General features: G+C 45.5%; 1 protein-coding gene and 2 non-coding genes across 3 annotated transcripts; all 3 read right to left on the reverse strand.

Moving 5' to 3' along the window:
- Window positions 1-24,462: 24,462 nt before the first annotated feature.
- On the reverse strand, window positions 24,463-24,543 carry TRNAL-AAG (transfer RNA leucine (anticodon AAG)). Its single transcript has one exon. It is a non-coding gene; the product is annotated as a tRNA-Leu (tRNA).
- Window positions 24,544-26,464: 1,921 nt separating this feature from the next.
- On the reverse strand, window positions 26,465-26,547 carry TRNAL-AAG (transfer RNA leucine (anticodon AAG)). The gene has a single exon. It is a non-coding gene; the product is annotated as a tRNA-Leu (tRNA).
- A 392-nt stretch (window positions 26,548-26,939) lies between these two features.
- On the reverse strand, window positions 26,940-30,413 carry LOC123093104 (UPF0496 protein 1). Its single transcript, XM_044515013.1, has 2 exons — window positions 28,606-30,413; window positions 26,940-27,362 (listed from the first exon to the last, which is right to left on the reverse strand). The coding sequence occupies exon 1, from the start codon at window positions 29,793-29,795 to the stop codon at window positions 28,632-28,634; it is 1,164 nt and encodes a 387-aa protein (XP_044370948.1). The 5' UTR covers window positions 29,796-30,413; the 3' UTR covers window positions 26,940-27,362; window positions 28,606-28,631.
- Between the last annotated feature and the right edge of the window lie 41,676 nt (window positions 30,414-72,089).

The following is a 72,089-nucleotide window of genomic DNA, read 5'->3' on the forward strand; positions in this document are numbered from 1 at the left end:
TCTGCAATGTCTTAACTATGAACAATGTCATATCATTCTACTACTCCCTCCATCCCAAAATACTTGTCATTGAAATGGATGTATCTAGATGTATTTTAGTTCTAGACACATCCATTTTGATGACAAGTAATTCCGGACGGAGGGAGTATTATCTAAACCGTCTCTTTATTTGCCAATCTGAAATGGGATAAATTGACACCACACTAACCATTGATACTTATGAGTTCTTGATCTGTAATCCAGTAGTGTCGTGAAGCTGCCAACTCCTTCACAATGTCATTTGTTGCCATGTCTTGACCTGAACAATACTATATTGTGTTAATGCAATTTTAAACTGTGTCACTTTATTCATCAGTAAGAAATGTGATGAATTGTCAGCACTGATACTTTTATGTGCAAAACCCGTCATCTGTCTGCTTGTTTATCTTTCAGAGTGAGGAAGATTTTAAGTGTTGAACAAGCGCAGTCTCATCATCTTGCTCAGCTGCTTGCGCTGCAGCTCCCCAGCAGGGCTAACCTTTCTTGAACTCTATTGAAGTGTTGTCGGTTTTGTATATTATTTTGTCGGCGTGTTTATTTGCACTGGTGGCAATCTTTGATGCCCGGTGTATGTAATCTGTTGTCTGCTTGTGCTTTATTATCATAGTGGCGGACTTTGATGCCCAGTGGATGTAATATGCTGTAATTTCTTTATTGTATAGTCTAGGTTTTTTTCTTATTCATGATGCTGCAGTTATTTTACTGTATATATATATATCCTGTCTTCGTAGTAAACCGGCCAAACCGTAAAATTATGGTACATAATCGGGACGTCATGCAATCATGATGTAGGTTGGGCCTGAAACGTGTCGAACAGCTAATGGGCCGGCAGCAGCCGGAAATGAACCCCGCCCATGATTGTGCGAATCAAATCACGGGCTTTTAACAGGCCAAAATTTTCTCGGTCCTTGTTTGGCCCAATCAGATATCGGCTGCGAGCAGGCCGGATGCAAACCGGGCCGTAGTTAGGCCCAACTATATGACGGGCATTTAACAGGCCGAAATTAATATAGGGCCAAAATATTAAACGGGTCCTTAAGAGGCCAAAACTAATGTCAGGCCGAATTACTAAGTGGGCCCCTAGCAAGTGGGCCCAAAAGCACAATGTCCAGTTGACGGGCCGAATCTGATATGGGCCATAATTGAGCCCATAGCCTCTTAAAGGGTCGTACCTGATCTGGGTTGTAATTTGGCCCAGAACGTGGTAGGCTTTTAACAGGCCAGATCTCATATGGGTCACTATTAGGCCCGAAACGTGGCAGGCCATTAATGGACCGGATCAAATATGGGCCGACATTTGGCCCAAAACATGGCAGCCAGTTAATGGGCCGGCCTACTAGGGTCCTCAAATTCTTGTGGGCCTACAGCTGGGCCGTCCCATTAATGTCGGTGAAATCTCGTGGGCCTTCAGCCGGGCTGGCCCATTATGATCTACAAGAATCTTGTGGGCCTTTACCTGGCCGGCCCATTATGGCACACAAAAATCTTGTGGGTCTTTACCTGGGTCGGTCCATTATGGCCCGCAAAATCTTGTGGGCCGTTAGCTGGGCCAGCCCATTATGGTCCGCAAAATCTCATGGGCCTTTAGCTGGGCCGGCCATTATGGTCCACAAAATCTTGTGGGCCTTTAGTTGGGCCGTCCCATTTAAACTTGATGGGTTGGTCCACGTGTCAACATATCATAGGCGTGTCTCGCCCATTGGATGAGTGACACCTGTGCCAGCGTGGACCTGACACGTGTCTCGTCCAGCCCATGATGATTTTGTTGGAAATATGCCCTAGAGGCAATAATAAAAGGATTATTATTATATTTCCTTGTTCATGATAATTGTCTTTTATTCATGCTATAATTGTATTATCCGGAAATCGTAATACACGTGTGAATACATAGACCACAATACGTCCCTAGTAAGCCTCTAGTTGACTAGCTCGTTGGTCAACAGATAGTCATGGTTTCCTGACTATGGACATTAGATGTCGTTGACAACGGGATCACATCATTAGGAGAATGATGTGATGGACAAGACCCAATCATAAGCATAGCACAAGATCGTGTAGTTCGTTTTGCTAGAGCTTTTCCAATGTCAAGTATCTCTTCCTTAGACCATGAGATCGTGTAACTCCCGGATACCATAGGAGTGCTTTGGGTGTACCAAATGTCACAACATAACTGGGTGACTATAAAGGTGCACTACAGGTATCTCCGAAAGTGTCTGTTGGGTTGACATGGATCGAGACAGGGATTTGTCACTCCGTATTATAGAGAGGTATCACTGGGCCCACTCGGTAGTGCATCATCATAATGAGCTCAAAGTGACCAAGTGTCTGGTCACGGGATCATGCATTACGGTACGAGTAAAGTGACTTGCCGGTAACGAGATTGAACGAGGTATTGGGATACCGACGATCGAATCTCGGGCAAGTAACATACCGTCTGACAAAGGGAATAGTATATGGGGTTGTTTGAATCCTCAACATCGTGGTTCATCCGATGAGATCATCGAGGAGTATGTGGGAGCCAACATTGGTATCCAGATCCCGCTGTTGGTTATTGACCGGAGAGCCATCTCGGTCATGTCTGCATGTCTCCCGAACCCGTAGGGTCTACACACTTAAGGTTCGGTGACGCTAGGGTTGTATGAATATGAGTATGCAGCAAACCGAATGTTGTTCGGAGTCCCAGATGAGATCCCGGACATCACGAGGAGTTTCAGAATGGTCCAGAAGTAAAGAATTATATATATGAAGTGCTGTTTCGGCCATCGGGAAAGTTTCGGGGTCACCCGGTATTGTACCGGGACCACAGGAATGGTCCCGGGGGTCCACCGGGTGGGGCCACCTATCCCGGAGGGCCCCATGGGCTGAAGTGGGAGGGGAACCAGCCCCTAGTGGGCTGGTGCGCCCCCCCTTGCTCCCCTTGCGCCTAGGGTTGGAAACCCTAGGTGGGGGGCGCACCACTTGCCTTGGGGGGCACTCCACCCCCTGGCCGCCGCCCCCTTGGGAGATTGGATCTCCGAGGGCCGGCGCCCCCCCTGGGGGCCTATATAAAGGAGGGCAGGGGGAGGGCAGCCGCACCCTTGTGTCTTGGCACCTCCCTCCCCCTGCTACACCTCGTCCTCCTCCTGCAGCAGCTTGGCGAAGTCCTGCCAGAGTTCTGCTGCATCCACCACCATGCCGTTGTGCTGCTGGATCATCATCAACCTCTCCTTCTCCCTTGCTGGATCAAGAAGGAGGAGACGTCATCCGCTCCGTACGTGTGTTGAACGTGGGAGGTGTTGTCCGTTCGGCACTTGGTCATCGGTGATTTGGATCACGACGAGTACGACTCCATCATCACCGTTCTCTTGAACGCTTCCGCACGCGATCTACAAAGTGGTATGTAGATGCAATCTCTCTCCCATGACTCGTTGCTTAGATGAACTCATAGATGGATCTTGGTGAAACCGTAGGAAAAATTTTAATTTTCTGCAACGTTCCCCAACAGTGGCATCATGAGCTAGGTCTATGCGTAGTTCTCTATTGCACGAGTAGAAAACAAATCTGTTGTGGGCGTAGATCTTGTCAACTTGCTTGCCACTACTAGTCTTTTCTTGCTTCAGCGGTATTGTGGGATGAAGCGGCCCGGACCGACCTTACACATACGCTTACGTGAGACAGGTTCCACCGACTGACATGCACTAGTTGCATAAGGTGGCTAGCGGGTGTCTGTCTCTCCTACTTTAGTTGGAGCGGATTAGATGAAAAGGGTCCTTATGAAGGGTAAATAGAAGTTGACAAAATCACGTTGTGGTTATTCGTAGGTAAGAAAACGTTCTTGCTAGAACCCAATTGCAGCCACGTAAAAGATGCAACAACAATTAGAGGATGTCTAACTTGTTTTTGCAGCAATTGTCATGTGATATGGCCAGAAGTTGTGATGAATGATGAATGATATATTGTGATGTATGAGATCATGTTCTTGTAATAGGAATCACGACTTGCATGTCGATGAGTATGACAACCGGCAGGAGCCATAGGAGTTATCTTAATTATTGTATGACCTGCGTGTCAATGATTTAACGCCATGTAATTACTTTACGTTATTGCTAAATCGTTAGCTATAGTAGTAGAAGTAATAGTTGGCGAGCAACTTCATGGAGGCACGATGATGGAGATCATGGTGTCATGCCGGTGACGAAGATGATCATGGAGCCCCGAAGATGGAGACCGAAGGAGCTATATGATATTGGCCATATCATGTCACTACTTTATATAATTGCATGTGATGTTTATTATGTTTTATGCATCTTGTTTACTTAGAACGGCGGTAGTAAATAAGATGATCCCTTATAATAATTTCAAGAAAGTGTTCCCCCTAACTGTGCACCGTTGCTAAAGTTCGTCGTTTCGAAGCACCACGTGATGATCGGATGTGATAGATCCTTACGTTCACATACAACGGGTGTAAAACAGTTTTACACATGCATAAACACTTAGGGTTAACTTGACGAGCCTAGAATGTACAGACATGGCCTCGGAACACAAGAGACCGAAAGGTCGAACATGTGTCGTATGGAAGATACGATCAACATGGAGATGTTCACCGATGATGACTAGTCCGTCTCAAGTGATGATCGGACACAGCCTAGTCGACGGATCATGTAACACTTAGATGACTAGAGGGATGTCAAATCTGAGTGGGAGTTCATTAAATAATTTGATTAGATGAACTTAATTATCATGAGCTTAGTCTAAAATCTTTGCAAAATATGTCTTGTAGATCAAATGGCCAACGCTCATGTCAACATGAACTTCAATGCGTTCCTAGAGAAAACCAAGCTGAAAGATGATGGCAGCAACTATTCGGACTGGGTCCGGAACCTGAGGATCATCCTCATAGCAGCCAAGAAAGCATATGTCCTAGAAGGACCGCTAGGTGAAGCACCCATCCCAGAGAACCAAGACGTTATGAACGCTTGGCAGTCACATGCTGATGATTACTCCCTCGTTCAGTGCGGCATGCTTTACAGCTTAGAACCGGGGCTCCAAAAGCGTTTTGAGCAACACGAAGCATATGAGATGTTCGAGGAGCTGAAAATGGTTTTTCAAGCTCATGCCCGGGTCGAGAGATATGAAGTCTCCGACAAGTTCTATAGTTGTAAGATGGAGGAAAACAGTTCTGTCAGTGAGCACATACTCAAAATGTCTGGGTTGCACAACCGCCTGTCCCAGCTGGACATTAACCTCCCGGACGAGGCGGTCATTGACAGAATCCTTCAGTCGCTCCCACCGAGCTACAAGAGCTTTGTGATGAACTACAATATGCAGGGGATGGTGAAGACCATTCCTAAAGTATTCTCAATGCTGAAGTCAGCAGAGGTTGAAATCAAGAAAGAACATCAAGTGTTGATGGTCAATAAAACCACCAAGTTCAAGAAGGGCAAGGGTAAGAAGAACTTCAAGAAGGACGGCAAAGATGTTGCCGCGCCCGGTAAGCCAGTTGCCGGGAAGAAGTCAAAGAATGGACCCAAGCCTGAGACTGAGTGTTTTTATTGCAAAGGAAAGGGTCACTGGAAGCGGAACTGCCCCAAATACTTAGCGAACAAGAAGGCCGGCAACACCAAAGGTATATGTGATATACATGTAATTGATGTGTACCTTACCAGTACTCGTAGTAACTCCTGGGTATTTGATACCGGTGTCGTTGCTCATATTTGTAACTCACAGTAGGAGCTGCGAAATAAGCGGAGACTGGCGAAGGACGAGGTGACGATGCGCGTCGGGAATGGTTCCAAGGTCGATGTGATCGCCGTCGGCACGCTACCTCTACATTTACCTATGGGATTAGTTTTAAACCTCAATAATTGTTATTTAGCGCCAAGTTTGAGCATGAACATTGTATCTGGATCTCGTTTAATATGAGATGGCTACTCATTTAAATCTGAGAATAATGGTTATTCTATTTATATGAGAGATATGTTTTATGGTCATGCCCCGATGGTCAATGGTTTATTCTTAATGAATCTCGAACGTAATGTTACACATATTCATAGTGTGAATACCAAAAGATGTAAAGTTGATAACGATAGTCCCACATACTTGTGGCACTGCCGCCTTGGTCACATTGGTGTCAAGCGCATGAAGAAGCTCCATGCTGATGGACTTTTAGAGTCTCTCGATTATGAATCATTTGACACATGCGAACCATGCCTCATGGGCAAAATGACCAAGACTCCGTTCTCCGGAACTATGGAGCGAGCAACCAACTTATTGGAAATCATACATACTGATGTGTGTGGTCCAATGAGCGTTGAGGCTCACGGAGGATATCGTTATGTTCTCACTCTCACTGATGACTTAAGTAGATATGGGTATGTCTACTTGATGAAACACAAGTCTGAGACCTTTGACAAGTTCAAGGAATTTCATAATGAAGTAGAGAATCAACGTGACCGAAAGATAAAATTCTTACGATCGAATCATGGAGGAGAATATTTAAGTCATGAATTTGGTACGCACTTAAGAAAATGTGGAATCGTTTCACAACTCACGCCGCCTGGAACACCTCAGCGTAACGGTGTGTCCGAACATCGTAATCGCACTCTATTGGATATGGTGCGATCTATGATGTCTCTTACCGATTTACCGCTATCATTTTGGGGATACGCTCTAGAGACAGCTACATTCACTTTAAATAGGGCACCGTCTAAATCCGTTGAGACGACACCGTATGAATTATGGTTTGGGAAGAAACCTAAGCTGTCGTTTCTAAAAGTTTGGGGATGCGATGCTTATGTCAAGAAACTTCAACCTGAAAAGCTCGAACCCAAGTCGGAAAAATGCGTCTTCATAGGATACCCTAAGGAAACCATTGGGTATACCTTCTACCTTAGATCCGAAGGCAAGATCTTTGTTGCCAAGAACGGATCCTTTCTGGAAAAGAGTTTCTCTCGAAAGGAGTAAGTGGGAGGAAAGTAGAACTCGATGAAGTACTACCTCTTGAACCGGAAAGTAGTGCAGCTCAGGAAAATGTTCCTGTGGTGCCTACACCGACTGGAGAGGAAATTAATGATGATGATCAAGGTACTTCGGATCAAGTTGCTACTGAACTTCGTAGGTCCATGAGGACACGTTCCACACCAGAGTGGTATGGCAACCCTGTCCTGGAAATCATGTTGTTAGACAACGGTGAACCTTCGAACTATGAAGAAGCGATGGCGGGCCCAGATTCCAACAAATGGCTTGAAGCCATGCAATCCGAGATAGAATCCATGTATGAAAACAAAGTATGGACTTTGACAGACTTGCCCGATGATCGGCGAGCGATAGAAAACAAATGGATCTTTAAGAAGAAGACGGACGCGGATGGTAATGTCACCATCTATAAAGCTCGACTTGTCGCTAAGGGTTATCGGCAAGTTCAAGGGGTTGACTACGATGAGACTTTCTCTCCCGTAGCGAAGCTTAAGTCCGTCCGAATCATGTTAGCAATTGCCGCATACTATGATTATGAGATATGGCAGATGGACGTCAAAACGGCATTCCTTAATGGTTATCTTAAGGAAGAGCTGTATATGATGCAGCCGGAAGGTTTTGTCGATCCTAAGAATGCTAACAAAGTATGCAAGCTCCAGCGATCCATTTATGGGCTGGTGCAAGCATCTCGGAGTTGGAACATTCACTTTGATGAGATGATCAAAGCGTTTGGGTTTATGCAGACTTATGGAGAAGCCTGCGTTTACAAGAAAGTGAGTGGGAGCTCTGTAGCATTTCTCATATTATATGTAGATGACATACTTTTGATGGGAAATGATATAGAATTCTTGGACAGCATTAAGGCCTACTTGAATAAGTGTTTTTCAATGAAGGACCTTGGAGAAGCTGCTTACATATTAGGCATCAAGATCTATAGGGATAGATCGAGACGCCTCATAGGTCTTTCACAAAGCACATACCTTGATAAGATTTTGAAGAAGTTCAAAATGAATCAGTCCAAGAAAGGGTTCTTGCCTGTATTACAAGGTGTGAGATTGAGCTCGGCTCAATGCCCGACCACGGCAAAAGATAAAGAAGAGATGAGCGTCATCCCCTATGCCTCAGCCATAGGATCTATTATGTATGCCATGCTGTGTACCAGACCTGATGTAAAGGTAGGAAGGTACCAAAGTAATCCCGGCAAGGAACACTGAACAGCGGTCAAGAATATCCTGAAGTACCTGAAAAGGACAAAGGACATGTTTCTCGTTTATGGAGGTGACGAAGAGCTTGTCGTAAAGGGTTACGTCGACGCTAGCTTCGATACAGATCTGGATGACTCTAAGTCACAAACCGGATACGTGTATATGTTGAATGGTGGGGCAGTAAGCTGGTGCAGCTGCAAGCAGAGCGTCGTGGCGGGATCTACATGTGAAGCGAAGTACATGGCAGCCTCGGAGGCAGTGCAGGAAGCAATATGGGTGAAGGAGTTCATCACCGACCTAGGAGTCATACCCAATGCGTCGGGGCCGATCAAACTCTTCTGTGACAACACTGGAGCTATTGCCCTTGCCAAGGAGCCCAGGTTTCACAAGAAGACCAGGCACATCAAGCGTCGTTTCAACTCCATCCGTGAAAATGTTCAAGATGGAGACACAGATATTTGCAAAGTACATACGGATCTGATGTCGCAGATCCGTTGACTAAACCTCTTCCGCGAGCAAAACATGATCAACACCAGAACTCTATGGGTGTTCGATTCATCACAATGTAACTAGATTATTGACTCTAGTGCAAGTGGGACACTGTTGGAAATATGCCCTAGAGGCAATAATAAAAGGATTATTATTATATTTCCTTGTTCATGATAATTGTCTTTTATTCATGCTATAATTGTATTATCCGGAAATCGTAATACACGTGTGAATACATAGACCACAATACGTCCCTAGTAAGCCTCTAGTTGACTAGCTCGTTGGTCAACAGATAGTCATGGTTTCCTGACTATGGACATTAGATGTCGTTGACAACGGGATCACATCATTAGGAGAATGATGTGATGGACAAGACCCAATCATAAGCATAGCACAAGATCGTGTAGTTCGTTTTGCTAGAGCTTTTCCAATGTCAAGTATCTCTTCCTTAGACCATGAGATCGTGTAACTCCCGGATACCGCAGGAGTGCTTTGGGTGTACCAAACGTCACAACATAAATGGGTGACTATAAAGGTGCACTACAGGTATCTCCGAAAGTGTCTGTTGGGTTAACACGGATCGAGACAGGGATTTGTCACTCCGTATTACGGAGAGGTATCAATGGGCCCACTCGGTAGTGCATCATCATAATGAGCTCAAAGTGACCAAGTGTCTGGTCACGGGATCATGCATTACGGTACGAGTAAAGTGACTTGCCGGTAACGAGATTGAACGAGGTATTGGGATACCGACGATCGAATCTCTGGCAAGTAACATACCGTCTGACAAAGGGAATAGTATATGGGGTTGTTTGAATCCTCAACATCGTGGTTCATCCTATGAGATCATCGAGGATTATGTGGGAGCCAACATGGGTATCCAGATCCCGTTGTTGGTTATTGACCGGAGAGCCGTCTCGGTCATGTCTGCATGTCTCCCGAACCCGTAGGGTCTACACACTTAAGGTTCGGTGACGCTAGGGTTGTATGAATATGAGTATGCAGCAAACTGAATGTTGTTCGGAGTCCCGGATGAGATCCCGGACGTCATGAGGAGTTCCGGAATGGTCCGGAGGTAAAGAATTATATATAGGAAGTGTTGTTTCGGCCATCGGGAAAGTTTCGGGGTCACCCGGTATTGTACCGGGACCACCGGAAGGGTCCCGGAGGTCCACCGGGTGGGGCCACCTATCCCGGAGGGCCCCGTGGGCTGAAGTGGGAGGGGAACCAGCCCCTAGTGGGCTGGTGCGCCCCCCCTTGGGCCCCTCCTACGCCTAGGGTTGGAAACTCTAGGTGGGGGGGCGCACCACTTGCCTTGGGGGGCACTCCACCCCCCCTGGCCGCCGCCCCCTTGGGAGATTGGATCTCCCAGGGCCGCCCCCCCCCCTTTTGGCCTATATAAAGGAGGGCAGGAGGAGGGCAGCCGCACCCTTGTGTCTTGGCGCCTCCCTCCCCCTGCTACACCTCGTCCTCCTCCTGCAGCAGCTTGGCGAAGCCCTGCCGGAGTTCTGCTGCATCCACCACCACGCCGTTGTGCTGCTGGATCATCATCAACCTCTCCTTCCCCCTTGCTGGATCAAGAAGGAGGAGACGTCATCCGCTCCGTACGTGTGTTGAACGCGGAGGTGCTGTCCGTTTGGCACTTGGTCATCGGTGATTTGGATCACGGCGAGTACGACTCCATCATCACCGTTCTCTTGAACGCTTCTTCACGCGGTCTACAAAGTGGTATGTAGATGGAATCTCTCTCCCATGACTCGTTGCTTAGATGAACTCATAGATGGATCTTGGTGAAACCGTAGGAAAATTTTTAATTTTCTGCAACGTTCCCCAACAGATTTTATACGTGGAAAATCCCCATTGGTCGGGGCTGTTAACGGGTTATCGGATCCAAAACCCGACCCGATAGCTTAACGGCGTTCCGTTACGGTGGATGCCACGTGTCGGTCACCCTTGACGAAATCACTTCTGTGACGCGCGATTTATCGTCATGGAAGTGGACACGTCCGTGATGATAATTTTGGTAATGTCATGGAACACTTCTACGACAACACAGGTATGACTATCTAGATTCTGTCATAAATTTGTCATGGATGTACATGCATGACAAAAAACGCGACCTACTGTGACAAACACATATCATCACGGAAGTGTATTTTTTATAGCGATTAATGTTTATTTGCTAATTAATAATATTGCATGCAATGAACTAACCACTGTATGTCGTGTTTGATAGTCTCAAGTCATTAAAAACATGCACACCCCTCATTTCTTATTGGTTGATATGTCAAGAAACAAGAAACGAGGTAGAAGTTAATGCACCGCACCTAAGTGTTTTGGGATTATTTGATTTTCGTAAGATGACTTGCACACCTAGACGGAGAGAGTACTTCCAATCCATTTGCTTAATGGATGGTTGTTGATAGGACATCCACACTTTTTAATATCTTTCTATATCAATTATTGTAGATGTTGTCCGTGACCAATCATATTGTGTTATAATTTCACATTGGCATGGATGCCTTTCTCTCAAATCTGGAGCAAATAACTATACATTAGCCACTAATATGGTTACCTTCAAAAAAGTTATACTGATGTGTCATGTTTTTCAGAAAAGCCAAAGACTTATTTGCCTGGGTGCACTCTCTCAAGTTTGTTTGCCTGTTTTCTCTTCTAATTTTTCCTTTTGTATAAGTGTTACCAATCTTTTTTTGTTTACCCGTCGTTGGTAAGTAGCACTTGACACGAGTGGCAAGTCGAGCGAATTTTCTTCGTCAAAACCAGATTTGAAGCGGTGGCTTTTATTCTCCAGATGACCTGATCTAATAGTTGATTAGGTTGTGTCTCCCGTTGTTTTTTCTGTGGCTACACGATATCAAAAGGAGGGACAAATCACTAAAGAAATCGTGAACCACTCTTTCATTGGTTGTGTCAATGGTTTTCAAATTATGAGTTAGAATTCTTTTTCCAGAAACAAAGACATTCAGATTATACATGCACCCGGCATTAGTGAATTCATTCTGGACGAATTGGTAGAGCAGATCCTTGCAAGTGGCACAACATACAAGTTTATGCTTATAATTCAACCATTTACTGAATGACTGCATGCCTCGATGCATATGATTAAAGGACGCATTCTCCAGTTAGTTACAAATTGAACACTATTTGTGTTTCAATATGTATGACACTTTTCTTCTTCAGACTGATTTCAATATATAAGATCTGCATGTAATTTTAATAATAGTATCTTATTGCTCTCATTTATTTGTTGTCTTTTCAGATTGAATATTTTCTTCAAAATAAACTATACTCCACTTTATGTTTTGTGTATAACTGTGACCTGAACTTCACTTGGTTATTTGCTTGCACATTTATTTCGACAAGAAAGGAAGCTTGGAATTTTTTTCCTCTCCATATATATATGCAAAATCATGTGAATGTATGTATCTCATAAGTAAATCCAATCAAGATTTATTGAATTTTCGGATGGTTTCCATGTGGAAGTTACAACAATTTACAAGTCTCAGGAACAGCTTTGTCATGTTTAAACTAAATGTTAGCTATTTTTATCCTCTTCTGTGGCAATACTATCTGGTAAAAAAAAGTACAAGGTATTTTCCTATCTTATTCTCCTCTTTCTGTGTGAAATACTAATTTCGTACTATTATTTGCAGGCTCAGAAGCATTAATGTGGCAATGTGACCCTAATAGTGATTGTTGTGAGTAGAGAAGGTCCTTTTAGATTTAATTAGGCACTAGGGAAAATAGAAACAACTTAGAAATCTTTGTTTAGTACCATACCATAAACCTCACTGATATTGAATTAGTAAGGTGCACTAGCTACTGGCTACATTACTTGATCTATCTAATATACAACCTATACTTTGTGTTCCCCTTCATTTCCTGATCTTTTGACCACACAGTTCGGTAGAAATTCCTTTTAGGTGTTTCCTGCCGAACTGACGAAATAAAATTCAAGCTTAGGATTGTACTTACACATGTAGCAATGTTTGTAAATTCAAAAAACGGAAGCAAAATCCAACTGCTGATTCGCGGAACAAAATGCACCTGCTGACATGTAATTAATTTTTGCGGTAACTTGCAGTTCACGAGGGCCACCGCTCCCAACGAGGGTCACCGCAAGGTAAAGTCGTGTCCCTGTTCCATCAAGTTCAGCCCAGTCCATATTCTTCAATCCAATTTGGCATGGTTCATTGGTCGCATGGTGTTCTTGTAATCTGATAATTGGGTGTCATGCGCTAATTACTATTGTCAAGTATAAGATTTTTCTGTTACGGTAGCCCGCTTTCGCTTCCATGACACGTTTTAGTCATGTATGATGTATAGCCACTGTTGCAAGGCACGGGAAATCTTAGGTTGTGTTTTTTTCGAAATTTATTCTTCAGCTAGGATCTCGCAGATACGGGTCCTGGTCATCCCAAGTACAAGTGCATGCATGATTACTTAGTACATGTTGAGGATTGATATTTCATCTGAGTATGACCATTTCTGGGAATGTATCTTCACCTACCGGCTCACTTCCTCCAATCTCACTTCCGAGGTTAATTTTCGACTCGCTGACAGGGCATTTTCTAGGCATTTCTATGTACTCCTAATTGCTTAATTAAGTCATTGTTTGGTCTCCTAATTTCTTTGTATATGTATCTGAAGGAGTTCCTGAAATCCTGTTAGGCGATCCTTCAAGGTTGCGTCAGATAATTACAAACTTTTCAGGAACTCAATTAAGGTAATTGTCCACTGAAGCCTCACATTCTCGTAAAAAAGAATAGGCATGTGTTGGCATATCGTACAACTGGGTTTACTTAAATTCAATTCCACCCCAGCTTACGATGTATTGTTGTTTGATGTGTGATTACCTTCTCACGGTTCAAAGAAAGGGGACATATTTTTTCCATGTTCACCTGGTAGACCACTCAAATCTAGCAATCAGAGCAACAGTTTAATCATCTCGGAATTGCATAAATGGACATAAAGGTGAGAAAAGTGTTGTATCATCAAGTGTGTCGCAATACACTAAGTGGTTTTGAGGCTGATGAGAATATAAATCATGGGAAAATTTTAAGCTCTTGCTTTCTTATGAGACAAATGATATTCCGTATGGAAGTGATTTTGAGAAATGCAGGCATGCAGTCAGGGCCGGGCCCATAGTGGTACCAAATGTGCGGCCCGCACAGGGCCCATAATTTTGGGGGGCCCAATGTTTCTTATATAGGCCTAGTATTTTTGAAAAGAAAAATGCGTAGCAGCTGCCACACTAGGCCGCTAGGCGTTGGAGCTGGGCCTGAGTTGAGGCCATCGAGCACTGGAGCTCGTCGGCTCGTCGCCTGACTCGATCGATCTTTCCCAATTCCTCAAAAAAAAAAGATCGATCTTTCCCAAAGAAAAAAGGAAACTGCTCTCTAGCGATGGAAACAAGATCTTGGATAAGAAAAAAAGGGATCGCTATACCAGTCAATCGGGATCGCCTCGATCACGAAACCAAGAACAGTTCCGTCGGCGCCGCTACAGGAGTCAGGAGACGAAAAAAAAGGAGACGATAGTCTCGTTGGTGGTCGCCTTTTCCTCATGAGAGCGATCGGATTCAGACCGCTGTCGTTGCTGTCCTAGCTTCCTCTCTTAATTTTCAGACTCGTCGTCTCGTCGGATCAGTCCGTGATCAATTGACCGACTCCGGCCTCCAGATTGTTAGCAAATCCTCCAGTTTTTACTCCTAAATTCTAATTCTTAATTTCCTAATTAACTTTTGGCAGGGATCGTTACTTCGTTAGAGTGTTAAACATTGTATACGCGATGTATGTATAAACCGTGTTAGCCAAGTTATGTTGCGTGTATTGTAAGTAGTTAGGATAGGTTAAGATGTTGAGATAAGATCCTGCTAGTTAGCTTAAGAGATCGATCCAACGCCTAACCTAATCCTAACCTCCTATCTGTGCCGCAGCCCTATGGGCTATATTAACACGCAATGCGCCCCTACTAACGCATGCGCTTCAGCTAGTTTTCACATAGAGATTGGTCTTACCTCCTCAACTAAAGATCACAGTGTAGCAGTTCAACCGGACATGGCCCAAAACTAGGTGAATTAGACAATTCGTCTAATTGCAAAACATTGACATTATACTTTTTTTTGTAAGATATATACACACACATTATAATTCCTCGTTAGTTTTCCCCGCAAAAAAAAATGCTCGTTAGTTCATTTTTTTAGCGAGATAGGGCCCGGTTTTTTGTTTCGCACAGGGCCCCGGATTTTGCCGGCCCGGCCCTGCATGCAGTCCTATAGTGGTGGGTGGAGCCTCGGATGCGGAGGAGTGCAAGGGCAACATTGTCCGCGAAGAAGAAGCGGAGGGTGGCGGAGTAGCACCACTACACATCGTCCTCTGTCGAGCCGGCCTCCATGATGTCGCTGCTGCAGCCCCAGCATCATGGTACACACGCTACTCAATCTCGCTAATCCGTCTCCATCTTGATTGGGATTGTGCTGATTTGGGGGTGCGTGCCGAGAGGGATCCTTACCGTGCGTTTGTGTAGATTAATTTCAGTTCATAGCTCCTTGCCTCTCGTTTGTATAGCTGGCCAAACGGGCCGGGCTAAACAGGCCAGCCCGCGAGCACGCCGGCACGGCCCGCCATGGGCCAGGCACGACACGGGCTAAACGGGCCGTGCCCGGCACGCGGCATGCCTTGGGCCGTGCCTTGGCCTGGAGCCTGGGCACGCGGGCCGGCACGGCACGGCCCGTTTAATTTTTTTATATATTTTTCAAAAAAATTATATATATATACCTAAAATATAGCCCAATAGGCCTAAAAACCAGCCCAGCAGGCTGAAAATGTGCAGCCCAGCGTGCTAAACGGGCCATCGGACCGGCCCGTTTACTAATCAGGCCGTGCCTGGGCCAAGGAGCAGCGCCCGTGGGCCGGCACGGCACGGCCCGGCTATTAAACATGCCATGGCGGGCCGTGCCGGGCCAGGCACGATTAGCACAGGCCGGGCCGTGCCGGGCCGGGCCGGCCCGTTTGGCCAGGTCTGCTCGTTTGTGGTATTGGCGGTTGTAGGGCCCTCGTTTTGGTGAAAGAAAAGGAGCTTGCTTTGTTGATTTTGGCCACGATGTACATTCTGCCATGTATTAGTTGATAAGTTACTTCTCTTTGTAGAGTAATAACGATTAGTGATTGAATCTATGCGTCACCTTCCTTGAGTATCTAATCTAATTTATCTTCAAGTATGCACAAATTTGTCTGATTAAATTATGCCATCTAATCTCTATTATTAAATGTGAGTACGTAGGTCGTTTGGTTCCCATACATTGGACGAAGACATCATCCCATCGATCCCACCCCCACCGATTTATTTTCCTCTACAAAAACCCTTAATGCCCCTACCGTCTTGCTTCGTGGATATCATGTGGTCACTTACGTGCCGGCTACCACTTCAATGAAAATTTCTCCGAATCTTGATTTTGGCTACTCTTGCGGGTTCCTGCTGCAGACCTTCTCTACCATCTCAGTTCAATATTATCTTGATATTTATGGCCTCATTGCAGGTCAATTCAGACATAAAAAGCACACACACACAGGATAGGAGCATACCTATAGATAGGTCCTAAGGCACACATCACATTCAGAAAAAATATGGAACCAATAGCATGCATGCCAATGAAGACAATATAGTTCATGCTTCATATGTTCTACTCCCTCCGTTCGGAATTACTTGTCGCGAAAATGGATGTATCTAGATGTATTTTAGTTCTAGATACATCCATTTCCGAGACAAGTAATTTCGAACGGAGGGAGTAATTTGTATGTTACATGCCCGTGGTAAAAAGCACACACACATGGTAGGAACATATGAAGCTTGAAAATTAGAACATATGAAGCTTCAACTATTGCCATCATATGTTCACGGTGGAGTATCAGTTGCATGCCCAACAACGGACATCATATTCTTATTTGTGGTAATGCATGACATTCAACTGTATGTTACAACGTGGCAATGGCTTAGGAGACATTGGTGCCTTCTTGACTCGATGGGCATCATGGGCGGCATACGTACGCCTCCTCCCACTTGCGCTTAATGGTAATGGTGGATTAGCACAAACATGTGGGGAGGGGATCTGTGCGGACAACAAGGCAGTGTGCGGAGGACTCCTCCTTAGCGGTACGCGAGGACGTACGGTTTGAAGGAGAGAGGGCACCGTGACGAAGGTGAGGTGGGCGCCATCCGGATTTAAAGGAGAGGGCCCCAACAAGAAATGTCCTGCTATGACGGAAAACCTAGCAGGAAAGGGAGGTCCGACGGGAAAAGATAATGATTCGTCTTTGGGTGGGGTTTTTGAGTTGGGCTCGCGTGTTCTAAGATAACATGGCAGATAGTCTGGACAACCACATTTGTCCCTCAAATATGGTCTAGATTTCGGGGTGCTCGGACTGTCCAAACGGTCGAATTTGGAGAGCCTATTGGGCATCCATTTTATATCTAAACACACTCGGGCGTATGAGGAAGAAATGAGTATCGACCTTAAAGATGACCATAGCAACGCACGGGCGTTCTACGAGCTACCACTTGTAGATTTATCTTCCCTATGCATTTATCGACCGATATATCTTGTACATCATCGACAAAGAGGCACGTCGTCTATATATTCTCGACCCTATTCGTACAACACAATCGTCAGAGCTTAAAATTCGGAGGCACTCATTGAAATTCAAAAGTTTCACGAGCGAATTGAAAGCACTCAAAATAAAGTAACCAGGATGGAATTCCAATATATCAAAATGGCAACGTTTATTTCCTAATGGTATTCCAACAAGCGTATTTCAATAACAATTTATGAAATTGCAGGGATTTCTTTGGCTATTTTGGTTTTCATTTTATGCTCTTATGGAATAGTAAATACCTGATGAAGCCGTTTGCATGGTGAGTATTGTCCGTTACATATGTTCTTAGACCTTCCACGTGAAGTGTTCGTGCTAACTACATATATTACTTTTGCGGGATGGGTATGAGTTGAGAAAACAGTTTTTATTATACTTGCTCAAACATCGTGTGAATGAAGCTAAAGTCAACTCTTTTGATATTGTGCGAGAATTTCTTAAGCGCATCAAGTAGATCTCAATAATTTGTAATAGATTTTTAGTTGGATCGTCACTTTATATGTATACATTGTCAATTTGTCATTTTGTTATTAGTTTACATTACAAGTGAAGTGGACTTCTATTATTATGCAATTATGACCCTTTATATTGTCTCTACCTATGAAATTTAACATGTATTATCTTTATATAACTCCAGCAAGATATTTCAGAAGCCCGTGGCAACACACGGGCATTCTACTAGTCAATTTTAGGTTGCAGACAATCTCACTATCTATCTTAGGGGTGTGGGGGTGATACAAGTTGGCCGGAAAAAACTGATCGTCGATGGGGTTAGGGGGATGGCCAGGGACAACGGTAGAACGACGATGGGAGCAGGTTGAGGGGAGGGCGGGGCGGCGAGGCTGGCGGGAGAGCGCCACCGACCGCGGGTGGTTGTGGCTGACGGTCCCTGCCGGTGGTACATTTGGTGGTTGGGGAAGAAGAAGGTGGGGGCTAGAGGTTAAAGAAGCAATCTACAGCTTACTTTACATCGGACGGCAAAGATAAGTTGACTGGCCTAAGCAGAATTTTCAGTTGATTTACCCCTAGCCAATCAATAATACTAAACGTACAAAGGGTTACTGACAATTACATACTGATCAGCATCCTTTCACGCTAACTAACCTCTCCCCCATGAGTTTCACGGGGTAAGCCCCTCCCCTAATCTCCAATCAAAACAAACCAGCCTGTAAATCCCACGTAACCCTTTGTATCTCTAGCATTACTCCTGGCCAATTCCCGAGCTGTTGCTTTCGTTCAGCCAACGGCGAGAAATTTTGTTTTACGGTACACCATCCACAACGCTACAACTGAGAACGATCAGGCTCAACAGTCTAGAGAGAACTTCTCGTTTCAACGTGGGAGGCAGTGAAACAAGATCCTCATTTTCGCTAGAAAACGATTAGGTCCTAACTGCAGCATCGCATGCATGCTTTGACTCCGAGGATTGCAAAGGATGGATGGACGGATGATGTTCAGTGAGTCCAGCTACATTCCCGTCAATGCTTCCAATTTACATACTCCAATTCTCCCCCTTGACTGGATCCTAGGGAAATCGTTGCGTTGTGTTGAAGACACCAGCCCTAAAACCCTTTAAGGCCTCCTTTAGTTCGTAGGATAGTGAAATCGTAGGAATAAAAAAGTCATAAAAAATAAGATGACATGCATCCCAAATCTTATGAGTAGGAATCAGAAAGAAGATGCCCTTTGATTCACATCATATGATTTTTTTTTTATTGAGTCTAGGCTAATATTTTATTTTTCTATGAAATGTGAAGGATAGAAAGGATTTCTTCATAGAAATAGGATTTCAATTCTACAAATCCAAGGACTCTAAAGAAAGTTTTCCTATAGAAATCATATCTATGAAATTCCTATAAGACTCCTCTAAACCAAATAAGGCCTAAGTATAAGTCATTTCCTGTCCCCTGGAACGGGGAAACCATTAATCACAAGATCACATACATAAAGCTGAGGAGATCACTTCTACTGTCCATCCATGCTGCAAAGTGCAAAGTGCTCCAGGGACAAGGGACAACATGCATGTCTGGTTTGCATCATCTAGCGCAAGCTTCTGCACTCCATGTTATGTCAAATCCCAAACCCTATCCGGATCGTGGGCAAGGCAGGGGATGCAAGATGTTCTCTCTCTCATGCGCACTCGAGAGGCCGGCGCACACATACAATGTGTGGTGGAGCGATCGAGATGGCTGGCCACCGAACATAGGCAGAGCATATGCCTAACCGCCTGGCTCATCATCAAGCTGTGGCGCCAGCTTTATCTGATCTGAGGCATGGACGGCACCAAAGCCTCCCCTGCTCCCAATCCCGTTACTCGTTTCTGATGCGGACGACATATTCGGAGGTTGGTTGCCATGTCCACGGCTTGCAATCAGTGCGAGATTTTTCAGTTTGATGCCTGGAAAGGTTGGCCGGTTCACAAGGTCGGAATCGCTATATGTAGTTTCTGAAGCTGGTAGCACTAGTTCAGGTCCATCTTTCTGTATTACTATATCGGACGTTGTGCAGATCATTGGTGATGTGCAGATAGAACTGTTCACTCACTTGTCTCGATCGAGCTGAGGCGGTAATACCTTATCTCTTTTCTTTTCTTCTAGACTAGACAATACCTTATCTTGATAGCCTTGGGGCTACCGGAATAAAAGGCGCGGGCAGCTAACGTGCCATAATTCCGGTCTCTGATTTTCTGGCCACCGTCATTTCGTACATCTTCCACGGTATACACCGAGTGACGGAGAGGCTTTGGTACATGCATGTATCCCTGTACGCAGATCGTGGCATCGTACATGCAGCAGGTTCAGCGGATCTATCTATCCTCCTCCTGTCATCCATGGCGTGCAGACCAGGGATAAGTTGGCCCCTCGACTTCTCCCGTCGACGCAAACGAGAAACGAGCAAAGACAAATAAGAAAGACAGGGCACGTTGCGGCTGCACGGATCGACGCAGGGCGCCGTCAGTTCAAATGCTGCAGCCCATACCGGCGGCCACGCATGCACGTGCGTGCCACCGTCGCAAAGCGCCGTGCCGCCGTGTACCCACATCCACATGGACGTGCGTGCGTGGCCGCAGGCGCGCGGATGCTTGGCTTAGAAAATCGCGTGTCGCGTGGGCTCGTGTTTGTGCGTCGGGGAGGCCTGCTGCCAAAGCTAAGCTGAGCTTTGTCAAGGCTTGCACGGGGTTCGAGCCGTGTCACGTTGGCCTCGGGTTCAAGCCCGAGAAGCGGAACATGGCTAGGAAGGAAGTGCGCGGTCGGGAACTTTGGGCACGTAGAGCATGTCCAGCTTCTCGTAGCGAGCGAGCGGACGGTTGCAGGACGAGCCGATCGAGCTAGGGATGGGAAGTCAAGTGCGCATAAAGAACGAGCTGTGGCATGTCCTCCGGATGACCGGGTTCGGTTTCCGAGTAGCTACGTGGACCTGTTACACGAAGGATTGGTGTGGAGGATTGGTGATGGCACCTCTGTCAACGTGCATCATGATAATTGGATCCCAAGACAGGAAAGTCTCAAGCCGCTGGGTCAGATGTATTTTCATGGAGTTACCAAGGTGGCCGACCTGCTCAACATACAGGGAGATACATCGGATGATGCAAAGATTGATGAAATGTTCTCACTTAATGATGCACGCGATATTAAACAGATTGTGATTGATGGACCGGGTGTAAGGGATTATCTAGCATGGAATTTTACAAAGAATGACCAGTTCACTGTAAAATCTGCATATCATTTGAATATGAGCATCAAGGGAGCGAGGACCGGACGGCCGGGTACCTCGTCTTCGCTCAGAAAGCACAAGATGTGGCTGGCGCTATGGAGTACGGATGCACCGAACAAGGCTAAGATACATACCTAGCGGCTCATGCGTAATGGTTTGGCTGTAGGGGCGGAGTTGCACCGATGAAGGATCAAAGGTGGAGTCTTCTGTGTAGCTTGTGGCAGGGAGGAGTCCATCTATCATCGTTTTTGGACCTGCCCGCACTCCCAACTATTCTGGAGAGCCCTGAGAGAAGAGATGGAGGCTCCTGTTGTAACACCGCCGGAGTTGGATGGATCGTTCAACTCTATATCGTCATGGCTACAGGATTGGTTAGCCGACGCGACTGATGCGGAACGTGAGACGACGATCCAAGCTCTCTACGGTATGTGGTTAGCGAGGAATGAGGCGAGGGACGGTCAACGGATAGCCGATGCAAGAACGATGGCCGCGAGGGTGTGTGCCCATATGAAAGAATGGAGAGACGTGCATCCTAAAGGGCCCAGAGTGCCAACTACAAAAATAGTGGAGGCGTGGAAACCACCTGAGATGGGGTGGGTAAAAGCGAATGCTGATGGTGCTTCGACGAAGCTGCGAACAAGAGGAGCAGGAGGGGTGGTCCTACAGGATCATGGTGGCGCGTTCAGAGGAGGGGCGTGTGTGTTCCTCCCAAGCACCTCCGATCCGCAGCTGCTGGAGTTAATGGCGAGCCGGCAGGCGATGCAACCTGCGATTCTGCAGGGTTTTCTGAAGGTTCACTTGGAGCTTGATAGCAAAGAGGTGGTGCCATGCTCAATAACAGCAGCAATGATCTATCTGCGATGGGTCCAATCATCGATGAAGTGAAAGAGATGCTCCGAACCAGACAGGAGTACAAGGTGAGCTGGGTGAAAAGAACGGCAAACGACGCGGCACATATATTAGCTAAGGAGGGGATTAGCATGGAGATGAATAAAGTGTGGCTTGATGGACCACCAGAATGCATCCTGTTGATTGTTGCAGAGGAGATTCCAGGTGTTGTCTAAAGTCTGCAAGTAGTGCAGATTAGACGCTTCTTCGCTTCTTTTCATTTTTTGTTTTTCTTGGGTTGTTGCCTGCAATTAGGGCAGATGAGACTTCGGATTTCGTGGAACCTGTTTTGCTTTCTTAGTTTTGAATAAATGCTTTATCCCTAAAAAAAAGAATGATGCGCACTACGGTCTTCATATGTTTGGGTATCATCTCCATCCTACTCTCTCCGTCTTTAAAAGAGTGTACTTTTAACTTTGTTGGAAAAAATCAAGTTTTTTATGTTAGACCGTATTTATATAATAATAGATCAACATTTACACCATAAAATTAGTAGCATTAGATTCATGATAAAATATATTCTCATCATATACCTATTTGATTTTCATAAGCATTGATATATTTTTGGACAAACTCGATCAAATTTTAACATAGTTTGACCCTCCAACAAAATAAGGAGTACACTCTTTCAAGGATGGAGAGAGTACGACATATTGTAGATTTTATTTAGGACACTATCGTAGAAGTTGTATTCTACACTAGTCTGTTATAGGCAACAGGGGATTGTCCCCCCTTACTTTTTCTGGTGAAATTCTTTGTCCTAATAAACAAAACATAGATTCTCAAAAATAAACAGACACGAAAGCTACTACATAGCTTTCTAAAATAAAAAAAACGGTGAGTCCTAGTTTGCACGCAAGTCGAGGGTAGCAACCAAATGCACACCCTCCCACCACCTGCGCGGTTTTGGAAGGTTCTAAAATCTTTCCACGATAATTTATTTTTCTATTGTCGTTATTATTCTGGTGTTTACATTTTTGGTTGATGTTATGCCTTTTTCGTTTTTTAAAATTCATGAATGTGAATAAATCTGTGAACATTTTTTAAATTCATTACACTTTTGGAGAATCTCTGAATATTTTTTAAAATACAGAATGTTCTAATAATAAACATAAACATTTTAACATTTATAATAGTATTTAAGAAATACCTCTTCAAAATACTATTGTGAATGTTTTTAACATTTCAGAACAATTTATAAAACTTCTGTAGTACCCAATTCTTTTAGGCAGTTTATGGTAGGTCTGGCTTTGATTCATTTTTATGGACAAAGAAATTTCTTTGACTAATACATACTACATAAGGCAGTCCGCACGTAAGTTGGGGGTAGCTACCAAACGCGCACTCTCCCACCCTCTGCATGGTAATGGCCGATCCACTCAAGATGGCCTGTGTCTACCCGCCCGTGATTTGGAATGTTCTAGAACCTAAACTAAAAACCCTCGACCATTTATTTTCTATTTTCCTTTTTTCCTATTGTCGGTCTTATTCTGGTGTTTACATTTTTGGTTTAATGTTTTCTTTCTATTTTTGAAATTCACATAACTTAAATAATTCATGAATGTTCAATAAATCTAGGAATATTTCTCAAATTGTTTGGTTTTGTAAAAAAAATCAAAAACCACTAAAATCAAGAATATTATTTTTTTTAACATTTTTAAAATGTCAGAGCATCTTTGGAAGCTACCAATTTTTTAAAAATAATTCTTGGAAAAATTATTTTCTTGAATATTTTATAAAATTCAGGTCATTTTATAAAATTTTGGCAGTAGACGACTCTTTTATGCAGTTTAGGAAAAAATAAGTAGGTTTGTTCTTCTTTTTGTTTTCTAAAGATTCTAGAATTCCTGATTTATTTAAAGAATCCAGAAACATTTAGGAAAATATATAATTTTCAACAAATTAGAATATTCTAGAAAGTTCATGAACATTTTTACAAGTTCAAAGCATCTTCAAAATTTGACGAAATTTTTTATGTAATTCTTGAAAATTTTACTTCTACGAATATATTAAAAAATAGGATTTAAAAAAAATGTCAGTAGCCTAACTTTTTATGCAGTTTATTAGGTAAAAAATAACTAGTTCCAGTCTTCGTTTTGTTTTTGATGGAAGCAAAAAAGTTTTTGACCAGATTGGGATTTGAACCCATGAACATTTCTACAAGTTCAGAGCATCTTTAAAATTTTCCGACATTTTAAAATAATTCTTGAACATTTTACTTTTATGAATATTTGAATTTTTATGGCAGTAGCCTACTTTTTTATGCAGTTTATTAGGTAAAAAATAATTAGGTCCGGTCTTCGTTTTGTTTTTTAGGAAGCAAAAACGTTTTTGACCAGATTGGGATTTGAACCGATGAACATTTCTACAAGTTCAGAGCATCTTTAAAATTTGCCGACATTTTAAAATAATGCCTGAAAATTTTACTTCTATGAATATTTGAAAAAAATTGGCAGTAGCCGACTCTTTTATGTAGCTTATATTAGGGGAAAAAAACATTTTGACCAGAGTGGGATTTGAACCCACGCCCTTTCGGACCAGAGCCTTAATCTGGCGCCTTAGACCAACTCGGCCATCTGATCAGTAGTGAAAGCCTCCGCCTTATGCCTAATAGTTCATTAGCTTTACCAACCACAGTTTGCAAAAGAAGCTTCTTTTGGTCCTTGCTGATCTTCTGTTATCTCTATTCTTACATAAAGCGACTTGTAATGGCTTAGCTGATGTACCTGATCTCCACTCCTTCCTGTGGGTGGTTAGGCAGTGGCTTGCTCTGATTTGGTTATAAGCAATGTCTCAAACGTTGCTTACCTTCGTCCTAGGCGCCTGCTGATGCTTTTGATGAGCTAAAGCCTTTTATGGTTATTTAGCTAGTCATAGCTCAGCTAAATATAATTTAGGCGCTTTGGATCATGTCTGGCTTTTGCTGCTTCCCTTTTTATGCTTCAGTAGTTGTAAAAGACGCAGTGGTTTCTGATAAATGAAATCGGAGGGGGGGCCCTCTTTATCGAATAAAATAAATTAACAATTACTAGCCACATTACATATATTTAAACTAATCACAAATGTTTCAACCTTTTCTCCAGTTGCAATCATATATTTCAGAGTTGAAACCAACACAGATCACCCCATTTTTTCTCCTTGAGATTATTAAGCCAAAGACACACGCATCTAGTCCAGAGGTCAGCACACCGAAGTTCTAATAAATAAAAATATTTTTAGGAGAATAAATAAACTAAAAACCATCCAGCCACCATCCGAGATATGTTTTAATAATAAACATAAACAATTTAAAAAATTATAATACTATTTTAGTAGTACCTCTTCAAAATACTGAATGTTTTTAACATTTCAGAACAATTTTTAAAACTTCTGTAGTACCCAATTCTTTTAGGCAGTTTACGGTAGGTCCGGCTTTGATTTATTTTTATGGACAAAGAAACTTCTTTGACTAATACATACTACATAAGGCAGTCCGCACGTAAGTTGGGGGTAGCTACCAAACGCGCACTCTCCCACCCTCCGCATGGTAATGGCCGATCCAATCATGATGGTCTGTGTTTACCCGCCCGTGCTTTGGAATGTTCTAGAACCTAGACTAAAAACCCTCGACCATTTATTTTCTATTTTCCTTTTTTCCTGTTGTCGGTCTTATTCTTGTGTTCACATTTTTTGTTTAATGTTTTCTTTCTATTTTTAAAATTCACTTAATTTTATTAATTCATGAATGTTCAATAAATCTAGGAATATTTATAAAATTGTTGGGTTTTGTAAAAAAAATAACCTTTTAAATTTAGAATATTCTATTTTTAAAACATTTTTAAAATGTCAGAGCATCTTTGAAAGTTACCAATTTTTTAAAAATAATTCTTGAAAAAATTAATTTCTTGAATATTTTAAAAAATTCAGGTCATTTTATAAAAAATTGGCAGTAGACGACTCTTTTATGCAGTTTAGGAAAAAAAAGAAGTAGGTGTGTTCTTCTTTTTATTTTCTAAAACTTATAGAATTCGTGATTTACTTACAGAATTCAGAAACATTTACGAAAATATATCATTTTAGTAAAACTTTAGAATATTCTAAAAAGTCATGAACATTTTTACAAGCTCAGAGCATCTTTAAAATTTACTGAGATTTTTTAAGTAATTCTTGAAAATTTTACTTCTATGAGTATTTTAAAAATTAGGATTTTTTAGAAAAAATGGCAGTAGCCTACTCCTTTATGCAGTTTATTAGGTAAAAAATAATTAGGTCCGGTCTTCGTTTTGTTTTTTATGGAAGCAAAAAAGTTTTTGGCCAGAGTGGGATTTGAACCCATGAACATTTCTAAAAGTTCAGAGCATCTTAAAAATTTGCCGACATTTTAAAATAGTTCTTGAAAATTTTACTTTTATGAATATCTGACATTTTTTGCAGTAGCCGACTCTTTTATGTAGCTTATTAGGGGAAAAAATAACCAGGTCCTGTCTTCTCTTTATTGTTTGGAGGAGGAAGGAAAAACGAATGTGAACAGAGAGTGGGATTTGAACCCACGCCCTTTCGGACCAGAGCCTTAATCTGGCGCCTTAGACCAACTCGGCCATCTGATCGGCTGTGTAAATCTCCACAGTTCGCCGAAGAAGTTACTTTTGGTCCTTGCTGATCTTCTGTTATGTCTACTCTTACATAAACCAACTTGTAATGGCTTAGTTGATGTACTTGGTCTCCACTCCTTCCTGTGGGTAGTTAGGTAGTGGCTTGCTCTGATTTGGTTATAAGCAATATCTCAAACGTTGCTTACCTTCGTCCTAGGCGCCTGCTGATGCTTTTGATGAGCTAAATCCTTGATGGTTATTTAGCTAGTCATAACTCAGCTCAGCTAGATATAGTTTAGGCGCTTTGGGCCATGTCTGGATGTTACTGCTTTCCTTTTTACAGTATGTTTCAGTAGTTGTAAAAGACGCTGTGGTTTCCGATAAATGAAATCGGAGGGGGAGCCCTCTTTATCGAATAAAATAAATTAACAATTACTAGCCACATTACATATATTTCAACTAATCACAAATGTTTCAACCTTTTCTCCAGTTGCAATCATATATTTCAGAGTTGAAACCAACACAGACCACCCCATTTTTTCTCCTTGAGATTATTAAGCCAAAGACACAAGCATCTAGTCCAGAGGTCAGCACACCCAAGTTCTAATAAATAAAAATATTTTTAGGAGAATAAATAAACTAAAAGCCATCCAGCCACCATCCGAGATTTGTGCTAGGAAATAACCAGGTTAGCAATGGCGATTCGTCACAGAAGTCCGCAAGCAGTGAACTATTTATTGCTTTATGATACTGATCACCTCCTTTGCTTGCTGGTCTACGACGCTACAGACTATATAGACCTTTTCATGTGCATCACTATCACCAAATTCCTGCAAATAAAGGTGGGAAACATGGTGAGAACCCAGAGCTTTCTTAATCAATCAGCAATAAAAATTTGCTCATCAAAAGAAGTAACATAACACTTAGCAAGCAAACATTAAACTAGGTGCTCGTGCAGTACTTTGAAGATACAGATCAACAGTTTTGTACTGTAACCATATATTGATGGGCTAAATTGCTTGCTAACATCTACTACCTCATTTCTGATCAATTTGAACTGCAAAAACGTCTTGTATTTAGGAAAAGAGGCAGTAGTTTTGATATTTGGAAACAAAATGTGATACATTGATAAATACTAGTAGTTCACATACAAATGCAAGAACATAGAATCCAGATAGTGAAGTCAAGATTCGAGAGGAAATAGCAGATATTCCTTGTGCGAACATCACAAAAAGCAAAAAAAAAAAAAAGAACATCACAAGAATTTAACTAAAATTTACTGATAAGATCATTCTGGTAAAGAAACATGATGCAGATCAAAAATAATATATTTGACATACTTAGGAGGGTACAATTGCTCCAAAGTACATTATATCAGTGCAGAAACTGCATTAGTGTACCAAAAATATCCAAAAAGTACATGCCGCGGTGATCACGCAACAATGATTATCTGGTAAGAAGTATTTCTAAAGGAATTTCTAGAATTGCACCGACAGTTCTGCCGGACACGGGAACACCGCTGAGATATCAGATATCTCATACATTCTGTCTTCCTAATTTAAATTTCCTTTGCTTAGAAGTATATCAGTATATGTGACTTGGGGAAGCAACAAGAGACAACACCTACACGTCTAGAAGACTAGCAACCCTGAAAGCTTAGACAATGACCTTTTCCCTTTCTTTTAGAAAAGACTTGAGAAAACTTGGACCTCCCAAATGTGGGCGGTTAAGCTCAATAACAGAGTGGTAATTTATAAATCAGTATATGGCCTGCCTTGGTCTGGATCATATAGTCATGGCTCACCCACTGGAATTACTACTTACAAATACAAGAATTATGTATTATATCACACATGTAGAATTCACCACAACTTAACATACGGAGAAATTTCATTCACCGCAATCTTGTACAGTATTGTGACAAATGGGGTCATGAAACAGAAGAAATCAATGAGCCAAACAATAATTTATATCAAACTGACCCGTTCATAGTGTCTACAAGGAGCATCTCTTATGTACATTGCAACCACAACATGATCAAAGAGTACACGGCTATAACTTATCATTCCATACCTTACATTCTTCATCATCCTGGCCTCTCAGTTGGGATGCCGGATGATCCTTTGCAGCACGACGGTCCTTGCTCGGCGGATGTCTCGGCTACACCGGTCTGCCTGCTCCCCGAGGTCCTCGACGCTCTTCATGAAGGCCTCCAGCTTCTTCTTGATCTCCTCCACCCCGAACCTGACCGCCTCCTCGTCCCGCTCCGCGAAGTCCACACAGTCGACCATTGAGCTGATCTCCATCTCCACCCGGTTGATGAGCACCCTGATGTTGTCCAAATCCTTGATGGCGATGAACGTCCCGACCTGCATTGCGCTCACCACCTCCTTCTGCCCACGGACAGCGTCCTGGTACCCTTTGAGCAGCGAGTCGATCCACTTCCCCATGGACCCTATCGGAATCGCGGCCGCCGCGGCCAATGCCGCTGCGACAGGCGGCGCGGCTATGGCCGCGGCGACCACCGAGCAGATGAGCACCGCCGCGAAGGTGCTCGCGAAGATGACGCTCGACACCCGGCGCCACGCTTTGATGGTCTTGATTTTCTTGTCCAGCCGGTGCTTGCGCTGCTGCAGTTTCTCCAGCATGGCCAGCTGCTGCCGGTACACGGCCTGGAAGGCCTCGAAGAACTCGTCCGTGAAGGGGTCCCCGGCCGCCTTGAACTGGCGCAGCTCGTGCAGCGTGCGCGCGTACCGGGCGGCGGGCGCGGCGGCGGCGGCGTCGCCGTCGTTGTCGTCCTCGTCGTCGAAGCGCTGGAGGGCGACGTGGAGGAGGAGCTGGGAGTCGCGGGCGCGCTTGAGGCACTTGTCGAGCGCGGTGCAGAAGTCGAGGGTGTGGAGGCTGCTCTCGAAGTAGTCCTCGACGAGGTCGAACAGCTCGGGGCTCTTCCAGATGTCCTTCTTGCAGTCGAGGATGACCTTGACCACCTCCTGGTTCATGTCCAGGAGGCAGCCGGTGACCCCGCGGAGGGAGTCGAGCGACATGGAGCGCACCTCGACCCCCACCGCGAGCGTGGAGATGGCGCGGCTGGTGCGGCGCTGCAGCGTGGAGTCGAAGGTGCGCACCTCCGGGTCGTGCCGGCACGCCGCCTCGTACGAGCTGAGCTCCTCCGCCGCCGCGGCGTGCGGCAGCCCCGAGTCCGACGAGGTCGTCGGCCGGTGGGGCCTGCTGCCGCCGGCGCTGCTGCTGCTGGTGTTTCCCATTGCCGGAGGCGAAGATGGCCGGTGGCACCCGCAAATCAGACCCAGGATGGACGGACGGACTTCCACCGGATTTCGAGGAATCAGCAGCAGATCAGGAGCACGACGCGTCCCAGGACCGAATCGAGGAGCGCCTCAGCAAGCAGGACGGATCAGACCGGCGAGCATTGGCAGGAGCCCACAGAACCCTCGCAAGAAAACCCGGGGGCCGGGGAAGCGGATTCGAGCGGGGGCCAGAGGGAGAAGCTGCGAGCTTTACCGGCGGCGCGTTGCGTCGGAGCGAGCGGTCAAGAAAGCGAGGTCCGGGGGAGCAAGCTAGCTAGCAAGCAAGGAGATCGAAGATGAATGAGGATGAATGCAGGGAGGGGGATTGGGGGTGGTTTTGTGGAGTGTGGTTGTTGTCAGGTGTGGGGATGGCTTGTACGCATGACGAACGGACGGGGGTGGAGGTGGAGGTGGCGGTGGAGATGGATGGGCAGGCAGCAATGGCCGCCGGCGGAAGCAACCTGATGCTTCTCACTCCATCTCTAGCGCGTGTGCGGCGGATGTGGTCTCATCTGATGATGCAATCGCAGCAGCAGTGTGATGATTGTTGGAGTAAACACACGAGCTATTGCGCGTGTTGCTGCCTTGATTAGTTTTTGTCTCGGGGAAGCAAGCAAAAGCAGCCCATCACCACAGCAGCAGAAAGGGAAAAGGCCAAAGTGCCACATCGAGTAATTTGCAAACTGATTTCTTTCGCAGCATTGCCCACTTTCTAGCTGCATTATTATCTGGTGTGATTAATTGCATTTAGTAACAACAGATCTTTTTTTTTCCCTCTCCATGGATGCATCCTTGAAAAATCTGCTGTTATTACTAGTACTGTACACTTTCTCTTGAAAAAATTCAGCTGGCGGATGGGTTTGAAAGCCGTCGTCACTCTCCGTTACCCCAGCTAAACGTTGTGTGCGCATCGTCCACTTGTCGACGAAATGCTTGCAGAATCCCATACTCCATGCGTGCGTGCATCATCCAAACCGTGGCCGTTTTAGTTTTTCTTTGGTTTTCTTTGTGTGATCGCCAAGCTTCAGTTGCTTTTCTTTTTATCTGTCCATCTATCCATCCATCCAGCACCCATCCATGTGTTTGCTGTGCGTATACCTTACACTTGCACACGTCTTTTTTTTCGGAAAAAACTTTCAATCTAATCATATTCAATCATGGTAATACAACGAACAGTAGAAATAATAAAAATTACATCTAGATCCGTAGACCACCTAGTGACGACCACAAGCACTGAAGCGAGCCGAAGGCGCGCCGCTGTCATCGTTTCTCCCTCACCGGAGCCGGGCAAACGTTGTTGTAGTAGGCAGTCGGGTAGTCGTGGTCTTGATCAGAAATCACAAGGGCAAAAGGTGTGCTAGTAATAAATTATTAACCTATTTATTTTTTACTATATACTCCCTCCGTTTCTAAATATTTGTTAAAATTTCAACAAATGACTACATACGGAGCAAAATGAGTGAATCTACGCTTTAAAATATGTCTATATACATCCGTATGTGATAGTCTATTTGAAATATCTAAAAAGACAAATAGTAGTGTTTAGAAACGGTAGTAAGTCCACTGAAATTACTGAGATCTAGTGCAAAGATTGAACAAGAGCGGTTTGGCGAGTGTGAACAATGACAGCACAGCACGGCGGGAGAAGAGAGGCGGGCACCCGCGCCCGGCCGGACCAAGGGCCAGTTCTTTTCGGCAATTCTCCCAGAATCGCCCCCTTCCCCAGCTTCTTCCAGAGTCGCCACTACATATTTTTTTTACAATCCTATCTAGTTAAGGTCTAATTAGTTAGGATTGTAAAAAACATATGGAGTGATGATTCTAGAAGAAGCTGGGGAGGTGGGCGATTCTGGTAGAATCGCCCAAAAGAATTGGCGCCAAATGGGACCGTCGTGGTCTGGTCTTTGCGGAGAAAATGACCTTTCCTTGAAGAAGGCACGCACGAGTATATTTTCCAGCGCACAGACGCGTGGTCCCATGCACATGATGGTCACATGATAGCTCACTCTGGTTCAGTTCTCACTTCCCAGGCCAGATCTGCTCCGTAAATTCACTAGCTGCGCCTTCTGTCCTTCCCTTTTTCTTTTTTTCTCGAGGGAACTCTTTTCCTTCGATCTGAACCGTGCATTTGGTATACGCTGACATTTGGAGTACAAAACTTTCTCACCCGTATTGATCACTTTGAACCGCATCTGAGCAGTCGAGGTGGCGGTAATTCAGTACACCGCCCGCTCGCCCGCTCGCAGGAAGTCGCCACCACCCCACCGCTGTAAGTCCGGCCGCTTAACTGTTAGCGTGTCTGTTGACTCCCCGAAGACGTACGGCGACGCGCGCCATCTCAAGCCCTCTCGCGTCACTGCGAAGCAAACCGAATCTATCCGCGCCGCGGCGCACAGCCAGCCGAACACGTACTGTAAGACAATAAGTTTTGAGGGAACCAGCATAACCCTTTAGGAATGGCTTATCTCATATATATAATGGGTGTGTTACAATAGATACAATATACGTACACAAATACAGAAGCTATACATAATCTAACACCCTCCTTCAATCTTAGCCACTTTCTAAAGAACTGAGAAGGGTAAGATTGCGCCTACAAGCCTCAAACTGTGGTAAAGGTAAAGGCTTAGTGAAGATGTCTGCAAGTTGATCCTTAGAAGAGATGAACTTGATCTGGAGTTGCTTCTGCGACACACGTTCTCGTACAAAGTGATAGTCAACTTCAATGTGTTTCGTTCGGGCATGAAATACCGGATTTGCAGAAAGATATGTAGCACCGATGTTATCACACCAAAGGATAGGAGGCTGCGGTTGAGACAAACCCAACTCCTGAAGCAAAGACTGCACCCAGATAATCTCTGCAGTAGCATTAGCCACAGCCTTATACTCAGCTTCAGTACTACTACGTGACACAGTAGCCTATTTCCGAGCACTCCAGGCGATCAAATTGGAGCCAAAGAACACTGCATAACCCCCCGTGGATCGCCTGTCATCTGGACTGCCAGCCCAATCTGCATCAGAGAAGGCCGAAAGAACCCGAGAGGAAGTCGGCCGAATATGCATCCCAAATGTCACCGTGAACTGAACATAACGAAGAATGCGTTTAACAGCAGCCCAATGAGTGTCTCGAGGAGCCTGAAGATACTGACAAACCCTGTTAACAGCATAAGAGATATCTGGTCTCGTGATTGTCAAGTACTGAAGCCCACCAACAATGCTCCTGTACTCTGTGGCATCCGCAGGAGACAGAAGCTCACCATCAACAGCTGTGATCTTGTCGGTAGACGACATGGGTGTGGTAGTCGGTTTGCACTTCAGCATACCAGCTCGCTGCAACAAATCCAAGGAGTACTTCTTCTGCGCAAGAACAAGACCATCAACACGAGAAGTGACCTCAACTCCAAGAAAGTAGTGAAGCTTCCCAAGATCTTTGACCGCAAAATCAGCACCAAGAGAGCAGACAAGAGCATCAGCAGCATACTGAGAAGAGCTGACAAGGATAATATCATCGACATATACCAAAAGATACATAGTGACTTCTGGCTTCTGTTGAAGGAATAATGAAGAGTCAGCAGTGGACGACACAAACCCATGAGCACGAAGGGCAGAGGCAAGGCGGGCATGCCAGGCACGAGGAGCTTGCTTCAGACCATATAGTGCTTTGGTGAGACGACAGATATGGTCAGGATGATCAGGATCAGAAAAACCAGGCGACTGTTTCATATAAACCTCTTCCTCCAAGAATCCATGGAGAAAAGCATTCTCCACATCAAGTTGACGAAGTGACCAACCACGAGAAACAACAAGAGAAAGAAGAAGCCGAATGGTGGTAGGCTTGACGACGGGACTGAATGTGTCCTCATAGTCAAGACCATGGCGCTGCCGAAATCCTCGAGCAACAAGGCGCGCTTTGTAACGCTCAATAGATCCATCCGAATGCTTCTTCACTTTGAATACCCATTTGGAGTCAATAACATTTACCCGTGGTGGTGGAGGAACGAGAGTCCATGTCTTGTTACGAAGAAGAGCATGAAACTCCTGCTCCATAGCCTGTCGCCAATGAGGAACGCGCATGGCAGCCTGATATGAGCGGGGCTCAGAGGACGGATCCGCAACAGCAGCAGCCAAACAAGCAGCCAACCAAGCAACAATACCATTCTTATGTTCCTTAGGTTTGAAAATGCCACTGCGACTGCGTGTATGTGGTCGGGACACAGGAGCCGCTGAGGTCGACGGAGCAGCCGACAATGGGCTGGAGGACGGCAATGTAGACGAGTCAGCCGGCGCAGGTGACGAGGAGCCAGACGCGGTGTCCTCAGGCGCAGTCGGCGTAGCAGCCCGGCCCACAGGCGATGCCAGCGGTGCAGACAGAGCTGCTGGCGATGCCGGCGTCACGGACCGAGCCGAGGGCGAGCCCGGCATAGTGGGCCGAGGCACTGGCGAGGCCGGGGTCGCAGGCCGAGCCACGGGCGAAGGCAGCGTGACGGGCCGAGCCGTAGACGACTTCGGCGTAGAGGGCCGAGCCACTGGAGACTTGGCGGGCGCTGGCGTAGCAGGCCGAGCAGTGGACAAGCTCGGCGCGACGGGCTCCTTGGCCGACCGTGCATGGGCACGCGAATCGATGCCATGCAACATAGGGCGATCGACGTGCCCATCAGAGGGCGGCGATGATGATGGTGAATCCTCCAACAACTCCAAGCGAGCCCCACGTCCGGTTCCTGCACCATGGTTAGGTAACAACACATGAAAGTATGCAACATCATCAAATTGGTCAGAAGCAACAGAGGATGAATGCAGAGGTGGTGGTTCGGCAGTGGACACAGGAAGTTTGGCAAAGGGAAAAACATGCTCATCAAACACGACGTCCCGAGATATATAGACACGATTTGTGGGAACATGAAGACATTTGTAACCTTTATGAAGAGAGCTATAGCCAAGAAAAACACACTTCTTGAAACGGAACTCAAGCTTGCGCTTGTTATATGGATGAAGGTGCGGCCAGCAAGCACACCCAAAAACCTTGAAAAAGGTATAATCAGGTTGTTCATTAAGGAGGACCTCAATGGGAGTCTTCATGTTTAAAACACGAGTGGGAGTATAGTTTATGAGAAAGCATGCAGCGGTGAAAGCATCACTCCAAAACCGAAACGGAACAGATGCATGGGCCAAAAGAGTAAGACCAGCTTCAACAATGTGACGATGCTTACGTTCTACTGAACCATTCTGCTGATGTGTATGTGGACATGCTAAACGATGAGCTATCCCAAGCGACTGAAAGAAGGAGTTGAGGTTGCGATACTCGCCTCCCCAGTCCGACTGGACATGAATAATTTTGTGCTTGAGAAGGCGTTCAACATATTTTTGAAACTGAACAAAAATGTCAAACACATCAGATTTACGTTTGATAAGATAAAGCCAGGTAAAGCGACTATAAGCATCAACGAAACTGATATAGTAATTGTGACCACTGACAGAAGTCTGAGCAGGACCCCATACATCTGAAAACACAAGTTCTAAAGGATGTTTCACCTCACGACTGGACTCCGAAAAAGGAAGTTGATGACTCTTCCCGTGCTGACAAGCATCACACACTGCTACATCTTTATTACTAGACAGGCTAGGAAGCTCATGACGACACAAAATATGACGAACAATAGGTGTGGCCGGGTGACCAAGAAGAGCATGCCACTGTGACGGAGAGACCCGAACTCCACTGAAAATGCGGGCAACGCCAGGATGCTCCAGACGGTAGAGGCCCTGGCACAACCGCCCACTAAGAAGAATGTCCCTCGTGCCCCGATCCTTAATAAAAAGATCAAAAGGGTGAAATTCACAAAGCACATTATTATCACGTGTGAGTTTAGGAACTGAAAGAAGGTTACGTGTCACAGAAGGAACTCGAAGAACATTGCGAAGCTGAAGACTCCTATTGGCATATCTAGTGAGAAGAGATGCTTGACCAATATGAGAGATGTGCATACCTGCTCCATTGGCGGTGTGGATCTTGTCGGAGCCATGATAAGGTTCACGAGTGTGAAGCTTCCCCATCTCGCTGGTCAGATGCTCTGTCGCCCCAGAGTCCATGTACCAGTGTGGATCGATGGAGTAGGACTGAGTGTGTCCCTGTTGCTTCTGCGGCGCCGGACGATCAGCCATGACGACCTGACGGGCATTGTTGCGTGTATCCTTGCCGTCATTGCCAAGACCAAGGAAACTTTGCTGGAAGCGCTTGTGACACTTGGAGGCCCAGTGCCCATCGCGGCCACAAAGCTGACACACACGCGGACCGCCAGCCCCCGGTAATGTCGCAGTAGGAGGGGGGGCCGAGGCGGGCGGTGGTGGCAGCCCCAAAGGAGCCCGGGATGATGAAGAAGAGCGACCACCCTTGGTGGCGGCGTTGGCCGAGAGGGAGCCATTGCCCCGGGAGCGGCGTGTCTCGACCCATTGCTCAGTGAGAAGGAGGCGGGAGAAAACCTCGTGTGCCAGCATGGGTGTCGAGTTGCCCCGCTCGTTGATGATCTCGACTAAGGCATCATACTCCTCATCAAGACCATTGACAATAAACGAGTTGAACTCGGAGTCGGTGAGGGGCTGTCCAATGGAGGCCAACGTGTCGGCGAGGCCCTTGACCTTATTGTAGAACTCAGTGGCAGTGGAGTCAAGCTTCTGACACTCGCCAGGCTGACGACGGAGTGCAGAGACACGGGCCTGAGACTGCGCCGCGAAGGTGCGCTCAAGGATGGTCCAGGCCTCATGAGACGTCTTCGCAAAAACAACAAGCCCCGCGACAGCGACCCCTGGATGTCCAGACGCGATGGGCCGGATTGTAGACCGGACCGTGCATGCTGTCCACCAGTGCGGGGGGCAGGGAAGAGATCCGTCGACATAGCCAAGCAGATAATGACTCCCCAAGAGCGGAAGAACCTACGCACGCCAGAAGATGTAGTTGTCGGCGGAGAGCTTGATGGTGATGAGATGACCGAAGTGAAACGGCGGCGGTGATGACGGTCCCATCGAGGAGGCTGCCTGGGGTGCAAGCACCATGGAGGCAGCCGGAGGCACCGGAGTCGGTGCGGGGGTAGGTAGCACCGCGGCCGGGGCGGACGCCGCAAAGTCCGCGGCCGGGGCGGACGCCGCAAACCCCGCCATCGGGGCGGTGTCGGGCGGTACCGGCAGGAGCGGCGGGGCTACGCCCGCAGGATCGGTGGCAGACGGCGTCGCCGCGGTGTAGACCGCGAGGTCGCGCCCGAGCGAGGGCGCCGGCGGTGTCGAGTAGACGGAGCCAATGCTCCGGGTCCCGAGCGGGGCCGGGAGGGCGACGGCGTCCAACAGGAGGTTCAATAGAGCCGCAAGGGAGGCCGGGAGGAGTCTCGCGGCGGTGGAACTAGTCGTGGCGGCGCTCGACATGGCGGCGGCGCGATCGGTGGCGCGGCGGCGGTGCGGGTATTAGAGTTTTGAGCGGAAGCGATCGTAACCTAGCGTGATACCATATAAGACAATAAGTTTTGGGGGAACCAGCACAACCCTCTAGAGATGACTTATCTCATATATATAATGGGTGTGTTACAATAAGTACAATATACGTATACAAATACAGAAGCTATACATAGTCTAACACGTACGTACGTGTTGAGCGGTGGCATGCCGACCGACCGATCCATCTCTTCTCCCTGCACGTCTATACAGCTGGAGCTGGAGGAGGTTGTGTCCCAACTTTCGGTTTCATGGATCAGACACGCTCGCTTAACCGTTTTCCGTTGCTTGCCTTGCCACCGTATCCTTTCCCCGACTCAAGTCGGATCACGGGGAGATCGCTTCGCCGGCACAGGATCGGTCGCCTTCATGCGTCGTGTGCGTGCGTGGCCGCACGTCCTACGAAGGGGCAACGGAGCAAGCAAAGCATCCTCTTATGAGCATTATTGCCCGGAAAGAATGAACTGATCAGCATGAGCTTGATCGATTAAGCATGCGTGCGTGCGTGCCGTGTGCCGTTTCGGAAAATAAATTAGTACTCCAAAAACGTTCGTGTTCGCCGCGCCGATGACCCAACATATGCTCGTGTGATTGCTTGAGGCTGTGGCAGGTGGCGCGTGGTGGATGATGGTAACGGCCTGTACCAATCAGGCAATCATGAACACGCGTTTTTTTTATAGGTTTTGGTATATAATAACAGAGGGAACCTAGCAATCGTGCGTGCGATTATGGACGGATGTTTCCATTGGTGGTCGTGTGATTATATGTCTCAGAAACTGTTCCTTTTTTCTCATCATTTACAACTTTGAGAATCTGAATCCAGTTCATGGAGTGGTGGTAGTGTTAGGCTAGGTTGTTTAGCAGTGATGAAGGAGCCATGTCTGCACGAGATTAGGGAACAAATGCATGCCATCCAAAGCAAAGTTTACAATAAGGCTTGGTCTCTAGGCACGCGCGCGATTGCAGAGCAGATAGGCTTGGACAGTTGGACTCGAAACTCGATCGACTGGTGACGACCTTTGCCGTTCGCCGACAAGCGATTGGATCCAAATCAGTCACGCATTGACATGGCTTCCTTCCGTTGAGGGAGGAGTGCGGACTGCAGAGTGATATCGTGCGGGAGAGGGGCAGCACGTACGCGACTGACCGCACATTCTCCTCGTGCCAAAATCAAATCAATCAAACAAGATAAAATAAACGAGCCAGTTCAAAAAGATCAGCACTGCACCACGAAGATAATACAATCTGGACCTGGATCGTATTACAGGCTTCATGCTGTAACTTCTGGATTTTGCTGAAATGATGGTAATCATACTTTCTTAGTTTCAAAAGATTCTGCTAGTGCGATGTTTTTTTTTTTAGAAACCAGCAAGTGCACTGCTTATATTCATTAAAATTAAAAAGAGAGAGTTTGAAACATATTTGTTATTGTGTCTAGAACGATTTATTGATCTGTCCCTAGAGGAGTAATGCTACACATACGAGCAATTTTTTTTATGAGGGTTACCCACGAGATGAATTGAAATCATAGGATTGGTTGAGATAGCTTTCTGCCCCGTAAGGCCGCAAGGGGATTTTTTGTGCATTGGATCCGGCTAGTAGATAGGTAGGATCTTAGTCCTCGCAGAGACAATGTTTGGACGGATGGCGGCACTTCTTCTTTGAGTCAGTTTTCCGGACTATCTTCCTCAAGTTCGTCCATTGGGACGGATTAGACGAAGCTCCAGTGTATATTCCTGCCAGCTCCTTGGGGTGATGAGGTTAGGATTTCTCATCGTGCGTACGCAACGACGATATTTGGTGTCAGATTTTTCTGATCGAGGGGCGCTGGTCCTTAGGGGCACGTGCACGAAGACTTCTCAGTTGTTGTCGACAAGGTTAGGCCAACTCTGGTATGGGAGCGACGATAGTGGCGCGTAGGCGGCAATGGTCGTTTAGTGGTACATGGACCTCGATGTATTTTTTATTATGTTTGAGTCGTTTTGTACTTTCAATGAATCTTTATAATAGATATGATCCTTTTCGCAAAAAAAAGGCCGTAGCAATTCGTAAGTCTAGATTTTTTTTTGATAGAGGTGGCAAATAACTTGCATTAATTAAGAAAGAATTGTTACAAGAGTGGCCAGGTCTCGAACGATATAAAGCCGTTACTCTCCCGGCATCAAGTTACTCAAACGTTTCGCCCCGGTGTGGATCCAAAGTTTTTCTCGTTCCTCAATACGTTTTTCTGCAGGGGCACTCTTCAATACGTTGAAAGTGATTTGTAGAGGAGTAGGTTTCCTCTGGAAAATCCTCACATTTCTCTCGTTCCAAATTGACCGATTGGTGAGCATCAAGAGATGCAGAACCACCCAAATCTTTGATGGGTTGCGCCATTCATAGCAAGGCCATCTCAACCGGAGAGGTCTACCAAACTTATCAAAGATGCCGAAAATCGAAGCCCCTAGATGGGCTGGTCGGCAAACGGGAAAAACTTATTCGCCCCGGCATCAACTTAAGCTGGAGTGGAATAGCATAAAACTATCACGCAAATGCATATCATCCGAAGCAAGTTTATAAATACCGATTATCTTAGCACGCACGTGATCGCATACCAGATAGGCTTGGACTCCATTGTTGACGAGCCCGCCGTCCGCTGACAAGCAATTGGATCCGAATCAGCCACGCATTGACATTTCCTCCGTTGAGGGAGGAGTGCAGGCTGCAGAGTGCTATCGTGCGGGAGAGGGACAGCACGTCCGCAAACTGATGACACATTCTCCCTCCTCGTGGCAAAATAGAATAAAATAGTAGTACTATAAAATAACAAGCCAGTTCTTAGGTACCGGAATTGTAGAGATTTCTCGCTGTAAACTCTTTGGTTTTGCTGGCAAGGAAAATGACAGTGATCACGCTTTTTTGCTTACACGTGCTTTATTAACTCGGTTTTACTCTGTTTTTCTGCCCGGTATCTTGCACACAGCACACACATGTCAGCATATATGTAGCACAGGCCACAAAAACCGAGCAAAACCAAAAAAAACATAGCAGAATGATATCTACTCGTGTATCTGCACGCATGTCAGCATATACTATCACAAGCCACGAACTGATTAGCAACTAGACATCGATCTATGTTTTGCTCTGACGGCGACGTCTTCAGAAATCACAACGACCAAAAGGCGCACTAGTAATCCATAGCCTACCGTGCATTTCCTTTTTACCCGAGACCAAGTGTCAAGCTTAAACAAGAATGGTTTGGCAAGTGGGAACAGTACTGATGGCGGTGACAACACAGCGCAGCGCAAGTAGGAAAGCGGGCACAGCATGTCTTCGCGGAGAAACGGACGTTTTCTTGGAGAAGACAGGATGTGTGGCCCCGTCCCATGCACACGACGGTAACACGATAGTTGATTTTTAGGGGTTTCATTGACCAGTTTAGCTACTCTTCAATCAACTGATCCGAATTTGGGTCAGTCGATTTTCAGAGGGGGCTTGCCAAAGGGAAGAAAGAACCAGTCGCAACGGAGGGGGCTCGCCGAAGAGGCTACCCCAGTACCTATCTTAGGGTTCAGGGTGGGGGCGGTGGTGGCCGGCGATGGTGGGCCGCGGTGGTGGGGCGGTGGCGTGAGGATTCGCCGGAGAAAAAGCTCAGCGCAGCGGGCCTAGAGCATGGTTGGGCAGCGAGGCGGTGCGGTGGGGAGTGGTTCCTGAAGGAAATATGCCCTAGAGGCAATAATAAAGTTATTATTTATTTTCTTAATTCATGATAAATGTTTATTATTCATGCTACAATTGTATTAACCGGAACTTAGTACATGTGTGAATACATAGACAAAACAAGGTGTCCCTAGTATGCCTTTACTTGATTAGCTCGTTAATCAAAGATGATTATGTTTCCTAATCATAGACATGTGTTGTCATTTGATGAACGGGATCACATCATTAGGAGAATGATGTGATGTACAAGACCCATCCGTTAACTTAGCATCATGATCTTTACAGTTTCATTGCTACTGCTTTCTTCATGACTTATACATGTTCCCCAGACTATGAGATTATGCAACTACCGAATACCGGAGGAACACTTTGTGTGCTACCAAACGTCACAACGTAAAAGGGTGATTATAAAGGTGCTCTACACGTGTCTCCAAAAGTGTTTGTTGGGTTGGCATATATCAAGATTAGGATTTGTCACTCCATGTTTCGGAGAGGTATCTCTGAGCCCTCTCGGTAATGCTCATCACTATAAGCCTTGCAAGCAATGTGACTAATGAGTTAGTTGCGGGATGAAGTATTAGGGAACGAGTAAAGAGACTTGCCGGTAACGAGATTGAACTAGGTATGATGATACCGACGATCAAATTTTGGGCAAGTAACATACCGTTGACAAAGGGAACAACGTATGTTATTATGCCGTTTGACTGATAAAGATCTTCGTAGAATATGTAGGAGCCAATATGAGCATCCAGTTTCCGCTATTGGTTATTAACCGGAGATGTGTCCCGGTCATGTCTACATAGTTCTCGAACCCGTAGGGTCCGCACGCTTAACGTTCGACGGCGATTGGTATTATGAATTTATGTGATATGATGTACCGAAGGTTGTTCAAAGTCCCGGATGTGATCACGGACATGCCGAGGAGTCTAGGAATGGTCGAGACATAAAGATTGATATATTGGACAACTATATTCAGACACCAGAAATATTCCGGAGAAGTTTCGGTTAAAACCGGAGTGCCGAAAGAGTTATCGGTGAAAGGATCGAGATGGACCTAGAGGGGGGAGGGGGGTGAATAGGTACAATTACAAATTTTAATTATTACTTGGCAATTTTAGGCAATAATGCGGAATATGAAGATGAGCCTAACAATTGCACGTGAGCACAAAGTATTAAGCAAACAACACAAACACGTAAGTAGGCAAGCACAATATTTTGTACGTAAGTGTAAAGAGACAAGTAACCACAAGTAGAGAGTTAGGTTAGGAATAATCGCAACTCCGGGAGACGAGGATGTATGCCGATGTTCACTTCCTTGGAGAGAAGCTAGTCACCGTTAGAGAGGTGGATGTTACCACGAAGGCACACCAACGCCACGAAGGCTCACCCTATTCTCCTTTTGAGACAACACCACATAGGCGTTTCTCAACCACTAGTGGTAGACCTTGGGGTGGTCTCCAAATCCTCACAAACTTTTCCGAGGGTAATCACAAAGTTCGGTTCCTCTCCGAATGACTCCTACCGCCTAGGAGTCTCCAACCTCCAAGAGTAACAAGAACGATGGGGAAAAGCTCAAAACTTGCTCAAGTCACGAATTCCTTTGGTGCAAAGAAGGGGAAGGAGTGGATCTATCACTTGATTGGAGAACTTCTCTCAAATGCTCCTAGAACACTTGGGAATCTAGGATTTGGTGTGGGTGAATGAGAGAGAGAGAGTGAGGAGTGTTCTTGATAGGCTCAAAGTGAATGGTCAACCCTATCCCGTGGAAGGGAAAGGTATATATATAGGTGGTGGGTAAAAGTGACCGTTTGGGGTACAGGATGGGCCGGACGTCCGGAGAACGTCGGACGTCCGGAGGCACAAATAGGTCCGGACGTCCGACAGACATCGGACGACCGGCCGCTGTGAAAATGTGAGCCACAACCCAGTGTACAGGATACGGACGTCCGAGCTGGGTCGGACATCCGGAGCACGGACGACCGAAGAGTTCCGGACGTCCGTAAAAATGCTTCTGTTGTGAAAGTGTCGGACGTCCGGAGAGTTCCGGACATCCGTAAAAATGCTTCTGTTGTGGAACACCGGACGTCTGGAAGTGGCCGGACGTCCGGGCAATCAAGAGGGACCGGACGTCCGTAGATCACCGGACGTCCGAAGGCAAGGTATAGAAAAAGTGGCTTTTGAGCAAGTTTTTCACTAGATCCATCGATCCCCTCTTAATAGTGCGGGATCCCTATACTCAAGAACAAACCATAAATGAAGTCAACATCTTGTATCTCCATTCTTGAGTTATATGCTTTTTGTCCCTAGTCATGATCCATGCACACGGTCTTTGAGACATAATCCTGAGATATACTTGATAAACATGATTAGTCCCTAGCATATGTGTTGTCATCAACATTAAAATATGATTAAGGGCATGATTGCACTTTCAATCTCCCCCTTTTTGGTAGTTGATGACAACTCATATGCATACTCATAATAGTAATTGGAAGTATTTGTTGTGGAGCTCAATAACCATAATCAAGAATGAGTAGCGAGCGAGCTCCCCCTCAAAGTGATACCATAGATACAAAAAAAATGATGAGGGCTCCCCCTCAAAATGATGCCCCCAATATAAACAAATCTCATACACACGATAATCAAGAGTTAAACTTCATATAGATTCATCACATGTAGATTCACCAAATCTCAGATTCAACAAACTCATAACATAGGTTCAGTACAAGCTAAAACATAACCATAACAATAAGTTTGATTACATAATGAGCTAGACAAACATGCATATAGAGCCTACTCCCCCTTTGGCATAAAGTATCCAAAAAATAGAGAACTAGGGGGAAAACACAATAGCATTAGAGATCATCCTCATCATCATCATCATGAACACCACTGCCACCAGCCTTGTCGAAGAAATCAGCCCACTCAGGACCGGAGGGAAAACCAAAGTCAGAAGGGGGGTCTGCAGGAAGACACTCATCATCACTCACATCATACGCTCCTGAGTCTCTCAGACGAGCCTTCAGAGCGTTCTTGGAAGTGACCATGCGAGTGACCACATCGTGGTGTTGGGAGCAATGGTAGGTGAACATCTTCATCATGGCAGAGTGAGCCTTCCCAAGAAAACGAGCAATGTGCCCAAAGGGGGCAGCACTGGAAGGAGGATGGGTAGCATGAGAAGGAACACTAGCGGCGGTGCGACTAGCAGTAGCGGGAGGAGGAGGAACATGATCAGCCGCCATGTGAGCGGGAATGACCCATCGCTCATGTACATGAGTGCGGGCAATAGGAAAGGGAGCTACACTTTCGATAAAAGCCTGAATAAAAGGTGCATGAGGAAAAGCCCTCTTGTGCTGGAAGCTAGCAAGGCGGATCTCATGCCATAGAAAGTGTGGAACATTGATCTTCCCTTTAGGAGATGTGAAGAGGCGATGCATGAGATCAATGCAGTAGCTGCTGCAGGAGCCCTTGTCACCCATCTTGGGATAGATGGTGCGGATGATACACTGATAAATGATGTTGAATGGAAAGCGCCAAATGGAGACTTGGTTTAGACCCTTTTGTTTTTCAGTGGCAGACAAAGTTGATATAGGTCTAAGGAGATCCGCACAGACCGCAATGCCCTTGGGCTTATGGTTGGGGTCATCCTTGTGGATTTTGAACCCAGTGTCGGGAAATCCAAGGGCAGTGACAAACTGAGCATAAGATGCTGTGAGTGCAGTGTCGAAGGTCATCCATGTGACAGTGTTATCAGGAGCAAAGTAACATGTGGCATAAAACTGATGGATGGCAGCGTGGTTAAAATCATGTTGAAAGGCGAATGGAGCAGCTAGATTGGACGACTCAATGAGCTCAATGGCTCCCGGATATTTCTCCGGATGAGTGCGAATGTGCTCAAGATCAATGCAGACATGAAGTGACAAGCCCTTAGGGATGACAATCGTGGTGAAAATGTCGGCTTGGACATTTGTGCGAAAGCGACTATCCTGAGAATCCCTAACAACAGTAAAATTGATCTACATCACGACGTAATTTAAGATATGAAGCTTTGGGGACCTCGTTGAAACGCTTAAAATGACGGCCGAGTGGCAGTGGAGGCTCAGTTGAGATGTGACGAGCATCACCGTGGGGTTGCACAGGAGGAGGAGGAGGGTGAAAGGTTGGACGACGAGTGCCCGGCTTGGGTGCAGCGACGCGAACACCAACCATCGGGGCCGCATCCACCTCCTCAAGCTCATCCTCAAAGTCCGACCCCTCCGAGGAGGAATCACTGGACGAGCTGGGAGGACGAGCGACACGTTTCCGAGGGCGATCTTCCTCCTGGGAGTCGTCGGAGCCACCACAACGAGACGGACGAGCCGGCCCTCCGGCGACTTGCTTGCGAGCTGAGTGCTTGGACCGAGGCATCATGACCTAGGGGAGAAGGAAGGCACATATCAACACCCCTCCATAGATCAGGGTGAATGCATGAGGGGGAAGGTTATGCCCTACCTTGAAGGGAGCACGGAGGAGACGAGCGGCTGGACCAAGGAGAAAAATGCCCAGCAGGTGGCCGCCGGGCTTGAGCAACGCCAAGCAGGGCCACAGATCCGCGGCGGAGAGGAGCCCCGGCGAGGGGCACGGCGGTGTGCGGCCGCGGTGAGTGGCCACACGGCAGGAGCGGTGGCGGAGGTGGGGAAATAGCGGATAGAAGATGTGCAGTTGAGAAACCCTACCGCACAGTATATATAGTGGCCAGTAAAAACGTCCGGACGGCCGGAGCCTACGGACGACCGGAGTCGAATAGGCGTCCGGACGACGGGGGGGGGGGGGTACGGACGACCGGAGTCGGGACCAACAGAAAATAGAGGATGACAAAGATGATTTTACGGACGACCGACGGCCTCGGACGACCGGATAGATTGTAACAGAAGTTTTATTACGGACGTCCGGGGACTTACGAACATCCGACGTTTTGGCGTCTAGGCCAACTAAGGGAACCAGAGAGGATTTCACGGACGTCCGGAGAGGCCCGACGACCGGTCGATGGTAATCAGAGAAGAATTTACGGACGTCCGGATGCCTATGGACGACCGGTATTGAAGAACCACACGGACGTCCGGAACCTACGGACGTCCGACGCCGGAAGTTTGACATGAAGCAAGGTGCAAGTGCTGATCATGATGAGGAGAAGACAATTTTCGTCCACAGTAAAAACTTATTTATGTAGTAACTAATACCCTACCTCACTCAATCATAGTCATATACTACAAGTGGTGGCTAATGCCACAATGTATGAGTAGACATGACATGACACGGAAAGATTTGAACTTTGAGTGCATAGTCACTACTCCATCATGTTAAAGCACCATAGGTCTAGACCCATGGTTACTTTGAGAGTGTTGGTTCTTTTTATGCATTAAGTAGGGTGAGAACATTCATGAATTGAATGTCTCCCCCTAAGTATATGCCTACATCATGACAAGACATTAGATTCATGCATGAATGGGTACTAGATTTCACATAATGTTGTCAAGCTCCAAGATACCAAGTTCACGCCTAAGTCGACAGAACCTTGCTTCATCTAAAGGTTTGGTGAAGATATCTGCTAGTTGAAAATCTGTGCCAATGTGATCAATGTGAATATCACCCTTTTCAACATGATCTCTCAAGAAATGATACCTAATATCAATGTGTTTGGTGCGGAGATGATCTTTGGGGTTCTCAGCAATATTGATGGCACTTTCATTATCACACAGAAGAGGCACATTTCTATAGGTGATACCGTAATCCTTCAAAGTTTGCCTCATCCATAACAACTGAGTTGCACAACTAGCGGCAGCAATGTATTCAGCTTCTGCGGTAGAGAGAGCAATACAATTTTGTTTCTTCGAGGACCAACTCACCAAGGATCGTCCAAGAAACTGACATGCACCGGATGTGGACTTACGATCCACTTTGTCTCCAGCCCAATCCGCATCCGTGTACCCAATGAGATCAAACTTAGCATCCTTGGGGTACCAGAGGCCCAACTTTGGGGTGTGAACAAGGTATCTAAGAATATGCTTAACCGCCTTATGATGACTTTCCATAGGGAAAGCTTGAAATCTAGCACACATGCATACACTGAACATGATGTCTGGTCTAGATGCACAAAGATAAAGCAATGAACCAATCATAGAGCGGTAAGTAGATGGGTCGAAAGGAGTACCATTTGTGTCTTCAGTGAGAGTAATTTTGGTTGGCATGGGTGTCTTGCATGGACTAGCATCAGACATACCAAACTTTTCTAGAATATCCTTGAGGTACTTTGCTTGAGATAAGAAAATTCCTTCTTGAAATTGTTGAATTTGAAATCCGAGAAAGAACTTCAAATCCGTATTGAGTGACATTTCAAAATTCTTGGTCATTGAAGCCGCAAACTTCTTGCACAAATGAATGTTAGGAGAACCAAAAATGATGTCATCTACATAGATTTGGCATAGGATCAAATCACCCTTGTCCCTCTTAGTAAAAAGAGTGGGATCGATCACCCCTCTCACAAAACCATCATCGAGTAAAAACTTCTTCAGATGATCATACCAAGCACGAGGTGCTTGTTTGAGGCCATACAAAGCCTTATGAAGTTTATACACATAGTCTTTGTGAAAGGGATCAACGAACCCGGGTGGTTGTGACACATATACTTCTTCTTGTAGAGGACCGTTAAGGAAAGCACTCTTCACATCCATTTGATGTAATGTAAAACCATTGAAAGCGGCATAAGCAAGTAAGATGCGAATGGATTCAAGACGGGCAACGGGGGCAAAGGTCTCACCAAAGTCCAAACCTTCAACTTGTGAGTACCCTTGTGCCACTAACCTTGCCTTGTTGCGGATGATTACACCATTTTCATCTTGCTTGTTCTTGAAAATCCATTTTGTTCCAATGACGTTGTGCTCGGTAGATGGCCTCTTGACTAATGACCACACTTGGTTGCGTTCAAAACTGTTCAACTCTTCTTGCATAGCAACTAGCCAATCGTTGTCCATCAATGCCTCTTGTACCTTGAGTGGCTCAATACTAGACACAAACGAGAAGTGAGCACAAAAGTTTGTCAAATGTTTACGAGTGACTCTACCTTCCGAGATGCCGGTGAGGATTTTGTCAACATCAACACGACCGGCCACTCGAGGCATGATGGAGGTGAGGGTTTCACGAGGTTCAACTTCATGTCCATCATCCACATCTTCAACATATGGATCATTCACGTGTGGAGGAAGATCTTCTTGTTCATATTGCATTTGTTGAGGTTCATCATCAATGATTGGACTTTCTTGTTCTTGCTCTTGATGATGATCTTGTTCTTGATGATTATCATTAAGAGAGACTTGATCATCCTCTTCAACTTGGGCTAAGGGTATCGGTTGAACAATAGGAGCTTGTGGTGGTATGGATGTTGAAGTAGTTTGATGATGTGTGAGACCTCCATCTTCTTCTTCATCATCATGAGGTTCTTGTTCCATAGGAAGAAGTGCACCAACACCCATGGTCAAAATGTCTTGAGAAGAATCTTCTTCACCTACATCACTTAGATCAACTTGCTCCCCATGGGAGCCATTAAATTCATCAAACACCACGTCACAAGTTTCTACAACACATCCATTGGATTTGTTGTAGACTCTATAGGCGTGAGAGTTTGATCCATAACCAACAAATATACCCTCAGTTGTTTTGGATTGAAAATTTCCTAACCGTTCTCTTTTGTTGAGGATGAAACATTTGCACCCAAATACACGAAAGTACTTGACATTTGGCTTGTTTCCAGTTAGAAGCTCATATGGAGTCTTTTCCAATATAGTGCGGAGGAAGAGCCGGTTTGATGCATGGCATGCGGTATTGACAGCTTCGGCCCAAAAACTATGTGGTGACTTGTATTCATCCAACATGGACCTTGCCATCTCTACAAGTGTACGGTTCTTCCTTTCGGCTACACCATTTTGCTGAGGAGTGTATGGAGCTGAATATTGATGCTCAATCCCTTCATCACTAAGAAATTCTTCCAAGGTATAGTTCTTGAACTCAGAGCCATTGTCACTTCTTATTGCCCGGATTTCTTTGTCAAACTTGCGTTGGGCTTGCTTGGCAAAATCAATGAAGGTGATCTTCGTTTCGTCCTTGGACTTGAGGAAGAACACCCATGTATATCTTGAGTAATCATCAACAATGACAAGCCCATACTTTTTCCCACCAAGACTATCCCATGAAGGAGGCCCAAAAAGATCCACATGAAGGAGCTCCAGGGGCCTTGAAGTAGATACTATGTTCTTGGGGTGGGGTGCTTTGATTGATGTTGCTTCCCGGCTATGCATGCACTACACACACGATCTTTCTCAAAAGAGACATTGGTTAGTCCAAGGATGTGATTCCCCTTTAAGAGATCTTGAAGATTTCTCATGCCGACATGGGCTAGCCGGCGATGCCATAGCCACCCCTTGTCAGCCTTGGCCATTAGACAAGTTGCATGGAATGTGCTCTCTTTCGAGAAATCAACCGTGTAAAGGTTGCCATCCAACTCTCCAACAAAAGCCACTTCGAGAGTATCTCTCTTAAAGACTTTCACATCCGTTAGTCCAAAGAGTGTATCATAACCAACAGAAGCCAATTGACGAACAGAAAGCAAGTGGTATTTAAGGGATTGGACAAGCATAACATTTGCAAGAGACATGTCGTTTGTGATAGCCACCTTGCCCAACCCGAGTACCTGTCCTTTTGAACCTCCACCAAACATAATGCTCATGAATGGTTGAATAGCTTCCATGAAATCATAGAGCAATTTGCTATCTCCGGTCATATGATTTGTACATCCACTATCAATCACCCATTTCACTCCACCGGAGAAGCTTACCTACACACAATTAGGACTTGGAGGCACCCATTTTGCAATGGGACATCTCAAGTTAGCTACAAGGGTCTTAGGGACCCAAATAGCATAGAACCGGAATGCATTTCGAGGACCAACAAATTTTGCAAAGACTTCTCCATCCTTAGTCTTACGAAGTACATAGGAAGGAGTCATGAACTCTTTAGGCTTGTTGAGAGTGGGCATGCCCCTTGTGGCCTTCCCACTCACAACCTTACCTTTCTCCTTGTGCCCTTCTCTTACAAATGTTTCTTTTAGAGGAGTTGTGCACTTTTGGGAGGACGTCTTCTTCTTGCTTGTGCTTGGGTCAAACCCAAGTCCCTCTTTGGAAAACACCTCATTGTGTTGGCTCAAAATCTCATCAAGATTCTTTTGCCCTTGAGCACATGTCATGAGACCTTTCTCAATTTGAGCCTTGAGAAAACGATTTTCCTCAAGAATAGATGCTAGATCACTACTAGAGTTAGTAGTACAAGCATCAACATTTATAATAGGGGAAGAGTAAGCCTTGGCTAAAGTCTCAAGATAAGTAAGTTTGAGCGTCTCAAAACTCTTTCTAAGAACGGTGAGCTCTCCTTCCTTAGTCTTTAGAGACACGGATAGAAGCTCACAATCCTTAGATAGAGAAGCATGAGACTTCACAAGCTTACTTTTATCATTCATTAACTCTTCGCAAGAGTCAATAGCCTTTTTCAAGGAGGCAAGATCATTAGTGTGAACATCAATATTTTCACCAATTTTTAAGCATAGTTCATCATTTCGTGCTTCCTCATATTGGACTTTACGCTCAAGGATTTCACACTTTTCCTTTTCCTCCGTGATGAGGGTTTCGAGTTCCTTAATGGTGATGGTGTGCTTACTCACCATCTCCATAAGCATACGAAACATAGTGAGTTTCTTTCCTTTGAGGGAGCACATGAACTTATTAAGTTTAGCAATCATAGGATCATCTAGATCATCATCCTCATAGCTATCCTCCGCATCAAGATACTCATCACTAGGAGTAGAAGGTGTGAAAAGAGGAGGATTTGATCGTGGAGTTACCTTGACCTTGTCAGAAGAGCTTTGGTCCTCTCCTTCTTCAACCATGGCCTTTGCCATTAGGCACTTGTGAGCGTTGCCCTTGTAATCTTTCATGTAGTTGTAAGTGACCACGTCACCACTCTTGTTTACTAACCTCAAAGTGTTTTGAGAGTCTTGAGCAATTTCGGCAACCCCACTAACATCGTCCGGATCAGATTCTTCTTGAGCAACCATTGCCTTTCCATCTCTCTTCTTGAGCTTGGAGTTCAAAGGATTTGGCAACTTCTTCTTGGGAAAGGTCTTGGGAAACCTTGGTTTATCTTCTCTCTTATCATAAGGGCACTCGTTGGAGAAGTGATTGGTTTCTTCACAGTTGTAGCATTTTCTTACTTTCTTCTTTCGAAATCTTCCCTTGAATTTTCCCGCGCTAAACTTCTTGACAAAAAGAGCCATATCTTCATACGAAGGGCCCTCGTCGGATTCAATCTCATCACCATCTTCATCATCATCATCATCATCTTCTTCTTCTTCACTTTGCTCATCTTCACATACTTGATTGGCCTTCAATGCAAGATTGATCTTTGATGATGGGGAACCATGCATGGCAAGATGTTTTGTGGCATTAGCCTTTGACTCTTCAAATAGTTGGAAGGTGGATATGATGTCATCTGTAGTCATTTCCTTGAAGGTATGGTGTTGTCTTATGTCCCACACCATTTGATGGTGATATGGAGCAAGAGCATGAAGCAACTTATCCATAAGAAACCTCTTAGTCATGTTGAATCCATCTTGTGTCTTGTCACACTCACATGACTCAATATCCGCAGTGAGAGTCATGAGACGCTCAAGGAGTTGATTGGGGGTTTCACATTTTTTCATACAAAAGTTTTGCAATTGCCCCTTGGCAATTTCATATTGAGCACTCCGGAGGGTAGAAGTGCCAGTCTTGGATCGTATAATACTTTCCCATAGTTCCTTGGCACTTGTGATGTGTATGAACGGTCTCCTTTGCTTTTCATCCATACCTCTCCTTATACACATTATTGCCATGTCATTGAGTGTCACGCCCAATATGCGACCCTATCCAACAGGAACTCGAAGGTCCCACCAAGGATAGACCCGCATATTGAAACGCTTTTGCAAGGTGGATATCATTACATCAACATTACATAATAGATGGGGATACATACATAAGGCATACAACGCCACACGAATACAACATCACAATACATAAGAGCATCATCCGACTATGGATGAAACATAAACAGAAACTCAAATGACAACCACCCTGCTAGCCCAGGCTGCCGACCTGGAACCTATCCCCTGATCGAAGAAGAAGGAGAAGAAGAACTCCAAAACAAGCAAACATCGCGCTCGCGTCATGATCATCGCATAACCTGTACCTTCAACGGTTGTTGTAGTAATCTGTGAGCCACGAGGACTCAGCAATCCCATTACCATGGGTATCAAGACTAGCAAAGCTTAATGGGAAAGGAAGGGGTAAAGTGGTGAGGTTGCAGCAGCGACTAAGCATGATATGGTGGCTAACATACGCAAATAAGAGCGAGAAGAGAGCAAATGGAACGGTCGTGAAGCTAGCAATGATCAAGAAGTGATCCTGAACTCCTACTTACGTCAAACATAACCCAAAAACCATGTTCACTTTCCGGACTCCGCCGAAAAGAGACCATCACGGCAACACACGCGGTTGATCCGTTTTAGTTCGGATCTGGTGTCAAGTTATCTACAACCGGACATTAACAAATTTCCATCTGCCGCATAACTGCGGGCACGACTTTCGAAAGTTTATACCCTGCAGGGGCGTCCCAACTTAGCCCATGATAAACTCTCGCAATCAACGAAGGATATACCTTCTCCCAGGAAGACCCGATCAGACTCGGAATCCCGGTTTACAAGACATTTCAACAATGGTAAAACAAGACCAGAAAGACCGTCCGCTGTGCCAACAAATCCCGATAGGAGCTGCACATATCTCTTTCTCAGGGCACACCGGATGAGTAAGACGACAGGTTGGCATAGACCCTGGTTGCCCAGGGGGCGCCGGACATCACTCGGTTTGGACCAACACTTAGACAAGCATTGGCCCGGGGGGGCTAAAATAAAGATGACCCTCGAGTTAATTACTCCCAAGGGAAATGTAGGTGATGGTGAGGCAAATGGTAAAACCAAGGTTGGGCCTTGCTGGAGGAGTTTTATTCAAAGCGAACTGTCAAGGGGGTCCCATAAATCACCCAACCGCGTAAGGAACGCAAAATCCGGGAACATAACACCTGTATGACGGAAACTAGGGCGACAAGAGTGGAACAAAACACCAGGCATAAGGCCGAGCCTTCCACCCTTTACCAAGTATATAGATGCATTAATAATATAAAAGATATTGTGATATCCCAACCAAAATCCTGTCCACCATGGAGCAAACTTCAACTTCACCTGCAACTAGCAACGCTATATGAGGGCTGAACAAAGCGGTAACATAGCCAAGCAATGGTTTGCTAGGAAGGGTGAAAATGTTAGAGGCTGACATGGCAATATGGGAGGCTTGATAAACAGGTGATATGTAGCGCAGTATAGCGATAGAACGAAAGCAACTAGCATAGCAATGATAGTAGTGAGATCCAGAGTAGCGGTCATCTTGCCTGAAATCCCGCAAGGAAGAAGAACGAGTCCATGAAGAAGACGAACGAATGAAGCCGAACCAAGCGTAGACGAACGAGTCCTCACGATCGCAACGAAACGGGAACTATCGAGAAGAAGCACACAACATGATAAACACACCACACATGAACAAGGCATGATGCACACACAAGCATGATGTAAGACAATACTACATGAAGCTACTCATGGCAAGAGATGAAGCATACACGAGCAACACATCAAGGCAAGTTTAAATGAGGCTGGGAACAACATATAACAATTCCGGTAAGTCCTCATATGCAAGTTTCAAAATTGGTCCAGATCTGAATAAACCTTATGTTCAAGTTGTTAAACAGCAAGTTAAGATGCACCAAGAGGATCTACACGAAATTCTAGTCAAGTTACATATAAAGTTCATTTAGTTCGGAGCTACGGCCTAGAAGATATGAGCAAAACAAGTTAAACATGGCATTGATGCAAAATGCATACAAACATCAAGCAAACACTTAAAAACAAGGATGCAACATGATAATATGAAACTACATGCAAAATCAAGCAAGTTTCATATAGAGCACACTCAAAACGGAGTAACGGTTCAACACACACACATGAAACAAGTTATAGCAACAATGTGTCCAAAACAGCAACTAGGCATATTGCAAGCACCAAAACAACATGCTACTGTACCACAATATGATAACAAAAGGAATGGGCATGATGTACAGGTAAAGTATAACAAAACATGAACAATGAGCTATCTCCAGAAATCACTAGAACATGCTCCAAAACACATGGCAAGATTGCATATAATAACAGTTTCAGGCTTAGCAGAAATAACATCAGGTTGCAATGTTTAAAGCTATCAAACAACATGTTACAGGAACTTACATGGCAAACAAAGGCATGTCATGAATCTACTAAATGCATAGAACAAAAGTCCTTTACTGACCATGAGCCAAAAAGGATCAGAAGATATGATGGCACTCATGTAAACATAGCAAGTGATATGACAGATTCATACATGGCAGAAACAACGATAAGTAGGCATGTTGGTGAGCTTGTACCACTCACCACAGGGCATTACATGGCATGAAAAGGCAACCAACAGTAAGAATACATGTTTGTGAAGCTAAGCATGGCTATAGAAAGTTCATAGGGTGCTTGGATCACTAGCAAATCACATGACAAAACTAAACTTAATGTTATCAGGCTGACAACAACATTATTTAGCAAATTTGGAGCATGATTACAACAAGTTACATCAAGCTACAAATGCAACCAGGGGCATGGATGGATAGAGCATGACATGTATAACAAAACATCCTTAGTGAACATCTCCAGATTATGCATAGAATGACTTGTAGCAGCAGGTTTACATAGCATCATCAAATAACAGATTCAGCCTAGCAAAACAGTAACAGCAAGTACCCTACTTAAAAAGCTGGATGCAGTCACTACAAGTCATTGAATGACAAGATAAGCATAGCATCAGCAAGAAGACATGTTTATGAAACTAACCAATGCAAGAACAAGTTCATAGAATTCAAGGATCAACTACAACAACCTTGGCAAAATTGAATAACATGTAAACAATCTTCCAGGAAACATTTAATAGCAAAAGTAGAGTAAGAGAATGACATGCTAGACTAGTCCATAATTAAAAACAGCGGCATGAATGGCTAGAGAATAACCATATGTTCAAAACATCCTTAATGAAGTATCTCAAAATATGCTTGGATCTCTCTGTAGCATCAAGTTTACATGGCATAAAAATAACAGCAGAACAAGGACTGAAATCAGCAACATCACGAAGCCTAGTTTGCATGCTTGTTCTAGTCCCCACATTGATCACAAAAATACATGGCATACACCCCTATAAAGATGGCATGATGTAGTTCAAAACACATGTAGGACTCATGATCATAGGATGCACACATCAAACATGGCAAAAATGACAAATGAGCATGTTCTGATAACAAACAGCAGACAACATTATATAGCACTCTTGCAACGATGATTCAGGCATCAAGGTGAACTCAACTGAACATGGTGCAATGAAATGAAATGTAGAGCATCTCACAACGAACATTTTGATATATCACACGCACAAAACGGAGCTACAAGCACAAAGTTATGATGCGTTGAACAGGGGACCAATATGCAAATATATCAGGGACTTCGATGAAAAACGGGGTCAACCTTCGGGATCCAGATCTGGCACGGTTCTTGAGGCTCGCCGGAGCAGAGTCGCCGGAGTTGCGGGGAAAGGCCGGAGTAGGGCCGGATCCGGGACGGCCGGAGCTCTCGCGGCCGGATCCGGGAGGAGGAGGGGCGGGGGAGCTCGGCTCCGGCGGGCGCGCACCCATGGCGGTGGGGTGAGGCAGATCCGGGTGGCGGAGTCCCGAGGCGGCGGCGGATCTCCGGCGGCGGGGCGTGGCATCGGAGGGCGGTGGGCGGCGCTGGAGGCGACGCCCGGGGTGGCCGGGGCGGCGAAGCGGGCGCGGCGGCACGGGAGGCGAGGTCGCCGGCAGGCGTAGGCGGTGGACCCGGCGGGCGCTCGGGCCGGTCGCCGGCGGCGCGCGGCGGGGACACGGGCGCGCGCGGGCCTGGGCGGGCCTGCCCTGGGCCGGGCGGGCCGCGGCGGCGCGGGGAGCTGCGGGGCGACGTGGCGCTCCCCCGTTGGCTGGAGCGGCGGCGGCAGATGCGTCCGGCGCCGGGCGGACATGTCCGGCGCGCGGAGGAAGAAGGGGCTAGGGTTTCGTGAAGGATTTCATCCGCGAATTTTTCGGGGGAGGGCATATTTATAGATTCTAGGAGCTAGGAGAGTCCAAATGAGGAGCGGTTTTCGGCCACGCAATCGTGATCGAACGACCGAGAGCATGGAGGGTGTTTGGATTGGTTTTGGGACACTTTGGAGGGGTGTTGGGCTGCAAGACAAAAGAGGCTTTTGCGGCTACCCGGTTAACCGTTGGAGTATCAAACGACCTCCAAATGGCACGAAACTTGACAGGCGGTCTACCGGTGCTATACCAAGGCCGCTTGGCAAACCTCGGTCCATTCCGAGAACGTTTAACACCCGCTCACTACGAGAGACAAAAGGGGAACGCCGGAGGAAATAGGAGTGCCGGATTGCAAAACGGACAATGGTGAAAATGCTCGGATGCATGAGAAGAACATGTATGCAATGTAATGCACATGAAGACATGGCAATATGCAACACGCAAGCAAAATACATGGCAACTACGGCGAATAACTGGCAGACACCTGGCGCATCGAATCTGGGGCGTTACAACACTCCTCGAGTAACAAGAGATCTCGTCCCGAGATCTTAGAACCGAGACGGAAGGAAAAAGGGATGAGGTGAAACAAGAACTCAAGAAAAGAAGCAAAGAATCGAGATCACTCGAGAAGAAGAGAGGAACGACGAGAATGACGAGAATCGAAAGCTCACGGAATTAGATAGACTATGACACCACTCCGGTTAGAACGAGATAAGAAACGAATAAGACTGAAAGGATTTAGGCAGCACTCCGGCTGAAAATGGAAGGAATAGAACCCGAGCTTGAGAGGACGGAATGATACTTGATGAAGACATGACACAAAACCTCCGGAAAGAATTGAAAGAGAATTGAATGAAATGAATTTAGAAGGATTGAATGGAGTTGTTGAGAAAATCAACAACGAAAGAATAAGCTTGATGTGGACTTATGGATAACATCTCAAAATTTATGAGCTGATAACCGACCACAAGCGGAAAAAATTGAATAGCTGAGAAGAACGAAGAAATGCAAAAATCCACTTCAAAAGTTACGGAGAATTAAATGCACTTCAAGATGCGAGAAGAAAAGATACTTGAACTCCACCAACAAGAATCTTGATGAACACTTGAAGAATGAACTAAATCATGAAGAACCACCATGAAGAACTCCGGTAAACAAAAGGACAATGAGATAAAGTGAAGTATGAAAGAATAAGATTAAAGCTTGCAATGATTTAGATGGAGGTTCCGACGAAATGGCCGAGGAAATTTGAACTCCGGAAAAGAAAAGATGAAAACACTTGGAACTAGAATTTATTCGTCAAGAAAAAACTCCGAAGGAAGGGATTAATCACTTTGAGGAAATAAGAATAAGATTTATTGTATGCTTATCCTTCATCAAATTTAATTGATGACAAGCAATGGATTTTGCATACTACTTATTCTTCTTGAAAGGACTAAGGGGTATAGCACAAAACTTGAGAACGTCTTCATGAACCACCGGTAGGATTGGAAAGAACGAATGAATAAAAATGATAATCAAGGAAAAAGAATCTTGAACGAACCACCGTTAGAATTCGGAAATGACTGACTAAAGAGGATGAATCACCGGGAAGAATTAGAAGAACAAATAAGCAAGAGGGGAATTAGACGCAAAAGGACAAAGAGATCATAAGCTGATTAAAGAACACTTGAACGAAGCATCGGGATAAATAGAGAACGATAACTGGAATGATGGCCTCCGGATGATCGAGACGAAAAAAAACAACTCCTGAAATACTCCGGATGGATGAAAAGAATATCTGACCAATGGAATAATTCACGAGGATAACATGAAGCTAGAACCACAAAACTTCAAGAGAACAGACAAGATTTAGAGGAAAAACTCTTCTTCGATCTTCAAATGATGACGAGAAACACCACCGAAATTGTTGAGAAACTCCGGAATAATGAAAAAGAGGAAAGGTTGAACCAAATGCGAAAAGAATTTGAAAGCGATCTTGGAGATGGCATCTGACTGAAGAAATTCATTCTTACGTCACTCTTGAAAAGAATTGAGAATAACTCTGGGGGAATTAGAAGAGTCAGGTAAGATCCTGGGAAAAGACCTGTGGGTTAGGGCCCACTCAAAAGAAACACCGTTGGAAAGGATTGTTAAAAGATAAATGATGCACCGGAACAATTGAAATATTTGAATGAGGTGACAACCTCGAATTAATTCAAACACAGACGAATCTCCTGAGATGTCTTGAGCACTCCGGAAGGATAAACTGGCGAGATGCGAACGAGCAGGGAAAACACTTGAGCTGGGGAAAAGAATATAATCACTACCAAAAATTAGAATTGAATCCACCGTAGAAGAAAAGAGATGAAGAATGTCAAACGAGACGATAATTCACCGGTTGAAATAATTGAGGGAAGACTGAAGAGGCTCCGCACGAATGAAATTGATGCTCGAAACAAACTCAGACTCCGGAAAGAAGAGGGTGGGAGGGCGGGAAAACAAAGGCAACTTGAAAGGGGAACCGACGGATATCTTGAAGAGAAAACACCGGTTGAAAACGAGAGAGCAAAAACTTCACACGAGTAGGATGGATACTCGATTACGGACTCCGGTTCCGAGAAGAAGAAGGGTGGGCGGGTGGGAAAGAAAACAACTGAGGACAGAGAAAACAACTTCCTTGAGAGCGAACTGAGGATTGAACTTGGCAAAGACGAAGAGACTCGAGTCAACTTGACGAGAAATGCACCGGATAAAAAGAGCTGAGAACCAACTACCGGAAAACCAACTGCGTGATCCTAAAGAAAATTTGAAGGGGAAGAGAAGTAATTCAAAACACCTACGTCAAGATTCCTGACCAGAGCGACGAAGGGGCTGAGGAGTAAAAAGAATTCCTACACTCCGATATAACTAGACTCCAAAAATAGTTTCCTTCTAGACTCACCAACGGCCAAACTACACGATCAATCAAGGGGGCTCCTAGGGTCGGTCGAGGCTCTGATACCAACTTGTCACGCCCAATATGCGACCCTATCCAAAAGGAACTCAAAGGTCCCACCAAGGATAGACCCGCATATTGAAACGCTTTTGCAAGGTGGATATCATTACATCAACATTACATAATAGATGGGGATACATACATAAGGCATACAACGCCACACGAATACAACATCACAATACATAAGAGCATCATCCGACTACGGATGGAACACAAACAGAAACTCAAACGACAACCACCCTGCTAGCCCAGGCTGCCGACCTGGAACCTATCCCCTGATCGAAGAAGAAGAACAGAAGAAGAACTCCAAAACAAGCAAACATTACGCTCGCGTCATGATCATCGCATAACCTATACCTGCAACTATTATTGTAGTAATCTGTGAGCCACGAGGACTCAGCAATCCCATTACCATGGGTATCAAGACTAGCAAAGCTTAATGGGAAAGGAAGGGGTAAAGTGGTGAGGTTGCAGCAGCGACTAAGCATGATATGGTGGCTAACATACGCAAATAAGAGCGAGAAGAGAGCAAATAGAACGGTCGTGAATATAGAAATGATCAAGAAGTGATCCTGAACTCCTACTTACGTCAAACATAACCCAAAAACCGTGTTCACTTTCCGGACTCCGCCCAAAAGAGACCATCATGGCTACACACGCAGTTGATGTGTTTTAATTTGGATCTGGTGTCAAGTTATCTACAACCGTACATTAACAAATTCCCATCTGCCGCATAACCGCGGGCACGGCTTTCGAAAGTTTATACCCTACAAGGGTGTCCAAACTTAGCCCATGATAAGCTCTCGCGATCAACGAAGGATATACCTTCTCCCAGGAAGACCCGATCAGACTCGGAATCCCGATTTACAAGACATTTCAACAATGGTAAAATAAGACCAGCAAGACCGCCCGCTGTGCCGACAAATCCCGATAGGAGCTGCACATATCTCGTTCTCAGGGCACACCGGATGAGCAAGACGATGGGTTGGCATAGACCCTGGTTGCCCAGGGGGCGCCGGGCATCGCTCGGTTTGGACCAACACTTAGACAAGCATTGGACCGGGGGGGCTAAAATAAAGATGACCCTCGGGTTAATTACTCCCAAGGGAAATGTAGGTGATGGTGAGGCAAATGGTAAAACCAAGGTTGTGCCTTGCTGGAGGAGTTTTATTCAAAGCGAACTGTCAAGGGGGTCCCATAAATCACCCAACCGCGTAAGGAACGCAAAATCCGGGAACATAACACCGGTATGACGGAAACTAGGGCGGCAAGAGTGGAACAAAACACCAGGCATAAGGCCGAGCCTTCCACCCTTTACCAAGTATATAGATGCATTAATAATATAAGAGATATTGTGATATCCCAACCAAAATCCTGTCCACCATGGAGCAAACTTCAACTTCACCTGCAACTAACAACGCTATAAGAGGGCTGAGCAAAGCGGTAACATAGCCAAGCAATGGTTTGCTAGGAAGGGTGAAAAGGTTAGAGGCTGACATGGCAATATGGGAGGCTTGATAAACATGTGATAGGTAGCGCAGCATAGCAATATAACGAAATCGACTAGCATAGCAATGATAGTAGTGAGATCCAGGGTAGCGGTCATCTTGCCTGAAATCCTGCAAGGAAGAAGAACGAGCCCATGAAGAAGACGAACGGATGAAGCCGAACCAAGCGTAGACGAACAAGTCCTCACGATCGCAACGAAACGGGAACTATCGAGAAGAAGCACACAACATGGTAAACACACCACACATGAACAAGGCATGATGCACACACAAGCATGATGTAAGACAAGACTACATGAAGCTACTCATGGTAAGAGATGAAGCATACACGAGCAACACATCAAGGCAAGTTTAAATGAGGCCGGGAACAACATATAAAAATCCCGGTAAGTCCTCATATGCAAGTTTCGAAATTGGTCCAGATCTGAATAAACCTTATGTTGAAGTTGTTAAACAGCAAGTTAAGATGCACCAAGAGGATCTACACGAATTTCTAGTCAAGTTACATATAAAGTTCATTTAGTTCGGAGCTACGGCCTAGAAGATATGAGCAAAACAAGTTAAACATGGCATTGATGCAAAATGCATACAAACATCAAGCAAACACCTAAAAACAAAGATGCAACATGATAATATGAAACTACATGCAAAATCAAGCAAGTTTCATATAGAGCACACTCAAAACGGAGCAACGGTTCAACACACACACATGAAACAAGTTATAGCAACAATCTGTCCAAAACAACAACTAGGCATATTGCAAGCACCAAAACAACATGCTACTGTACCATAATATGATAACAAAAGGCATGGGCATGATTTACAGGTAAAGCATAACAAAACATGAACACTGAGCTATCTCCAGAAATCACTAGAACATGCTCCAAAATACATGGCAAGATTGCATATAATAACAGTTTCAGGCTTAGCAGAAATAACATCAGGTTGCAATGTTTAAAGCTATCAAAAAATATGTTACAGGAACTTATCATGGCAAACAAAGGAATGTAATGAATCTACTAAATGCATAGAACGGAAGTTTTTTATTGACCATGAGCCAAAAAGGATCAGAAGATATGATGGCACTCATGTAAACATTGCAAGTGATATGACAGATGTTGGGGAACGTTGCAGAAAATAAAAAAATTTCCTACTGTTTCACCAAGATCCATCTATGAGTTCATCTAAGCAACGAGTCAAGGGAGTGAGTTTGCATCTACATACCACTTATAGACCGCATACGGAAGCGTTAGATGGAGCGGTGATGATGGAGTCGTACTCGCCGTGATTCAGATCATCGGAGATCCTAGCGCCGAACGGACGGCACCTCCGCGTTCAACACACGTACGGTGCATGTGACGTCTCCTCCTTCTTGATCCAGCAAGGGGAAAGGAGAGGTTGATGATGATGGCTCCAGTAGCAGCACAACGGCGTGGTGGTGGTGGAACAGCAGCACTCCGGCAGGGCTTCGCCAAGCACGTGACGGAGGAGGAAGAGGTGTAGCAGGGGGAGGGGGCGCCAGGACTTCAGGGTGCGGCTGCCCCTCTCCCCCTCCCTTTATATAGGCCCCCAGGGGGGCGCTGGCCCTGGGAGATTCAATCTCCCAAGGGGGCGGCGGCCAAGGGGGGAAGAGTGCCCCCCAAGGCATGTGGTGCGCCCCCCCCACCCTAGGGTTTCAACCCTAGGCACAGGGGGTGGGCCTAGGGGGGCGCACCAGCCCACTATGGGCTGGCTCCCCTCCCACTTCAGCCCATGGGGCCCTCCGGGATGGGTGGCCCCACCCGGTGGACCCCCGGGACCCTTCCGGTGGTCCCGGTACAATACCGGGTGACCCCGAAACTTTCCCGATGGCCGAAATACCACTTCTTATATATAATTCTTTACCTCCGGACCATTCCGAAACTCCTCGTGACGGCAGGGATCTCATCCGGGACTCCGAATAACATTCGGTATACTGCATACTCATATCCATACAACCCTAGCGTCACCGAACCTTAAGTGTGTAGACCCTACGGGTTCGGGAGACACGTAGACATGACCGAGACGGCTCTCGGGCAATAACCAACAGCGGGATCTGGATAGCCATGTTGGCTCCCACATGCTCCTCGATGATCTCATCGGATGAACCACGATGTCGAGGATTCGAACAACCCCGTATATAATTCCCTTTGTCATCCGGTACGTTACATGCCCGAGACTCGATCGTCGGTATCCCAATACCTCGTTCAGTCTCGTTACCGGCAAGTCACTTTACTCGTACCGTAATGCATGATCCCATGACCAAACACTTGGTCACTTTGAGCTCATTGTGATGATGCATTATCGAGTGGGCCCAGAGATACCTCTCCGTCATACGGAGTGACAAATCCCAGTCTCGATCCGTGTCAACCCAACAGACACTTTCGAAGATACCTGTAGTGCACCTTTATAGTCACCCAGTTACGTTGTGACGTTTGGTACACCCAAAGCACTCCTACGGTATCCGAGAGTTACACGATCTCATGGTCTAAGGAAGAGATACTTGACATTGGAAAAGCTCTAGCAAAACGAACTACACGATCTTGTGCTATGCTTAGGATTGGGTCTTGTCCATCACGTCATTCTCCTAATGACGTGATCCCGTTGTCAACGACATCTAATGTCCATAGTCAGGAAACCATGACTATCTGTTGACCAACGAGCTAGTCAACTAGAGGCTTACTAGGGACGTATTGTGGTCTATGTATTCACACGTGTATTACGATTTCCGGATAATACAATTATAGCATGAATAAAAGACAATTATCATAAACAAGGAAATATAATAATAATCCATTTATTATTGCCTCTAGGGCATATTTCCAACAGTCTCCCACTTGCACTAGAGGCAATAATCTAGTTACATTGTGATGAATCGAACACCCATAGAGTTCTGGTGTTGATCATGTTTTGCTCGCGAGAGAGGTTTAGTGAACGGATCTGCGACATTCAGATCCGTATGTACTTTGCAAATATCTATGTCTCCATCTTGAACATTTTCACGGATGGAGTTGAAGCGACGCTTGATGTGCCTGGTCTTCTTGTGAAACCTGGGCTCCTTGGCAAGGGCAATAGCTCCAGTGTTGTCACAGAAGAGTTTGATCGGCCCCGACGCATTGGGTATGACTCCTAGGTCGGTGATGAACTCCTTCACCCAAATTGCTTCATGTGCTGCCTTCGAGGCTGCCATGTACTCCGCTTCACATGTAGATCCCGCCACGACGCTCTCCTTGCAGCTGCACCAACTTACTGCTCCACCATTCAACATATACACGTATCCGGTTTGTGACTTAGAGTCATCCAGATCTGTGTCGAAGCTAGCGTCGACGTAACCTTTTACGACGAGCTCTTCGTCACCTCCATAAACGAGAAACATGTCCTTTGTCCTTTTCAGGTACTTCAGGATATTCTTGACCGCTGTCCAGTGTTCCTTGCCGGGATTACTTTGGTACCTTCCTACCAAACTTATGGCAAGGTTTACATCAGGCTGGTACACAGCATGGCATACATAATAGATCCTATGGCTGAGGCATAGGGGATGACGCTCATCTCTTCTTTATCTTTTGCCGTGGTCGGGCATTGAGCCGAGCTCAATCTCACACCTTGCAATACAGGCAAGAACCCTTTCTTGGACTGATCCATTTTGAACTTCTTCAAAATCTTATCAAGGTATGTGCTTTGTGAAAGACCTATGAGGCGTCTCGATCTATCCCTATAGATCTTGATGCCTAATATGTAAGCAGCTTCTCCAAGGTCCTTCATTGAAAAACACTTATTCAAGTAGGCCTTAATGTTGTCCAAGAATTCTATATCATTTCCCATCAAAAGTATGTCATCTACATATAATATGAGAAATGCTACAGAGCTCCCACTCACTTTCTTGTAAACGCAGGCTTCTCCATAAGTCTGCATAAACCCAAACACTTTGATCATCTCATCAAAGCGAATGTTCCAACTCCGAGATGCTTGCACCAGCCCATAAATGGATCGCTGGAGCTTGCATACTTTGTTAGCGTTCTTAGGATCGACAAAACCTTCCGGCTGCATCATATACAGCTCTTCCTTAAGATAACCGTTAAGGAATGCCGTTTTGACGTCCATCTGCCATATTTCATAATCATAGTATGCGGCAATTGCTAACATGATTCGGACGGACTTAAGCTTCGCTACGGGAGAGAAAGTCTCATCGTAGTCAATCCCTTGAACTTGCCGATAACCCTTAGTGACAAGTCGAGCTTTATAGATTGTGACATTACCATCCGCGTCCGTCTTCTTCTTAAAGATCCATTTGTTTTCTATCGCTCGCCGATCATCGGGCAAGTCAGTCAAAGTCCATACTTTGTTTTCATACATGGATTCTATCTCGGATTTCATGGCTTCTAAGCATTTGTTGGAATCTGGGCCCGCCATTGCTTCTTCATAGTTCGAAGGTTCACCATTGTCTAACAACATGATTTCCAGGACAGGGCTGCCGTACCATTCTGGTGCGGAACGTGTCCTTGTGGACCTACGAAGTTCAGTAGCAACTTGATCCGAAGTACCTTGATCATCATCATTAATTTCCTCTTCAGTTGGTGTAGGCATCACAGGAACATTTTCCTGAGCTGCACTGCTGTCCTGTTCAAGAGGTAGTACTTCATCGAGTTCTACTTTCCTCCCACTTAGTTCTTTCGAGAGAAACTCTTTTTCCAGAAAGGATCCGTTCTTGGCAACAAAGATCTTGCCCTCGGATCTTAAGTAGAAGGTATACCCAATGGTTTCTTTAGGGTATCCTATGAAGACGCATTTTTCCGACTTGGGTCCGAGCTTTTCAGGTTGAAGTTTCTTGACATAAGCATCGCATCCCCAAACTTTTAGAAATGACAGCTTAGGTTTCTTCCCAAACCATAATTCATACGGTGTCGTCTCAACGGATTTAGACGGTGCCCTATTTAAAGTGAATGTAGCTGTCTCTAGAGCGTATCCCCAAAATGATAGCGGTAAATCGGTAAGAGACATCATAGACCGCACCATATCCAATAGAGTGCGATTACGACATTCGGACACACCGTTTCGCTGAGGTGTTCCAGGCGGCGTGAGTTGTGAAATGATTCCACATTTTCTTAAGTGTGTACCAAATTCGTGACTTAAATATTCTCCTCCATGATCCGATCGTAAGAATTTTATCTTTCGGTCATGTTGATTCTCTACTTCATTCTGAAATTCCTTGAACTTTTCAAAGGTCTCAGACTTGTGTTTCATCAAGTAGACATACCCATATCTACTCAAGTCATCAGTGAGAGTGAGAACATAACGACATCCTCTGCGAGCCTCAACGCTCATTGGACCACACACATCGGTATGTATGATTTCCAACAAGTTGGTTGCTCGCTCCATTGTTCCGGAGAATGGAGTCTTGGTCATCTTGCCCATGAGGCATGGTTCACATGTGTCAAATGATTCATAATCGAGAGACTCCAAAAGTCCATCAGCATGGAGCTTCTTCATGCGCTTGACACCAATGTGACCAAGGCGGCAGTGCCACAAGTATGTGGGACTATCGTTATCAACTTTACATCTTTTGGTATTCACGCTATGAATATGTGTAACATTATGCTCGAGATTCATTAAGAATAAACCATTGACCATAGGGGCATGACCATAAAACATATCTCTCATATAAATAGAACAACCATTATTCTCGGATTTAAATGAGTAGCCATCTCGTATCAAACGAGATCCAGATACAATGTTCATGCTCAAACTTGGCACCAAATAACAATTATTAAGGTTTATAAACTAATCCCGTAGGTAAATGTAGAGGTAGCGTGCCGACGGCGATCACATCGACCTTGGAACCATTCCCGACGCGCATCGTCACCTCGTCCTTCGCCAGTCTCCGCTTATTCCGTAGCTCCTGCTGTGAGTTACAAATATGAGCAACATCACCGGTATCAAATACCCAGGAGTTACTACGAGTACTGGTAAGGTACACATCAATTACATGTATATCAAATATACCTTTAGTGTTGCCGGCCTTCTTATCCGCTAAGTATTTGGGGCAGTTCCGCTTCCAGTGACCCTTCCCCTTGCAATAAAAGCACTCAGTCTCAGGCTTGGGTCCATTCTTTGACTTCTTCTCGGCAACTGGCTTACCGGGCGCGGCAACATCTTTGCCGTCCTTCTTGAAGTTCTTCTTACCCTTGCCTTTCTTGAACTTAGTGGTCTTATTGACCATCCACACTTGATGTTCTTTCTTGATTTCAACCTCTGCCGACTTCAGCATTGAAAATACTTCAGGAATGGTCTTCACCATCCCCTGCATATTATAGTTCATCACAAAGCTCTTGTAGCTTGGTGGGAGCGACTGAAGGATTCTGTCAATGACCGCCTCCTCCGGGAGGTTAATGTCCAGCTGGGACAGGCGGCTGTGCAACCCAGACATTTTGAGTATATGCTCACTGACAGAACTGTTTTCCTCCATCTTACAACTATAGAACTTGTCGGAGACTTCATATCTCTCGACCCGGGCATGAGCTTGGAGAACTAGTTTCAGCTCCTCGAACATCTCATATGCTCCGTGTTGCTCAAAACGCTTTTGGAGCCCCGGTTCTAAGCTGTAAAGCATGCCACACTGAACGAGGGAGTAATCATCAGCACGTGTCTGCCAAACGTTCAAATCATCTTGCAGTGCTGGGAGAGCAGGTGGGTCACCTAACGGTGCTTCGAGGACATATGCTTTCTTGGCAGCTATGAGGATGATCCTCAGGTTCCGGACCCAGTCCGTATAGTTGCTGCCATCATCTTTCAGCTTGGTTTTCTCTAGGAACGCGTTGAATTTCATGTTGACATGAGCGTTGGCCATTTGATCTACAAGACATATTTTGCAAAAGGTTTTATACTAAGTTCATGATAATTAAGTTCATGTAATCAAATTATTTTAATGAACTCCCACTCAGATTTGACATCCCCTTAGTCATCTAAGTGTTACACGATCCGAGTCGACTAGGCCGTGTCCGATCATCACGTGAGACGGACTAGTCATCGTCGGTGAACATTCTCATGTTGATCGTATCTTCCATACGACTCATGTTCGACCTTTCGGTCTCTGTGTTCCGAGGCCATGTCTGTACATGCTAGGCTCGTCAAGTTGACCCTAAGTGTTTTGCATGTGTAAAACTGTCTTACACCCCTTGTATGTGAACGTAAGGATCTATCACACCCGATCATCACGTGGTGCTTCGAAACGACGAACTTTAGCAACGGTGCACAGTTAGGGGGGGGGAACACTTCTTGAAATTGTTGTAAGGGATCATCTTATTTACTACCGTCATTCTAAGTAAACAAGATGCATAAAACATAATAAACATCACATGCAATTATATAAAGTAGTGACATGATATGGCCAATATCATATAGCTCCTTTGATCTTCATCTTCGGGGCTCCATGATCATCTTGTCACCGGCATGACACCATGATCTCCATCATCTTGATCTCCATCATCGTGTCTTCATGAAGTTGTCACGCCAACGACTACTTCTACTTCTATGACTAACGCGTTTAGTAATGAAGTAAAGTAGTTTACATGGCGTTCTTCAATGACACGCAGGTCATACAAAAAATAAAGACAACTCCTATGGCTCCTGCCGGTTGTCATACTCATCGACATCCAAGTCGTGATTCCTATTACAAGAGCATGATCTCATACATCACAATATATCATTCATCATTCATCACAACTTCTGGCCATATCACCTCACATGACAATTGCTGCAAAAACAAGTTAGACGTCCTCTAATTGTTGTTGCATCTTTTACGTGGCTGCAATTGGGTTCTAGCAAGAACGTTTTCTTACCTACGAATAACCACAACGTGATTTTGTCAACTTCTATTTACCCTTCATAAGGACCCTTTTCATCGAATCCGCTCCAACTAAAGTGGGAGAGACAGACACCCGCCAGCCACCTTATGCAACTGGTGCATGTTAGTCGGTGGAACCGGTCTCACGTAAGTGTACGCGTAAGGTTGGTCCGGGCCGCTTCATCCCACAATACCGCTGAAGCAAGATAAGACTAGTAGCGGCAAGCAAGTTGACAAGATCTACGCCCACAACAAAATTGTGTTCTACTCGTGCAATAGAGAACTACACATAGACCTAGCTCATGATGCCACTGTTGGGGAACGTTGCAGAAAATAAAAAAAATTCCTACGGTTTCACCAAGATCCATCTATGAATTCATCTAAGCAACGAGTCAAGGGAGTGAGTTTGCATCCACATACCACTTGTAGATCGCATACGGAAGCGTTAGATGGAGCGGTGATGATGGAGTCGTACTCGCCGTGATTCAGATCACCGGAGATCCTAGCGCCGAACGGACGGCACCTCCGCGTTCAACACACGTACGGTGCGTGTGACGTCTCCTCCTTCTTGATCCAGCAAGGGGGAAGGAGAGGTTGATGATGATGGATCCAGCAGCAGCACAACGACATGGTGGTGGTGGAACAACAGCACTCCGGCAGGGCTTCGCCAAGCACGTGACGGAGGAGGAAGAGGTGTAGCAGGGGGAGGGGGCGCCAGGACTTCAGGGTGCGGCTGCCCCTCTCCCCCCTCCCTTTATATAGGCCCCCAGGGGGGCGCCGTCCCTGGGAGATTCAATCTCCCAAGGGGGCGGCGACCAAGGGGGGAGGAGTGCCCCCCAAGGCATGTGGTGCGCCCCCCACCCTAGGGTTTCAACCCTAGGCGCAGGGGGTGGGCCTAGGGGGGCGCACCAGCCCACTATGGGCTGGCTCCCCTCCCACTTCAGCCCATGGGGCCCTCCGGGATGGGTGGCCCCACCCTGTGGACCCCCGGGACCCTTCCGGTGGTCCCGGTACAATACCGGGTGACCCCGAAACTTTCCGATGGCCGAAATACCACTTCCTATATATAATTCTTTACCTCCGGACCATTCCGAAACTCCTCGTGACGTCCAGGATCTCATCCGGGACTCCGAACAACATTCGGTATACTGCATATTCATATTCATACAACCCTAGCGTCACCGAACCTTAAGTGTGTAGACCCTACGGGTTCGGGAGACACGTAGACATGACCGAGATGGCTCTCGGGCAATAACCAACAGCGGGATCTGGATACCCATGTTGGCTCCCACATGCTCCTCGATGATCTCATCAGATGAACCACGATGTCGAGGATTCGAACAACCCCGTATATAATTCGGTACGTTACATGCCCGAGACTCGATCGTCGGTATCCCAATACCTCGTTCAGTCTCGTTACCGGCAAGTCACTTTACTCGTACCGTAATGCATGATCCCATGACCAAACACTTGGTCACTTTGAGCTCATTGTGATGATGCATTACCGAGTGGGCCCAGAGATACCTCTCCGTCATACGGAGTGACAAATCCCAGTCTCGATCCGTGTCAACCCAACAGACACTTTCGGAGATACCTATAGTGCACCTTTATAGTCACCCAGTTACGTTGTGACGTTTGGTACACCCAAAGCACTCCTACGGTATCCGGGAGTTACACGATCTCATGGTCTAAGGAAGGGATACTTGACATTGGAAAAGCTCTAGCAAAACGAACTACACGATCTTGTGCTATGCTTAGGATTGGGTCTTGTCCATCACATCATTCTCCTAATGATGTGATCCCGTTGTCAATGACATCTAATGTCCATAGTCAGGAAACCATGACTATCTGTCGACCAACGAGCTAGTCAACTAGAGGCTCACTAGGGACATGTTATGGTCTATGTATTCACACGTGTATTACGATTTCCGGATAATACAGTTATAGCATGAATAAAAGACAATTATCATGAACAAGGAAATATAATAATAACCATTTTATTATTGCCTCTAGGGTATATTTCCAACAACAGATTCATACATGGCAGAAACAACGATAAGTAGGCATGTTGGTGAGCTTGTACCACTCACTAAAGGGCATTAGATGGCATGACAAGGGAAGCAACAGTAAGAATACATGTTTGTGAAGCTAAGCATGGCAATAGAAAGTTCATAGGGTGCTTGGATCACTAGCAAAACACATGACAAAACTGAACTTAATGTTATTAGGCTGACAGCAACATTATTTAGCAAATTTGGAGCATGATTACAACAATCTACAGCAAGCTACAAATGCAACCAGGGGCATTGATGGATAGAGCATGACATGTATAACAAAACATCCTTAGTGAACATCTCCATATTATGCATAGAATGACTTGTAGCAGCAGGTTTACATAGCATCACCAAATAACAGATTCAGCCTAGCAAAACAGTAACAGCAAGTACCCTACTTAACAAGCTCGATGCACTCACTACAAGTCATTGCATGACAACATAAGCATAACATCAACAAGAAGACATGTTTATGAAACTATTCAATGCAAGAACAAGTTCATAGAATGCAAGGATCAACTACAACAACCTTGACAAAATTGAATAACATGTAAACAATCTTCCAGGAAACATTTTATAGCAAAAGTAGAGCAAGAAAATGACATGCTAGACTAGTCCATAGTTGAAAACAGGGACATGAATGGATATAGAATAACCATATGTTCAAAACATCCTTACTGAAGTATCTCAAAATATGCTTGGATCTCTCTGTAGCATCAAGTTTACATGGCATAAAAATAACAGCAGAACAGGGACTGAAATCAGAAACATCACGAAGCCTAGTTTGCATGCTTGTTCTAGTCACCACATTGATCACAAAAATACATGGCATACACCACTGTAAAGATGGCGTGATGTAGTTCAAAGCACATGTAGGACTCATGCTCATAGGATGCACACATCAAACATGGCAAAAATGACAAATGAGCATGTTCTGATAACAGACAGCAGACAACATTATATAACACTCTTGCAACGATGATTCAGGCATCAAGATGAACTCAAATGAACATGGTGCAATGGAATGAAATGTAGAGCATCTCACATCGAACACTTTGATATATCACACGCACAAAACGGAGCTATATGCATAGATTTATGATGTGTTGAACAGGGGACCAAAATGCAAATATATCAGGGACTTAGACGAAAAACGGGGTCAACCTTCGGGATCCAGATCTGACACGGTTCTCGAGGCTTGCCGGAGCAGACTCGCCGGAGTTGCGGGGAAAGGCCGGAGAAGGGCCGGCCAGAGCTCCCGCGGCCGGATCCGGGAGGAGGAGGGGCGGGGGAGCTCGGCTCCGGCGGGTGCGCACCCATGGCGGCGGGGCGAGGCGGATCCGGGCG

This window comes from Triticum aestivum, chromosome 4B (assembly GCF_018294505.1).
Source record: "Triticum aestivum cultivar Chinese Spring chromosome 4B, IWGSC CS RefSeq v2.1, whole genome shotgun sequence".
In the NCBI taxonomy this organism is placed as follows: Eukaryota; Viridiplantae; Streptophyta; class Magnoliopsida; order Poales; family Poaceae; genus Triticum; species Triticum aestivum.

What these genes read in the sequence shown, in the direction of transcription:
- LOC123093104 (XM_044515013.1), bottom strand. Translation starts at nt 29,795, where the DNA reads ATGGGAAACACCAGCAGCAGCAGCGCCGGCGGCAGCAGGCCCCACCGG.